At 41.8% G+C, this 66693-nt stretch overlaps 2 protein-coding genes across 3 annotated transcripts; one reads left to right on the top strand and one right to left on the bottom strand.

The window, feature by feature from the left end:
* Window positions 1–8584: 8584 nt before the first annotated feature.
* LOC147887044 (uncharacterized) lies at window positions 8585–37381 on the bottom strand. Of its 2 annotated transcripts, none has more exons than XM_087394939.1 (10): window positions 37255–37381; window positions 13528–13632; window positions 13021–13091; window positions 12794–12862; window positions 12545–12673; window positions 10073–10119; window positions 9643–9807; window positions 9307–9355; window positions 8909–8999; window positions 8585–8800 (listed from the first exon to the last, which is right to left on the bottom strand). In XM_087394939.1, exons 1-10 carry the CDS (start codon window positions 37379–37381, stop codon window positions 8679–8681), a joined length of 975 nt encoding a protein of 324 aa, XP_087251065.1. In that variant the 3' UTR covers window positions 8585–8678. The 2 variants fall into 2 exon arrangements, with proteins under 2 accessions (XP_087251065.1, XP_087251066.1); XM_087394940.1 differs by lacking the exon at window positions 37255–37381 and adding an exon at window positions 14423–14518.
* Window positions 14423–15517, top strand: LOC147887045 (uncharacterized). Its single transcript, XM_087394052.1, has 3 exons — window positions 14423–14688; window positions 14824–14991; window positions 15070–15517. The coding sequence occupies exons 1-3, from the start codon at window positions 14423–14425 to the stop codon at window positions 15515–15517; spliced, it is 882 nt and encodes a 293-aa protein (XP_087250178.1).
* Window positions 37382–66693: the final 29312 nt, after the last annotated feature.

Genomic DNA, 66693 nt, shown 5'->3' with positions numbered 1-66693 from the left:
CACACATATACACACACTTACTAACCCCCCATTCTTGTTTTTAACCCCCCCCTTGTCCCTCCTCTTCCTATCTTTTATTATTATTGTTTTTTTAATTTTATATAATTTCATATTACTTTATTTGTATTTTTCACTATATATTAGGTATGGCTTTTTTTCTTGCTTATCTCCCCGTTTTAATATATATATATATATACTTCTAAATTACCCTTCTAATTTTGCTAAGCCTATGGTCTCTCCTACCATAGAATAGCCTATGGTCTATATTTCATATTTTTAAAGCCCATGGTATATCCCCCCTTCCCGTATGTGCTAAATGACATGCATTCTCACATCTAGTGAATCACGCATTTTCATGACTTTAACCCACCCCCTAAAAAAATATTCACTCCCTAATCTAGCTATGTACAATGACCACCCTAGCTAGGCTACCTATATAAAGGAGGATCTACCTCCACTCTCTCCGCTACTCTATCTATCTAAGACTCTGAGTACTTGCATAAGCACATAGCCTCGCTCATCGTACTGCTGATACCCTGCACACTGTGCATAGCCTGCTCGATTGTCCCATAGACGTCTAGTCTTCTTAACCCCCGAACTGCAACCTCCATGCTCTACTATGGTACTAGGCTCTTTCCTCCAGGAAGATCGTGTCTGTCCCATCGCCCCTTGCTACACCACATGGAAGGACCTCGATTTGCCGCGCCTATATTGTGGGCTAAGTTGGCTCCCCCGCTACTCAAGACTCGATATACTTCTAACTTCTGAATGCTCCCCCGCTCGACGGTCTGCCCCTCCCATAGTACATACAGCCTCTGTTGAGTCTCCTCTACACCTCCCAATTGTAGCGGCTCTCTAGTACAGTACTAGGTGCTCTATGCTAGCCCCCACACTGCTAGGCCACACGCTACTCACTAATCACTGCTAAATAACTGATAGCCTCCATACGTTGCTGGCAATGCTCTCTACGGCTCACCTTGATCTCTTTGCATGACTTGCAAGCTCTAGTTCCAATCCGCACGGCCCTCCTCCTCTCATAGGGTGTTGAGGTAAGTCTTGGCTGCTGGTTGGGTGGGCTTGATCCTTTGTATGATCTGCTCAGATGGGTACCCCCCCCTTTGTATGGCTCCTTGGCGATTGGATGCTCTAGATACTAATGCATGGGACACTATCTCCAAGCCTATGCTAAAGGCTTAAGCCCTTTGAGTGTGTGAGGCTTCTACCACCTACAAGCCCCTTCATTGCACAAAAACCTCACTTCTTATAAACTTCTCTTTATTTCAATGGTTATGTATAGGTTTTCCTTGTCAAATTTTTGTAAATAAGTGAAATATTTTTTCTGTTGCTAATTTGCTTTGTTTCTCTCTTATTTCTTTTCTATTTAATTAGGTCCACATTCCCCCCCCTTTTTTATTATTATTTCTTCTTAGGATATTTCTCGCTATTGGGAGCAAGATTTAGTTTTTTATGTCATTTAATCCGGCCTAAATGTTTATCCGAGGTATACTTAAGAGGTTGTTATTAGTCATCCTTTAAAATCAATGGATTTCCTTTCCTTATAGCTTTCAGTTTTATTTTTTTGAGTATCTCTAATGCATTGTAGGTTTAAATTATTTGGTGGGTTTCTTGCTTTATATGCCATAATATGTTTATGATACTTTTACTTAAAATATTTTCTTTGAATTATTACCGGATTTTTGTTTAGATATTTTCTATTAAAAGCTAGTGATCTTTTTTTTATTTGGACTTGTTAAGTCTGTTGTTATTAGCTTGATCTCCTATAGACTTCTTTAATTTATAAAGTCCTTTTTTAATATGTTTAAGAAAATGTTTAAAGTTATTTCTTAAATATCAATAATGTCTTAGTAATGTTTTTATTTTCTAAGTAACAATTTCTAGTGACACTTGGATATGTAATTATTTCTTTTTTGCATCATCATAAGTAACCAAAAATTACATGTTAATGCAAGATTACATTTGCATTAGCTAAGAATCCGTATGGTTGTCTATATTCTAGGTAAAGCAATAACAAGCCGGGGAAAACAGGCATTACCTGTCTACCCAAACGTAACTATGATGTTCTAACACCTAGTTTGTTTGGATGGTGGCAGGACCCCGACCTCGGAGCCTAGACTACTGGATGGATTCGACATTTTTTTACCAGTTGTCCTCATGAGAATCCATATATCAATGTTAATAAGAGATTTTTCCACCTTTATCTAAGCATCGTGTGCTGTGTTGTTTATAGGTTTTTATTTTTTAAAAACACACACACACACACACACCAAAAAAAAAAAATTTAGCTTAGTAAATTTATCTCACACAGACACACACACTTATTTCTTTACTTACTCTCTCTCTCTCTCTCTCTCTCTCTCTCTCTCTCTCTCTCTCTCTCTCAAACACATACGCACACACAATTTTCACACACAAACACACTTTTTTTCGCTCCCTTTTTTTTATTTTTACACTTATGATCTTTACTTTCTCCCCCCCATTCCCCCTTCCTTTTTTCCTTTACATTTCTTTTTTAATTATTAAATTTATACCCCTTATGCACTACTTCATAAATTATTAAATATTTATCAAGCATTATACACGACTTCAATTTATGCTTAGATACATTATCATCAAGAATCCCTTATTCGCGTGGGCATTTTCCATAGCCAATATTCTCACATATGTTCATACCCCCGTCCCCTCAGCCTCTGCCTTCCTCTTCTTTCCCCGATTGGTCGTTATGCACCGCTATACCCCCATAACATCCTCCACTGCCTTGATCCATTACTTACATTTTAAAGCATGAAATGGAACTATTTAAGGGCTCGTACCCTGCCATTGAAACATAGACCTATACCTTCACAAAATCATGTTGCTTTGTCTCATGGTTGCCTCTCTCACCTCTAGTGGTCATGGGCTTGCGCTCTCACCTCCTCGAGGCTCCTTCTCCTTTCTCCTTGCCTCTCCTAGTTGCCAAGGATGATCCTTGCTTGTTGTTTTGTAGTTGTGCCTTCTTGTTTGCTCTCTCTTGGCCTCTCTCATACAAGCTCTCTTGTGGGTGACTAAATTTCTCTCTGACGTGATTGTCTCCCCCCTTGTTTACGTTTATTGTACTTCATGACTCCTTCTTACTCTCTTCTTCCACTCTGTATCATGGGCTAAATCACGTTGGGTCCATGTTTGGTAGCATTTCCTTTCCTTTACCTGATGGTCCCTATGTTCCACTTTGCATCTACTTCACACCTTGGCTACACATCCCAATCGCATGGACCCTTGGCTCTCCCACCTTCCCTACTATTTTGGTGTCCCAGTCTCTTCCTTCCCTCCTTCTTGTCGCACACTACGATTGTTTTGGAGCTTGTAATTTGTAGCACTCACTTCTTCCTTTGTGTCTTTGGTCACTTCCGAGGAGCTATCTGTGCAACCTTTTACTTATGTTTCTTCTCGTGTCCACTCTAATGCTTGTGGCTCTTTTGTGCCACTGGGTTGTTGCTTGGCTCCTCCTTCTTCCTCAATAATGTCAGTTTCACGAGCTACTCATCTGGAACATCACTCTCTCTCTCTCTCTCTCTCTTCTCGTGGTTCTCTCTTCTCGCGATTCTCTCATCTCTACCCATGCTTGCTCACTATCACCTCTTAGATTATTAATGTTACATATAATAATACTTTCTTTCACTTCTAAGCTCACTCGTTGCTTGCTTTGTTAATTTATACCTATTACTGAATTTTTATGTGTTTTATATATCATTACATTAGTCATTATCTCTCTCTCTCTCTCTCTGTATATATATATATATTTGCATATATATATATATATATACACACACACACACACACACATATACATATACATACACATATACATATACATATACATATACATATGCATATCCATATCCATATCCATATCCATATCCATATGCATATGCAGATGCACACACACACACACACACACACACACATACAAATACATAAATAAATAAATATGAATTTACATTAGTTTATTTGATTTTTCCTTTATATCCCTTTATTTAATCGCATTAAATTTCGTACTGAATTTCCTCCCATAATTTTTCCTTCAGTTAATTACTTAATTTCCTTTAATTGTTTTTTATTAGTTAATTTATTCCTTCATGTAAGGGTGTGGAATGCCCCCCCTATTAGATTTTCTCCCTTAAGTTTCCTTCAAATATCTCCTTAATTTTCTTTAATTGTTTGTTGGTTAATTAATTTGTTTGATCCTTCATATAAGGGTGTGGATTGCCCCCCTTGCATGATATTTCCTTATAAAAGAAATTATCTTTAGCTCTCAATTAATGGTGTGGACTAGTCCCCCTTTTGTAATTGTTTATATAAGAAGGTGAACTAATCATGGCACTATTGTGATTGTGAATTAATTACAGTTTTTTACTCTAGAATCTAGAGGAATGTTCTTGTTCTTAGGTAAAGCGGTAACAAGCCAAGAACACAGGCATTACCTGTCTACCCACATTAAGCTATATTTTTCTAACATATGGTTTATTTGGATGGTGGAAGGTAAGTGGACCCTGACCTCGATATCTTGGACTACCCAACAGATTCGACAATTTTGTGCTTAATTTTGCAAACTCAATAAAGCTAATCTATTATCTACCATTCATAGCTTCTCATCCTTCTCTAGCTAAGGACCTACCAATTTTTTGATTGCAATATATTCAAATTTTACTTCAATTTAGTTTTCTCACATATTTCAATCCATTTCTCATATGCAAGTTTTTGTAATTACCCAAATGATCGAATTATTTAAATGGTTGATTTACTGATGGGATTTTTAAATCTAAACACACACACACACAAATATTATTTATTTATTTGTAATGGTCATATTTTTGGGACAAGGACTCTATCATGTTTGAAATCTTTAACTCCCTTCTTGTTTGAGTTCAATTATTCATTTCTCAATTGTAATAGACCCTTCTTGAATAGTTGCTAGGCTCTAATCTATTCTTCATCTGATAGAATGGATTCACTATGGATATGAAAAATTAAGTGGAGTTCAAGGTCCTAAAGGCCTTTTTACCAAGGTCCAAAACTACACATACTTTGATAGCTACAAAAAGACTAGTGTCTTTCTGTAGGGAGCTACTGTAGTTGTGGATAGTTTTGTCTTTAGAGGATGAGTTTTTAGAGGATGAGTTTTTAGCTACTGTTGTCGTGTTTTTAGAGGATGAGTTTAGGGTAGTGAGGTGAGGAGTCACTTCTGCTTTGGATGTCAAATTGTCTATTAAAGTCTGAGTTTCTCAATAAAAGTGGATTCCAAGTCTCATTTGTGTCGATAAGTCCTTTGAAATCCCAAGAAATTGAGAGCTTAAAACATTTTCATGTATATTACTTACTCCCAACCCCCTCCCCCCCCCTTAGCCACCCTCTTTTAAGTATAATGCAAAAAGTTCAATTGATCATTGACAATTTTTTTGTTCTTGAGCTTCTTTAAGGCTAAATGGAATCCTACTTATGAATGAACAATAACTCTCAACATGTTTGAAATACTCTTAGTGTAAGTAGTTCAGCAAAGGCCCTACATAAAAATTGCCCATATCACATGCATTCAAGTGGTAATTTAGAGTTCAACCTACTTACATATCATTCTTCAAACATTTTTACACTATAAACTTTTGAATTTCTTTTTATGTGAATAAATAATCACCTTACGTATGTAAACTCTCTTATGAAAGGTGGTATTTAAAGACCCCCTCTTATCAAATGCATGTTTTAATATTTTTCCTTTAATGTTGAAGTGCATAGCTTTAAAGGCATAGTGAAGCAAATGCATAGCTTACATATACTCTACATACTATACACATTGTAAAGAGGAAAGAGATGCCAACTTGTTGGCTATATAAAATATGTACTATCTCATACAAAACAAAAGTACATAACATAATGCATACTAAACCCTGATGTTGATTGCCTAAGTCCATAAGGACTTTTCACACTATGACTTAGCTCACTTCTAGAGTTCATATACAGCCTACCATCTATTCATGTACACCATGCGTATACTTATAAGCATGTCTAATGACCCATGCTGTAACATTGTAAAAATGACCTCTTGCCCCCTTGAGGTGAGGAAGTTTTTGCAATAAGATCCCACCCTATTGCAAAATCATATATCAAAATCTATGACACCTAATTGCAAGGAAGAATATGTGGAAATGCATGTCATGAAAAATCTAAAAAGTTGGGAATTGGGATGATTTCTATAAAAAATACTCTCTAGAATCAATTCAATGCCATGCATGAATTTAATTTATTTTCCAAGAATAGGCATTACACCTTTAAGGACAATTGCATTTATAGGCATGATATCTACATTTACTAGTAAGAAAAGTGCATTATCATTGGTGGTAAATATTTCGCAAGTCATCAAGTCAATGCTAAACCTGATCTAGGAGTATTCTTTGTTAGTAACATTATTTTCTTTGGTAGATAAACAAAATTGACATGCATATGAACATACTATAAAAAAGTCATCATCATTATGTACATGTTAATGCCATCTCAACAACTAGAGAAACCCAATGGGGTTCAAAATCTATTTTAATTTGACTATTTTATGTTAGACATTTTGATTGATATCTACCTTTTTAATGAACAACTATTAAGTGTTTGGGTCCTAGCCCAACATGCGTGGTAGGCTAAGTTGCTCATCTAGCCAATAATAGTAATTCTGTGATACTATGCTCTAGTTATTATAATTATTGCAGGGCAGGGTGATAGACTTGTCATGTTTTTCCATAAGGTTTCTTAATTAAATCCAAATGACTTTCCTAGTTATTATAAGTATAAATTTTGAAGCATTTTTCTTGGAGATAATTAATAGGGCAAGGAATATCATTTTGATTACTCATCCTCCGTTCAGATTTGGATTTTGTCTATATTTTTCGAGACAAATTTGTCAGGAAAATTGTCGGTAAGCATAATCTTAGGTATAGTAGAACTATACTAGATGTTCAATGTTACATTTGATAAAAAGATGCAACTACATGGATTTTACAATTTTGCAAGTGTGATGCAATCGTTGGATTGAAAGGACTTGAAAAATGTGAATCTCTCTATGGATCAATGTGCTAACTAGCAAAGCATTATTATAAGCCAACCCAACATTTTGAAACAAAACAAAAACAACCAAAATAAAACAAACTAAACCGAATGATTGATTACTTCAAAGTTTAATCACTATAAATGTAGTTCATAAGACCATAGAACCTAAAATTTGAGCCATATCTTAAAATTCGTCTCCCTTAAAAGTGAAACTTGAGCCATATCTTTAAAAGAACAAAGGCTTCACTAACCAAAATTTTAAACGTATGATGATTACCTATAGTAACTTATAGGTGCTTGTAAATCCACATAAAGCTTGATGTATTCAGTTGTGCGTGTTTTGTTGAGAGCATAAAATATTTGCTAAGAAGGGGACGTGTATGGGCACTCAAGGGTAAATTAGAAGAACTAGTTACTTTGGCATAGAATTTGTGTTGGTAGAACTACAATGAAAAGTCTTATGCTCCTACCATTGGAGAAAGTGAAGCATAACACAAGAATAGTATTTTATTTCGTTGAGGATCAAGAAGGGATTAGGTATAGGTTAAATGGACTTATTTGTGGACATGGGGAATCTCACAAATGAGGGTGGCAGGTCTCAACATATGCTAAAAAAGATGGTTTTAGACAATAGTTTCAATAGAAGGATTTGCAAAACAAGGTTTTAGGATTTGAGTTTGTTATCCATAAGCCCTTAAATACCTACGAAGTAAATATGTTATACAAAATTGAACTGATTCCAAAGAACTGACATTGTGTTTTGAAATTGCTAGTGAATCCCAAGGATCTAGCAGTTTGTTGTCTTGGGAAATAGCCAACCCTTAGAGTACATTGCATTATCATCCATGATTATGGAACAAGCAAGCCTCCATCCTCCAATCCCTTTTCTCATAATCCGTTTATTGTGAAGGTTACTGAGCAAAAGGTTGATGTAGGTAATAAGTATGTTGGGGTTAAGTGATTGAGTAATCCAAGACATTAGAAAGCAAGGGTATCACAGCAAGGACGAGAGTTGTAGTGCTACTAGTAACATTATGTGCATAGCAGGTTCAGGATTAATAATAGAGAGTTGACAATGTCCCAACAATCAGATGAACATTCTTAAAGACAGGTTCTGCATGGGTTATAATTGTATAAAAAATATAGGTGTCATAGAAGAGTACATACTGCACTCAAATCTATAGACCCAATTATTATTTTGCAGAATGACAATAAGGCAGTAGAAGAGATGGCTGGAACAATTGCAACAAGAAAACTGGCTCCCTTCAGTTAATTACGTTCAAAGTTTGTGAGATTCAAGTTTTAAGCTAGTTTAGGAGGTCTGGTTCTATGCATCCTAAGTGGGCTTGTTTTTTCTTCTTTATCGTATAGTAAATATTGGTATGTCTTGCAAAGGATTCTCTTTTGGAAATAAATATTACTTCCAAAAATAAAATATTAGTGCACCTGATGGTGAATACTAAGAAAAATCCATGCATCACTTATATTATATTGCTAAGTTTAAAATTGGCACTTTAAATGGAAGATCTTCTCAAATAACTAGATAGATAGACATACATGGGCACAAAACGATAGAGTGTATGTGACAACTTTTCTTATGGGGGCAAGATTGGCTTGCTTAGTATGGGTGCAGGTGGGACATTACTCTCGATCCCTACAAGAGAAATGTCACCTGAGAAGAAGTGTAGGAATGCCTCCCAAGTCACGACCCCAAGCCCTGTAGTCATAATAGATTTCAATTATACAATAAGGTTACTGCACTTTTTTGAAGTATATGCATAGTAGACAAAGATGCCAACTTCGTCCTTTTGTAGAAAAGCTTTACCTTGGCTATCTATTCTGTTGAAAACTGAATCAAAAGATTCTCGACGGCCATCTTTCCCTTTGGCACGTGATAATTGCATAAAAGCAGCAATCTACATCATAGGAGGATAAATGTAAGGTTAGATGCAGATGTGTCCTTGTAGCACCCTGAGTAGAAGACTAATGAGGCTTCTTGAAGACCGTGATAATAGTGTCCTGTGTGATTTCACGTATCGTCAATGTTGGATAACCTTTTTTGAAGAGTTTAACTCTATGGGATCATAAAGAATTTATCATTCTTAAATTGCTTTATCAAACACTTCTGCTCGTCTCTCAAACTATCCACAAACAAACCATCAAATCAGGCATATCTACTCTGCACAAAGGATTTAGGTAGAAATAACAAAGGAAATTTCTCACATCTTTGTCGCGCTTCATAGCACACATCAGGTCCTTTTTGCTGATGGTCCTGTTAAGGTTACTCAAACGTTCAGATGATATTCAAGGCTAAAATTTTCACCACTTCAACGTGCAAGGTTTTTCTTTCAAAACATTGATGCATGAAGAATTGAATTTAATAATTCCCAAGTATCCTGGAACAAAAGGGTTGGTGAGAAGTATGCAAAAAATTTAGAAAGGTGAATTTGAAGAGAGGAAATAAGATCTACATCATTCTTACCAAACCAAGCTAGAATTATATGACAACACACAAGACAATATCAAACAAATCTGCTCTGCATTGTTATGCACAAGTACCCTGTGTTGTCACAATCAATCTTCCTAAACATCTCTAGGAGCCTTTGATATTCCTTGACTGAGATTCCAGCAGCAGCTGCCAAAGTTCGGAGATATGCAGCATCCCGTGCAGTTTTCCGAGCTTTTCCTACTACTGCAAATGCAGCACTCAAATGTTCTAAAGCCCTACACAAAAACATTAGAATATCTTTGAAGCCCTTCAAAGCTGGGACGTCTCTCATATATGCATTCAAGTTATCATTCCTCAAAGAAGGACAAAATCAGAACTGAAGGCATAACAAATTTCAGGACATCTCATTCATTAGTCCCTCAAACAAATATTTAGATACTGCCCAATTTCAAGCGCCCCTCAGAAAATTCAAACTGTCCCATTATCTTAGAAATGCGACATAAGGATGGCTAACCAGGTGACTAAGACTATTAAATTTACTTTGAATGATATGTGATAGCACCATGCAGGTACTGTTCGATCAATTGCTGCATCACAATTCCAAAGAAGAAACAAATTATCAGTATGGCATAGTTATATCTATTTCAGACTATTGTTTGAATTCCGTAAGCTTCCCATTATTTTAAAAACATCAATCTGGAAGAGAACTGGGAAACAAAGGAAATTTGCATGCTCTGATATACTTATACGTGAAAATTCATGTCTTCCCAAGACTCGCTGATATAATACAGATCATGGATTTACTGAGTTGCTCTATCTCTATCCAATTGAGTCTATATAATCGAAAATTAGTATTGATGATTTAAAAAAAAAAATTAAAGACACAGCTCTGTTGGGTCCACAGTGAGGGTTAGGAGTTCTATAATATTCAGATATGGCTTTCCTCTCTCCTTTTTAAGGCATATCAAGTTTTGAAGCCTTGAAGTTGCACCATTCATAAATGTGGCAGCATTTCGTGACTGGGTCAAATAAAACTTTGTTGTCAAGCTTACAAATTTTACCATCTCAAAAATGGATTTTTTGAATGCAATAAAATGAAACTTTTTAAAAAAGGTGCTTATATCTAGACGAATACAGGACCATGCCCAAACTCATCCTCTAAAAACACGACAGTGTGTGCAGTTTCAATCTCATGGTAGTCACTCATAAGGTTGAGAACCATAAACTCCATCATGCATAGCATGGACTAGCTACTATGACATCCCCACTTTAGCAACCTGATTTTCTAGACTATGTACCAATTAAGTGATAATAAGAAAAGAAAGCATATCTTCTTAAGAAAGTCATGCACCATGGGGATACCGACAAAATCAAGAGGAGACCCTTGCAATTCTCTTCATATCTAAACATAGTGGCTGTAATTTTTGCAGAATTTTTATTTCCATCAAAGAGAAGACTTCCATTAAGTATGAAAGAAGCTCCTAGATCAAAGTTCATGGTAAAAATACATAATGCAAGGCATGCGGAAACAAACACCCTAAAAGGGCAAAACCAAGTTCATGCAAGAGAGCGGCAGAAAATCCAAGGTTGAGGTTGAAGTGCCACCTCAACCCTATGGAGGACTCAGATAAAAATGGGGAGCCACTCCACTCCCTAAGGAAAACATTCCTCCTTATAGAAGCTGACTGGGAAGACTCCTGCATGCTCACTTAATGGCCATCAAGGTGTGGGCAATATCTATCCAAATATTGGCCAATGTGTATCAAGGGTGGACCTGAGAAACATCCAAGGCCTCCGTGCATCTAGATCTCCAAATATGCCAAGCTGGAATTTTCTATTTTGGATACCACTAGGATTACCTTCCTCAAGTGGGATTCATCCAATGCATTAGTATTATAGCCAAGTGAAGACTAGCTTTGCTGGCTGCCCTCCCTCTCTGTATCCCCCTTGCTCCCTTCCCATCCCCCTTTTGTTCTTTCCTCATTTTCTCTCCCACTTTTCCCTCCCTCGTACCTTATCCTTCTTGATCTTTTCCTTTGTGGCTCTCCCTAAGGAGCAGGATAACTCTCTGTATCATTATCCTGGAGTCCAATTTTGGTCAGGATTCAAGAGCTCATGGCAAATCATCAAAATTAGATGCACATTTGAGCATATTATTGCACAAAAAGTTAGTCATTCGAAATCCAAAAGTTGGATCTCATTAAAAAATTAAACACGCTGGAAGGCCCTCACATTTTGCTGCATAATTTGTATTGGTAAACAGTCTTGATAAGGTTTTCTTTACCACATGGTCAAGAAGCACTGACATCTTGCAAAATTTTCAAGGGATTTGATGAAATAAAGTTGCTCAAAAGATCATTATACTTCATCAATTCAAAGGTTATCAATTTATTATTAAAATAAAAAACAGAAGCATAGAGGATGTCAAAGGTTTTGAAGCTCTCATTGGAAAGAAAATAAGCAAGTACTACAGATTATCAATGGGAAAATGGAGTAAGAATACATGTAAAATAAATTCATTCATTAGCAAACCTCTGGCATCAAAAGCAACTATTTATAGATACTATAGCAGAAACATAACACCAAAAGAAGAATTCACAAGCGTTAACCACTAGTTAGTCATCTCAAACTGTTTGGTTTTATGTGCAAAACTTCATTAAGTGTTAACCAATAGTTAGTCATCTCAAACTGTCTGGATCCCTACTCTTATGTTCTAAAATTAACTCAGAAAAAACCTAGATGTGAAATCAATCAAATGTATATTTACATGATGCAGACAACAGTCTAGTGCATACCATATAGGGGACTCAATAAAAGAAAGTTAAAAAAAAAACATAGGGATGCAATAATAGATGAAAGAACATCATAGTATGAGTAGCAACACACAGTGTCAATTGCTATCCAGACCAGGACCCAATAAACAAACAAATCTTGGTAGGTGCATGATGAATAGAATGCATTATGGGTTAAAAAATGACAAGGAGCTGACTAGGAATAGGCAGGACTGTTCACCTGGTAGGGTTCAAAAGGATCTCCTAAGTCACCTTGCCAACGTGGCTGCCATCCCTCTGTCCAAGTTTTAACCACAGGCTTTGCATCACTTCTTCGTGGACCAAGAGGAGCTATACCAAGCTGTTCTGGCTGCAACATTTTTTAGCATTTGTTATGACTCTCCATCTCTTTATGAACAAGTCAGATTTAGTCTCTTACATTATATACAGTCTTGTTTATAAGTACTCAATCTGAGGGTCTGAGGCATACCCTAGGTATTACTCCCTTAGACCCAAACAAGAGAAATGATGCATCAAGAGCTGCTTTGTTTCGCTCAGCCTGCCTATGCACAGTACAATAAATGCATGCTGAGCCTGTGGTTATACAATTCATAATTCCTTGCTGATGTGGCTTTTCAAATTGCACACTAATTAGTACCCAGATTCTAATTGTCAAGCCAAATGCTAATAATTTTATTTCACAATGATAGGTATTACCATGAAGCCCCGAGATTCTTCTACTGCCAATATTGATTCGGCAGCTAGATGCAAGCTGGCGATCTGATCCTCTAGCTTATAGAAAGCAAGTTTCATGTCATAAGCATTGCAATCTTAATGAATATTGGAGTGGAGCGAAAAGGGAAGGATGAAATATTTTACAAGTTGAACAACGAAAACATCTATAACATACAAGTCATTCATCATCAATTTGGTTCTCACACCAGTTGATTTCAAGTTTGTTAGCATGAAATGACCACATCTAGCTTTTACAAGGTATCAGAATATTAAGGTAGAGTTTGCACACCAAGGAGGAAATTTAATAACTACAAAAACATCTATAACGTATCGTCAATTTGGTTCACATACACACACACACACACACATACATTTTTGTCAGTGCACTTCCTGTTTTTCTAAAAGTTTATTGGAATGTAAGCACCAGTCTAGTTTTGGTAAGGTCAGAATCTTAAGGTAGAGTCTGCACACCAAGGAAATTGAACTTACGGTTGCATTTGTAAGTATCCAAGTCAGTTCCACAGTTCATACTCTGCTCAAGCCGAGCACAGGCTTGAATGGCACTAGCCAGCTCTCCATCCACCTTCTTCAATCCTACAAATTCATGTCTTTTGAGAGTTTCATAAACTCCTTCAATAAAGGAAAAGAGTGCCATCCCATTTGTCTTATTATACATAACTACTGTGTATACAAGTGGCAAAGCTACATTAATGAATTATTGATATGACTTCTATACAATAGCAGAGCCCACATTCAATTTGTACAATTGCAAGTGTCTGAGGTATGGAATTATTTTCAGATTGACAAACCCAATCATTCTGTTACGCACTTAATGATCTCTCTCTCTCTCTCTCCTTCAACCGCACTATCAACACATAACCAAAACTCTACAGGACTTCGGTAAGCGCCACCTGCACCACCGAACTCATCATCACCGAGCACCTAGAGTCCATTTGTGCCAAGCATGCAGCCGGAGATCCACCCCCCTGTCACGTACGTATGCGTTCACTTGATGGATCTTCCCTCTTCCGCTTACGCACCCACCTATCTTCATCTATGAGCCTCCCCCGCATCTGGTCGTCCAACCTTCTCTCCCAGTCCGCTTCGCAAAATCGCTCCAATCCTACCAAAAACTGTTTCCCCTCCAGCACGCCGACTACGACGACGACCACGACCACGACGACCACCAGCAGACTCAACCGAAGAGGTGACGGTTTGGGAGCGGAGATCGTCGGGACTTCTGTTCTGGTGTACACAGTCTTCTCTGCCGTAAGAGTAATCCCTCAGCGACGTCTCTTTCTCTCTGGTTGAGGTCGGTGTTTGCCTTTGCTTTGCACCTGCTGGAGTTTATGCTCTCTCTTTTTCTCTGGCTGTGGAAACATACATGGCTGCTCTTAATGAAGGAGATGCCACACCAGAGATCGCAAATGAGGCTGAATTTCACACACCGGGAAAGACACAAAAAATCCCCAAGTTTCGTATCCGGAAAGGCAGAGAATGGACGCTCTCTCCAAGCTCAAAGAGATTGGGAAAAACCCCAAAGATGATTGATGAAGTAGTATATAACGAGATGTACAAATTGGTAAGAGCAGAGATGCGCATCATGCGGGAGGAAATTATGCAAGAAGTCGAGACACAAGCAAAAGTAATGTATGAGCAAATAAAGAAGTAGATGGAAACTGAGGTATGCAAAGCCAAGAAGGAAATGGAAAAGCAGCTCAAGGTTGAAATGCAAGAACTGAAAGCGAACATGCAAGCACAGTTACTGTGTGAAATGCAATCTAGATTGTGGGCTGAAGTGGAAGTACACCAAGTATTGCTACAAAAGGATATGCATAAGATTATGAAAGATTATGTAAATGCTGAGACAAGGGCCATGGAATCGGTAAAAGATAAGGAAATGGCAGAATTGAAATCGCAACTTGAGGCGTGTAAAAATGATGTATCTGCGGCCATGGACAAAGAGTCTCATAAAAGCAGGGAGGCAATTGCAGCCGTGGAGGCAAGTGTTGTTAAAGTGAAAGAAAATGTTGAAAAAGAGGTGCATACTTGGGCCGAGGTGGCTAAAGATGCAAAAAAACAAGCACAAGAAGTGGGCAATGAGATGAAAGAAAACGCACCATGGATTGAAGTGGTCAAGAAAAACAGAGTAACAGCTAATAAAATAGAGGTCATGAATGCCACATTAGAGGAAGAGGCAAGGAGAAAGGCGGAAAGTTCTGCATGGCGGGTAGGAAAAGATGACGCCCGGCCCAAGGCCTTGATTTTACGATTTGAGGACATGGGGGGAAAAAAGGCATTTTTGTCCAAAAGGACAGCCCTCAAAGGTCAGAAGATCTACTTAGACGAGGACCTCACTCCTGCACAAGTGGCACATAGGAAGGAATGCATGCCAAAGGTGCTTGAAGCCCGGGAACAGGGCAACTGGGCCGTGTACAGAGATGGGAGAGTTATCATCACAAAGAGAAGATCCACATGACGGTATGGGGCCTCGAAGACTTTAAGGTTCAGTATATGGAACTGTAATGGTTCTCTGAGGCTAGATGCAGGCTATTTTGAGGATTCCTTTAGGCATGCGGATATCGCTATTTACACAGAGACACACCAGTGCAAGGGGAGGAAACTTCCAGATGTCAGAGGTTTTAGATGGGAATCAGTATGCCGACCACAGCCATGGATGGCAAGAGGGACTTGAGGCTCTGGGGGAGTAGCAGTATTGTACAGAGAGGATTTGCGAGACATAGTACATGTCGTTCATAGAGATGCAGAAGCCAGATACATGTGGATCCGAGTGGAAAGAGGGGACCCCAGGGATTTATATGTAGCTGCATGCTACTTTCCACCTGCCTACTCGAGGTATGCACCTAAGGGCGAGTCGCCGTACTTGCCATTGTATGAGGACATTATGAGATATGCGAGCATGGGGGAGATATTGCTAGTGGGGGACTTTAATGCCCGTACACACTTGAGGCAGACATCAATATATGACTCGAGTGATGCCATCTACAGAGAGATCAACGCAGAGGAGGTTGGTTTGCATAGGTCGGCATAGGATTTGGGAGATGTGACAAAATATGGTACACATTTCTTAGCATTAGGGAGTGCCCATGGATTGATTATCTTCAATGGTCTGTCTTATTGGCCATGTTCAGATGCTCTTACATGCTGGAACCCGAATGGAGGTGCTAGTACAGTTGATTATTTGATGGGGTTGCCGTCTCTAATTCCACAGATCCGTGATTTCAGTGTATCTAGCAGACCCATTGGAGTGGCTGCGGACCATGCTATATTGAGGTTTATTGTGTCAGGAGGATGCTGGAGGGGGGCAGTCAGGCCTTTGTTTCAGAGACAACCTAGATACCAATTCATGGAGGAGACTGCTACAGTGTATGGAGATGCAGTGTGGACAAAATTATGGTGCTAGACCCTCATGGTCCCCTGTAGGAGATCACCCGTGGTTTGACAGAGGTATAACATGTGTCAGCACAGTATGCATTCCCACACACAACAATATCATCCACCCCTCCTTGCAGCACTGCCCCACAAAATAGTTGGTATGACGATGAGTGTCGTATGATGCGTAGACAATTACAGCAGGAGGTTGCTACAAACACTCGGACACACAAGCAAGCCAAGGCCATCTTCTCACGCCTAATACGGAAGAAGAAACGGGCCTACTTAGCTAGATTGGAGGCAGAGATCTACCAATTATTCTTGGGACAGAACAGCAAGAAGGCATGGAGGATGTTTCAGGAGAGACAGCCTGGTACACCCATTGTAGCACCAGAAGCTTGGGCCGACATTGCGCAGGCATTATATGATATACCAGGACAGCCACCGATTCCGTACCCACAGGATACGAGGCCTACATATTGCTCCTTCTTCAAATTGCATATGGTCAATGATGCCATTGACAGATTGGGACATCGAAAGGCTTTGGATCATGATGGATTAGCGGGAGAGCACTTCATGTACGCACGGGACATTGTGGCACCGCTTCTTGTGCATGTGTTTAATAGAGCAATTTGTGAAGGATTCCCCCCTAGCTGGACAGAGCAGACCATTGTACCACTCTTTAAGAGTGGAGATCCGATGATGCCCAACAATTACAGGACTATCATGATTGGCCACTGCCTGACCAAGATATATGGATCCATCTTGGAAAAGGAGTTGAGCAGATGGGCAACAATACATGGACACAGAGCGGTAGGACAGGCAGGTTTTAGGCGAGGTTATACCACTTTGGATCACATCCTGACTCTCCGGGCACTCATAGAGGAAGGCAAACATCATCATAAAAGGATATATTGTTGCTTTGTAGACTTCCGCAAAGCCTTTGACACAATCCCACGGACCAGGCTGATGGAAAGACTATAGGATATTGGAGTACCACATGAGATGCAGTGGGGGATATATGCCTTGTATGAGACGGTGATGGGCCGAGTTAAAGCACCTAGAGGGCTGTCAGATGCAGTTATGAGTACCATTGGTGTGAAGCAGGGGTGCCCTCTCTCTCCCACACTATTTGGCATATACATTGATGAGTTCTCAGAGTATATCAACAGGATAGGGTGTCTGCTGTCCACAGCTTGACAGGCCAAAGGGGAAACTTGTTGGTGGGTCTGCCATCTCAGCATCTGAGAGCTCCGAGAAGGACACCTTCTTCCTGGGGCGGCCGGTCCATGGTTTGGAGAGGGGTCCGAGGTGGTACGACTTCTTTTCCCAAGGTCAAGGATCTCTACATCAGAATCCTCAGTGCCTGATTCGCTTAGAAGATTCACCCTTGGAATATTGAGACATTCTGTGCGATAATGATCCTTCTGGTGCCTTAAATAGGGCCTAGGCGTGAAGTGAGTCAAAGATAGCTTCCCGGATTGCATCTCTTGCTCGCTCTGCTGCTTCGCTGCCCCCGCCCCCCCCCTCCTTCCCGCCATAGCTACACCTCCTCCTCACCTTGCTTCCCCTCTCCATCGCCCCTCGTTCCTCCACGCCTCCCCTCCGCCTCTTCTTCTCTACCATGGTTTATTCCCTCCGCCTGGCTCGATGCCCAGCCCGTCAATTGAACATCGTAGCAGCCTGCATTGGCCGTCTCGGCCCCCCGTCCTCGGTTTTCGCATCACTTTCCCAGTCTGCGCAGACCCGCACATCCTGTCAGTTGCAAGTAGGCCAGCCCGTACTAGGTAGAGCCATGGAGGAGCCACGTGCTCCCCACCTACGCATGGCAGCCCAAGTCCCATTGCAGCCCCTTTCCCTGTCTTGCCTGGCCATGCTTACCTTGTATTTGTCCTCTCCTGGCAAACCTGATCTAGGGCCTAAAAACCCTGGCAAACTCTGTCCAGATTACTGCAGACTGCCATACAGTTCCACCTTCCACCCGTACTGATGATGCAGTGTTTTGGGCTGCTGACATGGCCTGCCATGCTGTCCAGCCTAGGCATATCAGCCCCGTTCAGTTGCTGATATCAGCACACCGTTCCATACAGTTTCAGGCCTCCAAAGGACTGCTGACCTGCCGGGTATGTCATGAGGTATCCAGTCCACATGGCAGCCCAAGTGCTGCCCATGTGGCAGCCCCACGTCTTTGTGTTTTGCTGTATGTATGCTGCCCACATGATAGCCAAGGTGCTGTGCATGTGGCAGCCACACCACTACTTGGTGCACCCCTCCGAATCCTCATATGAGGGCTTACAAATGGGGAGGTGACATGGGCAGCCACATCAATCCTTGGTTCGGACCCCCCATGCTCTCCTTATATGGGGGCTTATAGATGGGGAAGTGACCATACCATTTCCAACATGATCAAGAATGGTGACCACGTGAGTCGTCAAGCAATGTGAAGAAATTGGGGTACCACGGAATAAAAGAATCAAGTGCAGGCCTAGGTAAACCAGGCTCTACTCCTTTGCGGTTTTCTATGAGACTGTGAAACCCTGGTACAATCAAGCTGTAAGGGTGGAGCTACTAAATGAGCATCCACACCAATGTATAATGTAAAAGTAATGCAGAATGATAGTTCTAAGTACTAAATACAACATAGTCATGTCGGTGATCGAACTACAAAATCAGCCACGTCATCATCATCCTCCTCATCATGTTTGCATGAATCTAATGCTCAATCCATCATTATGTGGGAGGGAGGCTAATAGTGCGCCTCACCATAGTTCTGTTCAACAAGTCTTTGGACAACCTAGACGATTGTGGAAATCCATACCCTGCCATCTGAGCTCCTTTGGCCAAACAATTTGGTCAACTTTTGAACCTTCTTTTGTCACATGCACCCCTGCACTTGGGTGCAAGGTGACACACTGGCTACATCGACAAGTGTATTATAATTCCCAGATAGGAGATTTTGTCGTATGCTGTGACCCCTTTGTGAGCCCTTGTCCAGGGACAGTCAAGCACAAGCTACGTAGGTCAGTCTCTCAGCTTTAGGTCAAGTCAGTAGTCAGTTCTTGTTCACTAGTACCCACTGGAAAATAGTAGGTTAAGTGTTTCCATCTTATAGTTTAGGTCTTAGCCTAGGTTAGGAGTCCCTTTAGGGTCCCCAAAGGCTGGACAGGTAAGCAGGGAAGGCAGCCTGCAAAAGCTGCCCAAAAACTCCCTTGGCAAATGAGCCAGGGAGGGCTTTTTGTAGGCTGGTTGTAGGCCAGCCAGTGTGTAAAACAGACTGGGTTGGCTCAGTCCAGCCCTATAAAAGGGCCCCTTGGCTGCCCTGTTTCCTCATTCAGTTTGCTCCTGCCTTCAGTCCTCCTACAACTCCACTTCAGCCTCCTGTGCAGCCCCTGAGATCCTCAGATTTGGCCCTGCTCTAGCCTCAGTCCCTTGGCCATCAGTTCAGCCTGATCTGAAGGTGACCACGCAGCACAACAGTCGGAGGTTTGGACCAGCAAACGGAGAGAGGTTTGGACACTGTTTCCTCAGCTTTCTCAGCTCTCTTTTACAGTTTACACAGCTCACTCTCAGCTCTATATTTCCGTCATCTCTCAGTTCTCTCATAGGATCTATCACTTCTAGCTTTTCACTCTCTCACTCACGCAGTATCCCTGCATTCCACTAGACAGCACAAGCCTCTTCCTTGCCTTGCAGAAGCGTCCTACATCGTCAGTGTGGACAGCATCAAGGTCTCGGTATTGGTCGGCGTTGCCTCTCAGGTCTTTGGGTCTGCTATACGTGTGCACAGTGAGCTCTTCAGAAGCGTGTTCCATGCTCTCTTGAAGAGTGTTCTTTGTATTTCTTAGTTCTCCAAGTATAAAGCAAATTCTCCCCTGATTGGGGGAGGGGGCCCTCAGTGGGTACAGGGACCCAATCGGTTGTCGATTCTACTCTCTCTCTACCCTCATCTCCTTCCTCTCTCTATGGTAAACAACGCTTATTCCTCGCTAAAGGTTTAAAGAAGGTCTTGCTGTGAATTACAGGATCAGATAACCGTTGCATGTTACATTGGTATCAGAGCTTCGGTCTGTATCTAGCTTGACTACCGCGAGTGTATGGTTGTGCCGAGATCCGGAAAGGACACACAATCAAGCACCATGGAAGGGTTAGGAAAAGATTTCAACCGTGAAGACTTTGAAGAGGAGAAAGACTACCAACAAGATATGCTTTTGCCAAATGCTCAAGAAGTGATGGCGAACTTTCTAGAGCAGAATCGGGTCCTACTGCAGCAACTCGAAGAACATTTATCCCAGCTGGAAGAAAGCAGAAGACAACTGGACCAGACAAAACAACGTCTGGAGGAAAAGGAAGCAGCAAAGCCGCTGAAAGAAAGAAGAACCACTGATTTTGAAAAACTGCTCTTGTTGATGCGTGAGGAACGCAAAAATGAGGAGGCACTGCGACGCGCAGAGCTCGCCCAGGCAAAGAGGCAACAAAAGCTAGACCAAGAGGCGATGCTTCTAAAACACAAACAGATGTTAGCCGCTATGCAAGCAAGTTTGAGTGCAGCGGCCGTCTCCGCCACAGCTTCGCCATCGACAAAGGTAACACCACTCACTCGGTCCACTCCAAATTTTGTTAAGTATGATGGTAAGTGTGATCATTCAACAATTTTGCATTTTATTCATCAGTTTGTAGCTCATTTTCTGTTAGCGCGGATTCAAGATGAGCAAGATAAAGTCCACCTTGCAGCCCCTCATCTTACAGGTGAGGCGGTGACTTGGTGGCAGCATTGGGCTAGTAAGCATACTGACCCAAAAACGTTTAAGACGAATTTTGTTTGGGCAACGTTTGTGGCCGATCTCAAAGCCCGTTTTCTCCCACCCCAATATATGCTTAACCTGGAGGATGAGTTCGCTCGTCTCTCCCATAATGGTTTGCCTGTATTGACATACAGTAATAAGGTCATCACACTGGCGCAAGAGTTGGGCGTGACAGAGAGCGCCAAGATGAAGCAATTCATTCGAGGTTTGGACACGAACATACGTTTTACCATTCGGAACTTCGACCCGTCGGATTACGAGCGGGCATTGACTCGCATAGAATCAGGAGATGATGCTGAACGGGGGAAAGCCCAAGCAGGTCCAGAAAGATTCCAAAGCCCCGCAGCAGTCAAACAACACAGCGGGTAAGGATCAGAAGAAGGACAACCAGTTCCAAAAGAAAGACGGCTAGGCATCTGGTCAAACCAGGGAATCCAAGCCAAAGATGACTCTGGATGAGAAGGCTAAAGCGGGTATTACAGGAGGCTATCTACAACCCGACGAGCAGAAGCGGTACCACCAAGAACATCGCTACTTTCATTGCCACCACATCGTTGGGCATGGCAGGAAGGATTGTCCGAAGTGGCTTGCCGAAAAGGCTGCGAAAGCACCTACTTCATCCGTCGCTAATGTATTGGCTCTTCCAGCTCTGCCTCCATCCTCAGCTACAAATGCCGTCTTCCTTTCTTTGAACGCCGTTCCCATGGTGGTCTTTCAAGGTAAGAAGGAGGACGACTTCTCAGATCAAAAGAAGGCGCTCATTCGAGCGTATGGCTTAGCTAACGGGCATCAATTTATTGTCCTGTTCGATATGGGAAGTTCAGAAGATGCCATCTCCCCTCAACTTGCCAAGATAGTGGGGTGCACCTTAGTGCCTCACGAGCTTGCAGTGGACAGGGTTCACGCCCGGCTTGCACACACACATCACGCATAAGGCCATCCAGTTCACTTTTTCAATTCAAAAGGCCATGTTTACATGAGATTTTATATTGACTCCTTTGATGGTGTGCGACATGATCCTCCGGATTCAGTGGTTCCGTGAGCATGTTCCGATGCCTGATTGGCGGCAGGACACCTTCACGATTGTGGAAGGTTTACCTGAGCCCGCCGTGATACGCGGTGATCGGAGCATACCAGGGATTCCATTAATCTCTCATATTCAAGCAGGTCGCGCCGTCCGTAAGGGTGCCATGTGTGCACTTGTCTATGCCCAGTGCCAGATCACTGCAGTTCAAGCCGCTCCTCCGATGGGGCAAGCAATGGTGGATCTACTCCAAGAGTTCAAAGACATCATGCTTCGGGACGATCTGCCACCCCAGCTACCTCCCAACCGACCGGAAGACCATCGCATCGATCTACTTCCGGACTCGACACCTCCAAGTAAGTTCCCTTATCCACTTTCAAAGTCTATGGAGGGGGAGTTAGAACGTATGCTCATTTCCTGCAAACAAACGGCCAGCGCTGAAGATGTAGCTCGTTTGTTTATCAAGTATTGGTATCCCATTGGAGGGTTGCCAAAGACCATCACATCCGACAGGAACTCTAAGTTTACGTCTAACTTTTGGCAAGCCTTGTTTGATAATTTTGGTACTAAGCTGCATATGTCCAGCGCTTTCCATCCGCAATCGAACGGCGAGACGGAAAGGTATAATGGTATGGCATTTGATATTTTGAAATCATATTGTCATGATGCTCAGGGAAAGTGGGAGCAGTTTCTTCCGCTTGTGCAGGCCATTTTGAACGATATCTATTCTTCGAGTATTGGTCGCATACCTTATGAAGCAGCGTTTGGACGACGATTTACCTCACTCCTCACCTGGATGGTGTCTCCATCTCTTGAAGCCAACAAAACAACCGAATCCATGGCAGAGATTACGGAGTCGGTGAAAAGCCGCATCGCCAAAGCTCAAGCATCGTATACACGCCAAGCTAATAAATCTAGACGAGATATCCAGTATAAAGAGGGTCAATGGGTGTATTTACACATTATCAAGCAACGATTGAAGCAGGTGGGCAAGCGATGCCCTAAGCTGTCCTTCAGGAGCTTCGGACCATTCCCTATTATTCAAAAGATCAACGATGTCTCAATGAAGTTACGCCTACCAGACAATTGGACTATGCACAACGTGTTCCACGTAGCTTGGTTGAAGCCATATTTTGGGCCTCCTCTTTCAGAGATTTCCGACGAGCAACAACCTGAAGTTCTTGATGAAGCCGAAGTTTTGCAGCCAGAACAAATCCTTCTTCATAAATTCAAGCATGGGTCAGGACGCAAGATCCGGGAGTTTTACACTAAGTTCCGGGATCGAGGTACCCATGAAGTAGTGTGGTTGGGCGAAGATTTTTTCCAGAAGTTTCCCCAGATATTGGCGGACAACTTGGAAGCAATGAACCTATAATACACTTGTCGATGTAGCCAGTGTGTCACCTTGCACCCAAGTGCAGGGGTGCATGTGACATTCCCTTCTTCTTAACTAGATAGGAGATTTTGTCGTATGCTGTGACCCCTTTGTGAGCCCTTGTCCAGGGACAGTCAAGCACAAGCTACGTAGGTCAGTCTCTCAGCCTTAGGTCAAGTCAGTAGTCAGTTCTTGTTCACTAGTACCCACTAGAGAATAGTAGGTTAAGTGTTTCCATCTTATAGTTTAGGTCTTAGCCTAGGTTAGGAGTCCCTTTAGGGTCCCCAAAGGCTGGACAGGTAAGCAGGGAAGGCAGCCTGCAAAGGCTGCCCAAAAGCTCCCCTGGCAAATGAGTCAGGGAGGGCTTTTTATAGGCTGGTTGTAGGCCAGCCAGTCTGTAAAACAGACTGAGTTAGTCTGTTTACAGACTGGGTTGGCTCAGTCCAGCCCTATAAAAGGGCCCCTTGGCTGCCCTGTTTTCTCATTCAGTTTGCTCCTGCCTTCAGTCCTCCTACAACTCCACTTCAGCCTCCTGTGCAGCCCCTGAGATCCTCAGATCTGGCCCTGCTCTAGCCTCAGTCCCTTGGCCATCAGTTCAGCCTGATCTAAAGGTGACCACGCAGCACAACAGTCGGAGGTTTGGACCAGCAAACGGAGAGAGGTTTGGACACTGTTTCCTCAGCTTTCTCAGCTCTCTTTTACAGTTTACACAGCTCACTCTCAGCTCTATATTTCTGTGATCTCTCAGTTCTCTCATAGGATCTATCACTTCTAGCTTTTCACTCTCTCACTCACGCAGTACCCCTGCATTCTGCTAGACAGCACAAGCCTCTTCATTGCCTTGCAGAAGCGTCCTACATCGTCAGTGTGGACAGCATCAAGGTCTTGGTATTGGTTGGCGTTGCCTCTCAGGTCTTTGGGTCTACTATACATGTGCACAGTGAGCTCTTCAGAAGCGTGTTCCGTGCTCTCTTGAAGAGTGTTCTTTGTATTTCTCAGTTCTCCAAGTATAAAGCAAATTCTCCCCTGATTGGGGGAGGGGGTCCTCAGTGGGTACAGGGACCCAATCGGTTGTCGACTCTACTCTCTCTCTACCCTCATCTCCTTCCTCTCTACCCTCATCTCCTTCCTCTCTCTATGGTAAACAACGCTCATTCCTCGCTAAAGGTTTAAAGAAGGTCTTGCTGTGAATTACACGATCAGATAACCGTTGCATGTTACATCTTTCCCTTGTAAAATAGATCTTCATATTTGCTGGCAAACAAAAGGAAGGGGAGGAGAGTGGGCTGATAGATAAAGGAGACAAGAAGGAATGGAAGGAAAGAGTTGATGGACAAGGAGAAGAATAGAGAAGGCAAAAAAAGGTAGTGGTGAAAGAAAGTGGTAGTCGTGGGGACAGCAGGGTAAGAGACTCCTTAGCCAACCAATGCAAGGCCAAGGCCAAGAGTGAGCTGAAGGAGGAGGAAGGGGGTTATTAGAAACCGGGAACCCTTGCCCCAAGATTAGAAGTATGTGAGGAGATATGGGGGGGGGGGGAGGCAACTACAGTGTCCAAAAGGGAGGAAGGGGCAATAAACTCCCCTCCAGGCTTGCCCAAGGGCTAGCGCAGATAGACAGGAAGGATGACAGCACAAATGCCACTAGAGAGAGTGAAAAAGTGATGAAATGGGGGTGACACACAGAAGTGGGGGGATGGAACCTGGAAGATGTGTCTGCTGTTAGCAGGATGCCGTTTGAGTTCAGCCCATGAATGGGATGAGGCCAGCTCAAAAGAGGAAGTGGAAAGATGGTGGAGGGGTGAAAGAAGCGAATTTGAGAGGGAGAAGATGGGTGGAGATAGCTGGAAGGCCGGAGACTTCCTACCTCCTTGTGGAATCCATAGCCTAGGTGGGTTTACAAAAAACCATGATGCAGCCTCTCACACTAGTGACACTAGAACCCCCCAAGCCACCCCAAAAAATTTTCACATAACAGTGTGAGCCAAGTAGTGGAGTGGTCAATGCAAAGGGAAATCTTGTGCTCTGGTACCAAATATTGGAGGAGTGACAAAGTGAAAGCAAGACATGAGTGTATTCCACAAGAGAGCTTGACCAATTGGAAAGCTGCATTGAATAGTTGCCAACTCAAAGCATCCCTTATATGTGTTCCTCCACGGACTTAGGATGAGGACAGACTCAAAGCATCCCTTATATGGGTGCCCGCACAGACTCAGGATGAGAAGGACAGACAACCCATCATGTGGAACAAGCTCTAGAGAGTATTCAGAGAGCTGCCTTACCCTACAAGACACTTGCAAACACACCCTAAGGATTGATAGGTAGTCATTTCACTTGACTCTCTTCAAGGAGCATATCAGACTCAAGGCACATAGGTTAGCTGGCTAGGCATTTTCTCAAGCCTCTACAGATTATTTGGATCCTTTAGGACCAGGGAGGCGAGACAATTCTCTATGACGGTACTGAGGGCTGGATACTCTTTAGAGAGAGCAAGATCCAATTGAGGATCCTATTCTTCATACAGTCCAAATGGTCTCGCTTTAGCAATGGGTGATATGGCCAATGGGGGATAGATCCTCATCCTCTTCTTCATGCTTGGCGTCTTTAGCTCTTTATGGTGTTTGTCCACTCGGTCAAGGCAACGAAAAGGTGCCATGTGTTGGGTTTAGACTGCGTAGCTCCCCTCTCTCTTCCTTGCAAAAGGGCCTTGCTTGAAGGCAGAAGAGGGAGGGGACCTTAAGCCCTTATATTTCATCCAACCCATGTGCACCGTTGTATGTGGAATTAAACCACTTTATTGCCACTTGTCCTCACGTGGGGGATATGGCCAATGGGGGATAGATCCTCATCCTCTTCTTCATGCTTGGCGTCTTTAGCTCTTTATGGTGTTTGTCCACTCGGTCAAGGCAACGAAAAGGTGCCATGTGTTGGGTTTAGACTGCGTAGCTCCCCTCTCTCTTCCTTGCAAAAGGGCCTTGCTTGAAGGCAGAAGAGGGAGGGGACCTTAAGCCCTTATATTTCATCCAACCCATGTGCACCGTTGTATGTGGAATTAAACCACTTTATTGCCACTTGTCCTCACGTGGGGCAAGCTCAACACTTCTCCAACAGCCCCCTATAAACTGAATTCTTGAATGAAAGCATTCTAGACAACTCAACATCAACATCGAGTACACAACTGCTACGATCAACATGTGGTGGTCCACCAATAGGTCCTCTAGTTGTCGTTAGGCTCTACATTATGAGCCTTATGGAGTCCAACTACCATCAAACAGGTGTATCCCCCATGATCTAAATTCTTGAGTGACTACATTCTAGAGACCTCAACATCAACATTGAATACACGGCTACCATGATCAACACGTGGTGGTTGTCACTAGGCTCTGTATCATGAGCCCGACATAGTGCACGTCATTGTCTTCAGATCGCCCATGGGCCATGGAGCACCGAAGGAGCAAGAGCCATTGCCTCAATTTAGGCTTAGTGCACATGCCAAGGAGATGCGCGACTGGTGCCAATGCTTGATTTTGTTCACACGCAGAAATTGATTGACTGGTTTGTAGCATTTAATGAAGGTCTCTCTCGTTTGCCATACAGGTTTTATGTGCATACGTTTGCCATAGAGCTCATGAGATGTGAGAGTTTGATTGGCCTGCTTGTCCAAGTCAGTACCAGCCCATGAGCATTGAAGGTACTGCAGTCCAAGGTCAGCACCATATGGCAACTTTTTATTGGCTCCATGCGAAATGACGCTCCGGTGCTGGAAATGGCACCCTCAATTTTCAAGTTGCAAATTGGAGCATCGATGGCGCTTCATCCCACCTCGAAAACTGTGCGAGCGTCAAAAAACCTCCACCAGCCGCGCACCCGTGGCACCGTGTGCACTAATTCTTACACAAGCCTCAACACATACATGTCAGGGCTACATCACTGGGCAGGCCACCACCTCCCACCAGCATCATTGCCGATTCATATGCACACAGTCCACCGGTCACATAGCTCTGCACACAAAGTCCATCAATTGCATAAATCTTATACCATCAAAAAGGTTCCATGTGTCAAAGGTTTAGGCCGCTTGCCATACCGCTGCCTAGCCGCCGAGCACCCCTCCCTAAAAGTGCCTTGCCTGGAGGCAAAAGAGGGAAGGGCTTATGTTTCATCCAATCCAGTTGGGATTCACATCAACACTTCTTCAACATATACCATGGGACCCTAGAGAGTGGCATTGGATCGTTTGCGGAAGCTCCTTATAGGACACGATCCTTCTTCGACTACATAGTCCGCAATGCTAGACCAGGTCAGATTCAAAGCCTACAATGGACAACCATATGGAGAGCACATTTGAAGACTTATGACATCGCTTTGTCCATGCAAGCACACTCTGGAAACGGCTTTTAAGATCCTACTGAAGAGACGGATCTCCATCTTCTTTTGGCTCTTCAAACACGGTGTGGTGTAGATTACTCAGATGCTTGATATGCTTCACAGTCTGAGTCCGCTCAGCATTGCATTTGAGGTTATAACGGTTTGGTAGGGCGTTGCACAATTGTTCGGCAGGATGAGGAGAGGTACTTGTTACATCACTTGGGGCTCCGTGGCTTCACCCACAATCTCAGGCCCCCACATCTATGCGGGACAAGGCCTTTCTCATATCTAGAGGAGTCCCTTAGTTCTCTACTCTAGATGCAGTGCATGTTTCTTTGCGTAGACCTCAGTATCCTCCTATAGACACTCATCTTGGGGGTTCATTATCAGTCTTACTGCATGGCAGATTTGGAGATCTAAATGCACAGAGGCCTTAGACATGACCTAGACATTTTCTCTTCCACTCACTTTATTTCTGGCATGATATTATACACACCCTCATGGCTACTTGGGGTAGAGGCTTTAGGGCTCGTCATGTGCAGCAGAGGCCTTGTGAGCCTCCTTTATGACTTCATTATTTTTCACATTTGCACCGACAAGAACTTCATGGGACTTCCACTCTCCAGACTGGTTATGACAGACTCCTTTATTTTTTGCATCATTTTGTATGAGGTTTTGACAAGATCCCATCTTGACTCTATGTATTAAGTGATGTATTTGTATTTTGCATATGTTTAAGGACCATTGTATATATCTTTTTATGTCTATCTCACCGATGTATATCTATGTGTATCTTTTTATTTTGTAACCACAACTACATATCTAGAGTCTTCACATCAAATGGTCAATTAATAAATCTTACACTTTCATACAAGGTCTTGCAGGCTTACTTCATACAAGAAATGGCATCTCAAAGAAACATTAGCATTGAGTTATGGAAATATATTTTAGATGATAATTATTGATCAAATATCGTTCAATCAAAACAAGAAAATAATTTATCCTAACTATAGTAGTCGTGTAGTGAGATGTGTTCAAATTTAAAAAAAATCAAACGGTGAATTTGAGAGAGAGAGAGAGAGAGAGATTAACGTCTTTAAAAGGCCAAACGGCCTATGAGACTAAAACAGTTGATACATCTGCTAGTGTTGTCTCATCAAAGAGAACAACAAAATAAATAAGCTGAAGGCTGAGAGCTACTAAAGGTACTTACAGTTAGAGGGACTGCAAGTGACCCGAAACTAATGAAATACCAAGCAAGTATTTACTAAAAGTACCAATTGATCAGCATAGGCAGAAAGCTAATCAATAAAAGGTTGCACTCTTCTTATGTCAAAAATCCCAATCATGGGCAGCTCTAGGATCTCATAACTCGGTGCCACACGTTTCCGGTGTTTGGCAATGATGGCACGGATCCAATGAAGATATGGGTGCCGAGCACGGGGTCTTGGGGGCTTGGGCCTCCGTGACCTGGATATGGCGATGGCTCGGTCCAAAATCACACCACTAGAGTGTGGCAATCTGCCTGTGTGTGATAAGGTGGTGGTGGCGCCAGGGGTTTCTGATGGTGGGGAGGGCATAAAACTAGTTGAGGTGCTGGTAGTGAAGAAGTCTCTGAGTGTACTTTGCTTGGGTGGGGCTGGTCTCGGCTGTCTGTCTCCCAACAAAGTCTCTCTATGTCGCCTGAGCTCTGATAAAAAAAAACCCAAGCATTTTTAATCTTCGTACTCCATCACCTTACGGAGTGGGCCAAATCCCTTTCTGAATAGACAGTGGTATCTTCCTCAGATTTTATAATATACCGTGCATCTACATACGTAATGCTCCTCTGTCTCCTCCTCCTGTTGGCATAACTAACATATCCGATCCTGATGGGCTGTGTGGGTGTATCTCCCTGTCTCTATTCTCAACTGATGTGATGAGGTTCGAATTTGGCCAATAATACTACGTAGCCCGTGAGATAGGTGTTTGTCCATGTATGCTGGCCTGGCTATAAGTTCATCTTGAGATAAATGAAGAAAATCGTTCTGGTAGTGTGCCATCTTCTTTCCTAGGGGCTCATGTGGTCTAATCCAGGTTCTCTCAGTCTCCAACTTGACAATATCAGCTCTAACGATCTTGTTTCGTTCATGGCGAGACAGGTCTAACTTGGGACAATCCAAACTGTATTGAAAGGGTGGGAGTGCATCCATTGTCAACTCATGCTCTACAAACCATCTCTATAGCTGAGCATACCAGCACCATGTTCGACCCTCCTTTGCTAGCTGCCTGGATGATATCATAGCCGACCGTCCATATCTGGAGCCAGGTAGATCCCACAATCTATGTATGCAAGTTACTGCCTGGAACAGAGCCTCAGTGACTAGTGGAGCAGCTGCTAATTCAGCTCGTATTATCGGATGTGGTACAGATGGCTTGCTCCGGATCATGCGGGCAATCAGTGTCACTAATGGCCTTTCCAATCTCCTCCACTCAGTTGCACCCCCTACACTGGGGCCCCATATAGCTGCACCATAAAATAGTGTTGGCACCACCAATGTCTCAAACAACCATAATTTTGTGCGTGGCTCTTGGAACTGTATATGTGCACACTGTCTCTCTAGTGCCCCCAAAGCTGCATAGCCTCTATCCAATCTGGCATCAATCGCGGCTCTCAATGAAAATTGTGGACCAGAAAAGATCACCCCGAGGTACACATAAGATCGTACCTGCTCTACTGTCTCACCTTTGAAAGTGAACTGTTGTGTTGAGCGCGTTACCCAAGCCTGTGTAGTATTAAATACCATCACCTTGGTTTTCCCAAGGTTTACTGTTAGATCCCTGTCCTCACAAAAAGCTTGTAGCGCATCTAAATGTCTTTGTAATCCTTCTGGGGAATCTGCAATCAAAACTACATCATCTGCATAGAGCAGTATGGGTATCAACACTCCTGCTAGGCTGGCTCCAGGTCCTCCTATCCTGTTGATATACTCTGAGAGCTCATCAATGTATATGCCAAATAGTGTGGGAGAGAGAGGGCACCCCTGCTTCACACCAATAGTACTCATAACTGCATCTGACAGCCCTCTAGGTGCTTTAACTCGGCCCATCACCGTCTCATACAAGGCATATATCCCCCACTGCATCTCATGTGGTACTCCAATATCCTATAGTCTTTCCATCAGCGTGGTCCGTGGGATTGTGTCAAAGGCTTTGCGGAAGTCTACAAAGCAACAATATATCCTTTTATGATGATGTTTGCCTTCCTCTATGAGTGCCCGGAGAGTCACGATGTGATCCAAAGTGGTGTAACCTCGCCTGAAACCTGCCTGTCCTACCACTCTGTGTCCATGCATTGCTGCCCATCTGCTCAACTCCTTTTCCAAGATGGATCCATATATCTTGGCCAAGCAGTGGCCAATCATGATAGTCTTGTAATTGTTGGGCATCATCGGATCTCCACTCTTAAAGAGTGGTACAATGATATGCTCTGTCCAACTAGGGGGGAATCCTTCACAAACTGCTCTATTAAACACATGCACAAGAAGCGGTGCCACAATGTCTCGTGCATACATGAAGTGCTCTCCCGCTAATCCATCATGATCCAAAGCCTTTCCGTGTCCCAATCTGTCAATGGCATCATTGACCATATGCAATTTGAAGAAGGAGCAATATGTAGGCCTCGTATCCTGTGGGTACGGAATCGGTGGCTGTCCTGGTATATCATATAATGACTGCGCATAGTGGGCCCAAGCTTCTGGTGCTACAATCGGTGTACCAGGCTGTCTCTCCTGAAACATCCTCCATGCCTTCTTACTGTTCTGTCCCAAGAATAATTGGTAGATCTCTGCCTCCAATCTAGCTAAGTAGGCCCGTTTCTTCTTTCGTATTAGGCGTGAGAAGATGGCCTTGGCTTGCTCGTGTGTCCGAGTGTTTGTAGCAACCTCCTGCTGTAATTGTATGCGCATCATACGACACTCATCGTCATACCAACTATTTTGTGGGGCAGTGCTGCAAGGAGGGGTGGATGATATTGTTGTGTGTGGGAATGCATACTGTGCTGACACATGTTATTCCTCTGTCAAACCACGGGTGATCTCTCCAGGGGACCATGAGGGTCTAGCACCATAATTTTGTCCCACACTGCATCTCCATACAGTGTAGCAGTCTTCTCCATGAATTGGTATCTAGGTTGTCTCTGAAACGAAGTCCTGACTGCCCCCCTCCAGCATCCTCCTGACACAATAAACCTCAATATAGCATGGTCCGCAGCCACTCCAATGGGTCTGCTAGATACACTGAAATCACGGATCTGTGGAATTAGAGACGGCAACCCCATCAAATAATCAACTGTACTAGCACCTCCTTTGGGGTTCTAGCATGTAAGTGCATCTGAACCTGGCCAATAAGACAGACCATTGAAGATAATCAATCCATGGGCACTCCCTAATGCTAAGAAATGTGTACCATATTCTGTCACATCTCCCAAGTCCTGTGCCGACCTATGCAAACCAACCTCCTCTGCGTTGATCTCTCTATAGATGGCATCACTCGAGTCATATATTGATGTCTGCCTCAAGTGTGTACGGGCATTAAAGTCCCCCACTAGCAATATCTCCCTGATGCTCGCATATCTCATAATGTCCTCATACAATGGTAGGCAAGCATGGGCCAGGCAAGGCAAGGAAAGGGGCTGCAATGGGTGGTCCCGTTGCCCTTAAACAGGGTCTGGGCTGGCTGGTTGGCGACCAATCAGGTCGGCCAGCACACAGACCCAGGGCAATATGGGCTTGTGGGTCGGTTTACAGACCAACAGGAGGTCGGCCCACTAGGGCTGCTGGGTCAGCCTATTTGTGGGGCTTCCAGCCCCTATCCCCTTGGGGCCTCATTCTTCATCCACTGAGGCAGCACTTCAAGCAGTAGATAGGAGCAGCAAAGCAGCAGATCTGAACCTTCATCCAGAGGATCCAGTGGGGGCTGAAGAGCTCCTAGCTCAGCAAGGGGCTGCACCCTTGTCTGTCTTCCAGGGCAGCAAGGAGCCGGAATCAAAGCATGGCTCTAAGTCTACAAAAAGTTTATGAGGAGCATGCGAGCTCAGGGAGCTAGAAGTGCCAAGGAGGTAGTAGGACAACTTTTGGTATGGATAGAGAACCACGGTTTGGTGGAATTCTGGACTTTTGTATTGTGTTGTTTTGTGGACGGAAATTTATCTTATGCTGGTTCTATATCTCTCTTGCAGCATTGTCTATTTACTGCTCTGCACACATGTCTGTTGAGTACACACAAGTAAAGAAGTTTTGGATTCGATAGTTAAACACTTTCGGGTAAATTCCTGGTTATATCTATCAGTCTTCTACTATGTAAGGTACCCTCTGTTATGGTCATTTCTAACAGATCATGCCCAAACTTCCAGGTTTCCCTAAAGAGTGTCGTGCCAGTTTTCCTTCCATTGGTACTTTCTTTGGCAGAATGTCGAATATCCCTACCTCAGTTGCTTTTATACCCTTTGATGATGGAGTACCAACAACAAGCTTGATTGTGAAGGACCCTAACTCTCTACTGGAGGAGGTGGTGTTGTTGGAGACCTTGAGTGGAGGGTCTTTCCACCAAAAAGTGGTGGACTTCAATTTACCAAGGCAATGCATACGTCGTAGACAAATGAGACAGTGACCAAGGCAATGCATACGTTGTAGACAAATGGGACAGTGGGCCAAGGCATGTCCCCACTTCAACATTGGTCACAATGTTCAGCGAGAAGTCTTACTTTTGTAAATAGAGAAACCTACAACTTTCTACCTCAGAGGTTTTTAAGACCAAAATATGAAAAGTTTTAAGGATGCAAAAATAAATCTTCCATAAATTTGGAAATTTGAAGTTTCGTTGTACATAGTCTGCCAGTTTTCTATGAGCAGTGGTTGGCCAGCCTCCTCCTTGACCACAATTCCTTGTGGACCACCCTTTTGAGCAGGAAGAGGGCAGATTCCACCTACGCGAGTCCCCCCATGTCTCAAATCCCAAGGCTAGTCCCTGCTAAAATTTATATGTACTACATGTGAAAGTGGTGACATTTGTAAACCTAAGCATGTGGCTAGGAAGACCCAACAAGCATGAGGAGAATGTTAGGCCACCAAGGCCTGGGACGCAAGTGGCTATCTATAAAGTTACTTGGCTGATAATCAAAGACTTCTCGTTTGATTCTACTTGCGTGGTTTTCTCTCTTCTCTCTACTTTCTCCTTCCGCTTTGGGTCGATTGATGGAGATAGGTGCCCCAAGAGATGAAAAATAGGTGTATTAGTATTAGTAGTGGGAGCAGCGACACAGGATTTAAGTGAATTAAGCTAAGCTTTATGGCAATGAATGGCGCGATGGGCGAGAATTAACGGATGTGTAGGGATAGGTAGAGCAGAGAGCATAATCGAGCTTAATTAACTGAGCAGGAGAGTGAGATACAGAATATAATTTTAGTTGGTGAATAGGAGAGTGAGATACAGAATATAATTAATTAATTGATTATAGAGAAACATATCATGCACATATTATGTGCATTCACCCTGCATGCCATTGTTGCCCATAGGAGACAATTGTGCATTGCCTATGAAGCTTCCCTGTGCCCAGGGATTCCTCTTATAGAAGCAACGGCCCCAACTCCCTGAATGTGAGTGTCTTGGTTCACTTTGTGGTTGCTCTTGTAATAACCAACCCTATGAAGTTCCTAGGAAGCATATTAAGTACAAGCATGGGCAATTGATTTATGTCCACCCTGTGGCCAACTGCTGCCAATCGATCCCCAACCACCTTCACGTTCATGAGCTAATCATGCTCGGACTCTCCTTCCTCCATCCTCATGGTGAAGAATTGATTCTGAAGTGTAAGGATTCTCGTCAAATTATCCATCTCATACAATCCTTCAGGATGGTCCATGGCACATGCTTCCTTTACAATGTTTACCAACTGAAGGTGCGGGATCAATCCATCCAAATGATCATTGACAATGCCTCGAAATGTGTGTTCTTTCACTCTGCCACCTTCATCGAGTCAGCATCAGTCACTATCTTCCCATGGAATACATTGTGTGTTTGGAGTTGACCTCCACACCAATGGCCACCTTCCAAAACTTTCATACCATCTTGTGCACGCAAGACACATAGAAGTCTAGAGAAGTACGACACCAAGTAGAAAACCAAAATCATGTTATCATAATGCTCAGAAAGTGGGCTGATCGTAACATACTAGTGATCTTAAGGCTGCTACAGATCTATTACCAAAAGGGGCCCATATGCTGCTTTATCTGCTGCCCTCTCCCCAAGTGTGGGGGATTATATAGGCGCCTGGGTCATACCTCAACAATGTCCCGCCCCCCCTTTTCTGCTGCTTGAGAGCCTGACAGACAGCTGACCTCCCTGAGCCCTTAGGCCAACCATTTAAGGCTGACTGACCTGTCAGGGACGTCCGATTCCCAGACGTTCAAATCCTAGTCCATAGGCCATATGAAACCCTCCACAACCTGCCCACCATATAATGGGCCTTCCAGCTCCGTTTGGCTGGGTCATGCTCCCCATGTAGCAGGCAGGACCTGTGCCCACATGGCAGCCAACTGAGCTTCCCAGATGGTAGCCCATATTGATGACCATGTGGCAGCCAACATGCTGTCCATGGATGTGACAGACCACATGTTCTCAGATCCGCCCACATGGCAGTTGTTTCCTCTGCCCATGTGGTGGGCATTGTATACCCTAATCTATGGAAGGTGTCACTCCCCCTGTTCCTCCACCCTTACTTTCTGACAGGCTGGTACCTTTCCCCCAGATAGCTGGGACAATAGTGTCCTATCGGTGCCAGCCGGCTGTCAGGAGTAAAGGCCCATGCGAGGCACCCTCCATCAACGTAAATATGGTTTACCTTATGAAGATGGAAGACTCATCAGACCGCTCTTTGCCTTGATGGACATCATGGCTTTGCCTCTTGTAGTAGAAGGATAAAAAACAGAAGGGCAACGATGCTCAAGCAATGGAATTAGCTATGAACCTCAAAAAATCTTGGATAGCACATCCAAGGATCACGAGTATACGTTGAGAAGAAGGCATCGTGTGCCAGTCATGGAATCATCACCTCAATAATCCAGTAAATAAGTGAGGCAAGGAGCACGTGCCCTTGTACTTCTAGGCTGCAGCAAAATAGTGTCGCCTAATTGCATATCCATGAGCTCCTAAAAGTTGGAATATTAGTGCTTTTGCAGTATGGAAATATAGAGCATAGCAAACAAAGATATAAATTCGCAAATACTGTTTCACAACGTCTTTATTTAGGTGGCGTGATAAAAAAGAATCTTCATGGCACGTTGCAGCGAGTTGAGGCTGCTCAGTCCTTGCCATCAATGCAACGCCAGCTGCTGTAATTAGCATCCACTTGTCAAGAGATCTTGATGCTTGAGACTTTAACATCAGTTTCGAGGCCCTTGGAAACCTCTTCTTGTCAAGATTGACGCTGCAAAAGCGTTGTAGAGAATAGTTCTTCACTAGCTTAAATGGCAACACTACGTCCAGCAGTAGGCATATAGCATACCCAAAGGCATAAAAAAGATTCGTGGTAACCAGGCAGCAAGATGAACAATTAGCAAGGCCAATACAAAGACACCGTCTTGACCACCTTCAAAGGGAATGGATCGCCTTAAAGAATTTGCAGGCACTAAGAGTAGACAAGGCTGTCTAAAAGCTGCTTGAGAACTACACATTGCTGGAGTAGCAGAAGAGGAGACGACGATCACAACAGGACAAAGGGTCAATTCAACCGGAAGATGACAATCATATGCATTAGGCAGGAAGGCTTAGTGAAATCCCAAAAGCACAGTGTGAAGATTAAGCTCATTGTGCAAGTGATCTGCTGTCTCCCCACGATCGAGAAGATCCGCGAAAGTACTTGGGTATAAATCATAACGAAATATTGAAAAGCTGAGAAGCTGGCCAATCCCTTTTAGCGTCCAGAGGGTATTTCCGGTTGATGTATTGAGTAGATCGAGTGCTTCTTGAGACAACAAGGATGAAGTCAAGGGATTAGCCTTCTCAAAAGCTGAGAAGGCCAACCCCTTCCAGACTATCATTCGATCTCAATTCATCGTTCAGATCCAACAAACCACGATTCCACGTTTCCCAATGGTCATGCTCCAACCGCGTATGTGTGGTTAAGGGCTGGAATATTGCTGCTTGAGACAACGATAAAGAAGAAAGATGAAGAGAAGATCCGGAAAGAGAGACAAGGGAATGTTGGGAGGATGCAGGACGTACGTTTGTTGTCGTGAGCCCATTGACGGACAGCAACTCGCAAATTGCGAACGTGACAGCTTCTCTGATACTGAGGGTCGTTACAAATGGCAGCACAGTCTGCAACAAGGGCCTTACCGAGCTCCTCCATAGCTTTGGATCATGCAGTGCAATGCGAGAGTGGTGGTGTCGTTGTTGTTGGAAGGAGCTCCATCGTTTCAGCTGAAACCAGAAATCAACGGTAGTTATCGTAAAGGTGGCAAACCCACTAATCGCTCCCTTGAGGATCATTTCTATGCTTGCCTTCCACACACATTTTGCTCACACACTTCCCATCTTTGCCTCATGCTCTTTAGAACCATCCCCCACCCGGCTCACACCTCTCCACTTTGAGCATTGCAATGCTATGACTAATCTGGCATTATAGCATCCCCACCACGAAAGCAAAGGAGAGCTTTTCCGCATGGCTTACACCACTCAAAGTTGACACAACAAGATAAAGCAACTATGGATGTGCAAAATAGCGGGCACGTCTATAGGCGTAGATAGAATTAGTAAAAATACGGGTGCGTGGTTATTAACGCGTCTAATAGTGTGTTTGCATTGTGTTTTAGACACGTATTTAGACGTGTTTATAAATATGGTCCTTAGGTCTTGATCATCTCTCTATAGTCGTGGGAGAGAGCCATCCACATCAACAAGAAACTCAGAAATATATACAAGTGACTCTTGTACCAACCAATCCTTGGCCATGCTACCTTCGGGCCTTGCATTTTGCCTCACGAAACCCTTCAGGGTCTTCATGAAGCGCTCGAGGAAGAACAACCATCGTGATGTACAGTGCCGCATATAGCAATCTCATCCACCAAATGCGCTATGAGATGTAGTTGGCTTGTGAGAAGAGACCGTGGAAAGGTCTCCTCCACTAAACAAACCACCTCCATTGACATAACTCGAGCATCCTCACGCGTGGTAGGATCTATTTCCTTTGAGCTCACATACCTAGAAAGAAAAAAGTGCACCATATTAGCAATATGAAAACCTTGCATCACGCATTGATATGCTTCACATTTTGTATAGTGTGAAGTACCTTACAAGCTCGACCATCTTGTAAATACAATCCTTCATGTCCTTCGATGCACTACGAGAAATGCTAGTAGGTAGTATGAACTGAACACATGAGTGATGGTTGATTAGTTGCTTCTACACTCACAAATTTAAAGGAAAAAGAGATTATGCCAAGTCATACTTGGAGCATCTTGTGCCAATCATGAGATTTCAAGCCGTAAAATTGCTCTACACCATGCATCCAGTGGGAGTACGAATTATAGTGATAGCCTGCTTCACCACCACCATCTCTAGCTTTGATAACTTCCATGACGCATGGGGTAAAAAGACACGTCCATTTGGCCTCTCTTGTGGCCAAGCTTCACACATCCTCCCTGTGGTGCGTAGATCCTCCCTTATGCTTAAGGAATCTTGTGTCCCATTCAAATGTTCCCAAATGGTAGACGCCACATTCTTGAAGATATGTATGGGATCAAGCAATTGATTGATCTTGAGGTGGAACCAATATGGTAGCCGATAAAAGATGGAGTATCTAGACAAAAGATGGTGTTAGCGTGCAATCTTTATTTCCATTCAATATAGCACATAATAGTTACAAACCCTTATCGGCTCATGCCACGTGGAGGAGTTGTCTTGAAAAGGTCCTAAATTCTCATCCAATTCCTACACTGAGTGACTATGGAGGGACTTCATTCCAAGGGGCGACATATCTAGGATGATCAGGTGGAAGAAATCGATGGTGATTCTCATAGATGGCCTTGTTCAACGCATCTAGCCATGAAGCAACTAGCAAAGGACAACAAACATGACATGCATGGTAGCCCGATGTAGTGAGACCTAAACAATAGACGCAATTGTGTAAGCAAGGTGGGTTTAGGGTGCCACATTGATTGCCTACTCGGAATTAAAAGTTCAATGCTTACCTGAACAGTCGCCATAGCCTAGGAAGTTATGCATTGTCCACATCAAAACTGCCTTGTAGTTGAAGTCTCGAGGGATGCCTGCTCATTTCATGCACCTCGATACCTCTCCAAAGTATCTCCAACTCATTAATCAAAGGCTCCAGATAAACATCTGGGTTTTTGACTTTATGTTTCTCTGGAATTAGAAGGAATGACATAACATGTCCTTTCTTAATTGCCATAGAGGGTGGAATTATAATTCACCCATATCACTGGCTATACACTGTAAGAGGTGCTTTTGAGACCAAATGGGTTCACACTATCCATACCCAATCCAAGTCTCAAGTTCCTAGGTTCTTCCTTGAAGCTTGGCCATGTGTCTTCAATATGCTTCCACATGGGAGTATCTGCGGGATATCTCCACTTGCCATCTGTTAATCCATGGGAGGAATGCCATGACATGAGCTTTGCAATGGATTTGCACTTGAACATATGTTGGATCTGAGGGATTATGGGAAAATGTCGCAAAACCTTACGAGGCACATCCAAAGATTTGAGATTTGCTCTATATCTTGCCTCGCCACAAGTAGGACACTCTCTTGCCTCCTTATGTAGTCCACGAAACAAAACACAATCATTGACGCACGCATGGATGCACTTGTAATCCAACCGTCCAAGAGAGGTCACATGCCTTGCCATATTTCTTGAGGTCGGTAATTTATTCTCCCTTGGAAGCATTTTAGACGATAGCCTGCACGTGAAGACCATAAATGAGAAAGTATTCCAGTAATTGATCCATTAGCATAATTCATCATGTTTGAAAATCGAAATTAAAGCTTAATTGAGAATGCATTCAAACTTGCATTGCTCCATCTATAGATGGTCTGCAAGTTTAATAACTCAAGGGAGGCATGTAGAACAGAGAATGTGCACCCCTCAAACACTGGTGTTGATGCTGTACTAAAAAGATCGTCCAGATCCATGCTATCATCCCTACCTGAGGACGGATGGACAAATAAATCTCGCACCATATCATCGAACACCTCCTCCTCCATGGCCTCATGAGGTAATGGTGTGGCACTACATCCTAGACAAGTATCATATATCAAACACTTGAACACCCATAGGTATCTCAATCAACCTCAACTCTTTAATACTTACCATGGATATGGTCGCATCCCATTCTCCGTACTTTGAGATGTGACTAAGTATAATTCTATGTGCACAACACATGTTTCCTCGACATCGATCACACATACATTTGATTTTTTGCTCCAACCACATTTCTCAATGGTGGATACGGAGGGATTCATCCTCACTGGAGGTACTTGTTGAAGATGAAGACATCCTACAAATAAACAACCCAAAAAATGTGTTTGTGCTTGCGAATTTAATGAGAAAACTGTGTAGCACTTCTAAAAGCGCGTCTGTATTGTGGAACGCGTCTATAGGCGTGTCTAAAACACAGTGTAGATGCACTAAGTCTGCCATGCTTGCTTTCCTTTCAACACACTCAACTCCAAGCATACACACTCATCTCCAGGCACACACACTCATCTCCAGGCATAGACACTCATCCCCAAGCATACAAGAGAAGAGGGTGAAGAAGGAAGCCACAAGAGAAGAAGGAGAGGAAGCTTTGAAGAAAGACAAGAAGCTTTTCATACCTCTATCCAAGGTAAGTCTCTTGTTAGTTGCTCTTCTCTCTCAATTTATGATGCTTCTTGTACACTCAGAAAGTTGTTCTCTTCAGATTTGTCCTTTGTTGCATGCAGGAAATAATGTTTTTGGGTACTTTTGTTCTTTTTGGGATCAGGCATTTGTCATTGTCATCTTTTTGCCTAGATTCGTCTATTAGAGCGCATCTAAAAGCACGTCTAACAGCACGTCTAACAGCACATCAATTTTTTTTAAAAACTATGTAGTCGCGCCTATAGACGGTGTTAGCCGCGTCTATAGACGTGCAAATGCAAAGTAAGACTAGCTACTTTGAAATGCCACTGACTGCACAATGCAATCACTACAAAAATGGCATAAACCAATCATTGCACTTTGCTACAATTTGAAGTGCAATCCCAAACTAAAAATGCACAACCCAAATATGAAATAACGCATCCACGAGTGCTCAAATGCATCCAACGGAGCTCAAAAGCATCCACAACTGTAAAGTATCTGCAAATGCCACTTTGCTACAATTTGAAGTGCAATCTCAAACTAAAAATGCACAACCCAAATCTGAAATAACGCATCCATGAGTGCTCAAATGCATCCAATGGAGCTCAAAAGCATCCACAACTGTAAAGTATCTGCAAATGCACCCAACAATGCAGAGTATCTGCAAATGCACCTGAGAGTGCAAGAGTATGGGTTGCAAAAACAGTCCCAATGTAAGCGAAATACACATCTCAAAACACTTACTGAAAGTGCACCTTGGCTTGAAACACTTGCAAAACAGTCCACTGATTGTGTGGGCAAGTTGGAGATGACAAAGGAGCTGAAGTGAGCTGCTTGGAGCTAAATGAAGCTATCAGGAGTACTTCTGAATACAACACACGTGTAGAGAAGAGCCTGTAGAAGTATGGAGACTCCTGGAGCTGTTGGAACACACTCGGGAGAGGCTGGAGCTGAAAAGAGTCCAAATCTGAGTAAAAACATCGAAAAATATCTGAAAATTGCTCGAATCGCCTTCTAACAAGTTGTATGGACTCGAAATCAAGTTTTGAAAAGTTGTACGGACTCCTGGCACTGTCGTGCAACTGTACGAATAGATCCATATGGACTGTATGAACGTCCGTACAACTGTACAGACAAAAAAACAAAAAAAATTTTCCCACCTGAAATGGTGCGGGACAGGTTTGTTTGTATGCAGGTAGCTTAGAAATTTCAAAAAACGTCAAAATCGGACCTCAAAAGGTCAAAAAATAGCGACTGTTGGAGCTACCTCAAACGAAAGCTGGAGAGCTGAATGTGAGAACCAAGAATGCACACTGGAGCACCAAGCTTGCGGGACTCTGAAAGCAAGTGCGGGAATGGGCTCTAGAGATGGAAGTGCTCTGATACCAAATGTAGGAGCAAAGTGGAGACAAGTTGTGAACACAAGTGAGCAAGAGTGCACACACGAAAGCTCCAATAGAAATGTTCAAATGAAACAATACTAGTACTTCATATATCTAGTACCCAAGTAATACTAGTCAACCATAGGGTTGACTTTATGCCTACAACACCATATCTTTGTAATCTCTTACAATTACCTGAAAAGAGGGTTAAAAATAATTTCTTTAAGAAATATCCCTCACAATCACTCTTAATGTAATAATATTACACATAAAATTACTTATTAAACACAGTTATATCAATATGACAAGATCTTTGTAGCGTTTTTATAGCATAAATAACAAGACATTTATGGATATTTTTCTAAAGAAGATAAAATTACCATAAATAAGTATTAACTTGAGCTTATATATCTACACTCATAAAATACATGTAAGATTTAAGACTACATGTGCAAGATTTTGCAAAATATAACCCCATAGATGTGCTCAAATGGCATTTTTTTAAATCACTTTGAGCAGTTGAGTGACTATATTTGGACATTGGATGTGAAATTTATGTGACTTTTAAAAAGTATTGTCTAAGGTAGTTTCGCTTGGAAGACCTACTTCAAAGGGGTTTCATTGGTGAAACTACCTTGGATAGCTTGCTTCAATGAAGTTTCTTTGGAGAAACCCTTTCATGAAGATAGGTTGAGATAGGGTTTTCAATGTCATCCCTTATTAAGTAAAAGTCATAAGAAGGAACATAAGGGAATTTTCATAGAGAAATCTACTTTACATGTGGGTTTCTTCAAAAGACATCCCATTATGTTATTCAACATCCCTAAAGATTCATGTAAAGATTTGTTTATAAATAGGCATTGGAATAATACTTTACATATTTCTAAGTGAAACTATGATTTCTTTTGATCCATTTTTACCATACTTTAACATAGTTGGAAGCTTTTTTTAAACCTTCGCTCGGAAGACTTTGCTCTAAAAATGGCCATCCCACTAGTCTCAACTCTAAGTTGAAATTGCAATGCCTAAAATTAATAACCTTATTAGCTATTGTTGCAAGGGGTAGGATGATGTATTTGGTGGTGTATGGGAAAGAACAAAGAGTGGTGTCATGAAGGGATTAGCTGATCTATTAGTGTAGTCATCAATACCAGCAAACAAAGTAGAGAGATAAGTATCATAGGCTAGTTATCTTATAGTCAAAGTGAATCTCTTGATAGGTGACGTGTGTGTGAGGCAATGTGCTCATGTAGGTTGTGTGGTGGCGGACAAGCTAAAGAATAAGTGGTATGGTTAGCTTCGAGGGTTAGTGCTAGGATGGAGAAGTCTATGATTTGAGAAGCAAGAAAGGGGATCCCATCACATAGTCAACAAACTAGAACCTCCATGCAAAAAACAAGGAGCCTGTATGAAGAAGGCCATCGATCTAGACCATTGTAGACAATCAAGTCATGTGTGTTCCTTATATCCATGAAAGAGTACCCATATGAGGTGCTTGGGGCTCCCTTATCTGCAAAGGCTCAAGATATCTCTACCTCATTTAGATCAATGCTAGGTAATTTAGTCGAGTCATGCTTAAAGTCAATGATTGATAACGATTGGTTTGTAGTCCCAGCATTAAATTCCCTAAGAATGAGAAATTATGTACGGCTTGAAAAGTCCATGATATCTAGATGCATGTCTATATATGGTGATGTCTCACCCTCCTCTCATAGCTCCCTGGTGAAATATGGGGTCTCTAGGGAGAAGTTGCAAATTGCAAAGAAAAGATCCTACTGAGGCGTGCCCCTCATTTTAATCCATATAAATCTAGCATGTCGTTTGTGTCATTGCACTTAGACCATCCCAATTATAGAACAATGACTCTACCCTAGGCCCATATTTTGTTTGTCTCTCTAGTCTCATCCCAATAGGACAAATCTCACTTATATATGTAAACTAGTGATTTGTTCATGCTTTGGACTCTAATGAGTATGTGTATAGAAGATTGTCTCATCCTATGTATGAGTCCAAGAAGCTTCCTAGCTCTGACCACAAGGTTCATCATTGTAGTATCCAATGATGAAGATCAATACAATGCTAGGCTCTTTCTTGACATGGTTGGAGACATGTGTTGGATTCCAAGACCTTGAGGTGGCTCTCGATAAGAGTAAGTATGGCTACATGAAATATTATGGTTAGGGTATGTATGTATGTGCACCATTATCATCTCTAATTCTTGATATCAAATTATTTTGGAATATTTTTGAGTATTACATGAAGTAATTTTCTTGTATATCTCCATACTTCTATGTTGATCTTTGCTTATTTCCTTGCCATGGGGCCAGACCACCTATATTCATGGTCGAGGGGTAACCATTACAATGAATGTGGACCCATTCCATGCTAGAGACTTGATGCATGTTCATCTAATTAGAGCATTAAGGGTGGTCTTGAGCACTCTACATGATTCGTTTCTATGCTTTTGACTTGATATATGTGCCAAGCATATTGGTTCAAGATCTAGGTTGCGGTATAGGGCCTCTTGTGAGGTCATGCTATGCTATAGCTCAATCTTGTTTCTCATTTGATATGGATCCACTCATAGTGGATACATACTTTTACCCCTAGTGTGGGCACCACTTAGCAAGAGGCCTCGTTGTTTGGGATGATAAAGAGCTTGGGGAGAGTATTCATTGAATCCACTATATAATCCTTTTGTTAACTAGTGAGGCATTTGAGTTATTTTATAGTAAAATGGATCATTTAGCTAGCGATAAATGATATTGGGTGGTAAAATAAATATTGACTTTGATGTAGAATTCAACATAGATAAACCCATATGCTTGATCTTTTTCATTGTGGTGTAAGAGAATGTAGAATTTCAATTTTAGTTTCCTTGGAAGTTGTATCCCTTACATTGTGATTTGAGCTTATTACTTTTAAAATTTTGTCACTTCAAGTGGTTCACCTTGTTATGCTAAATCCTCCATATTAGAGACTTTTGGAAAATCCTGATAATTTGGGAATTTTTGAGGGGTTGTAATTATGTAACATTCAATGTTTTTCATTGATTTTTCCCATAGATTTGGTAGTCCATCCAAATCTTGCAAATGTGCATGGTTTGCATGAACATCAATAAAATGTCAAATGTTGAGGTTTCGACCAATGCATGGTATTTCTTGAGGGGTTGCAATTACAATGCATTGAGTGCACTCCATTGACTTTCTCCCTGGATTTGGCTGTGTATATGAAACTTAGAATTTGGAGTGTGCATGTTCTACATTAGTCGAGAAAAAAACATCATATGTTTGAGTTTAATGAAGCATTTTTTGCCTCTTCTCGGGAAAAGGTTGTGTTCAAAAACACCATTTTAGTTTAGTTGGAGAAAAAGTAAGAATGCAACACTAGTCCTTGATATTTTGTTGAGTGTGCAGAACTTGCAATCACGAAGCAATGGTCTGCAAAAAAAAGATAAAGAAAAAAGATCAATGTCATACCTTCCAAATATTTGCTAGTATTCAATTAAATTAACATTGTGCAAGGAAAAAAAAGTCATGCTTTTCAAGTACCTTCACTCCATTGTGGAGTCAGCATTAGAGTTGGAATCTGTTCTATGAGACAAACTAGATAAAGCTCGCTTGAGTGCAATGGTTGGTATCGTCACCTTGATGGGGAGGTTGCTGCTCTTTGAGGAAACCTTCTTTGAGAGGATACCTTTTGGAGCCCATGACCATACAATAGCATCAACAGATTCCCAACGTGGAGGATCACCTTTATTACACATCCAAATCTTGTTCCAACAATCTCCATACACCTCCTCAATTTGTGCATTGCGTCTTTTGCATATAGGTGCCCAATATTGTATGAAAACCTTCTTGAAATTTTTAGATTTATTATCCTTAACCATTGGATCAAATGATTGTTTTGGCTTTTTCCTTTGAGATCCATAGTAGTGATCATTCAACTCTTCAATTCCTTGAAACTCATCGTTTTCATTATCAACTACTTGCACACAATCAATATGTTGTGTCTTTGGCCAAAATCTCTCGTACATGCCCTCTACACTATTGTTTGGGTTATCAAGCTCATCAATCATGTTCTTCCAGTACATCACTACCGGCTTGTAAAACTTTGTGAAAGATGCTTCTGGACCTTGTAGGTGCACCCATTTTCCCCAAAAGTGTACATACTCCTTGATACCAAATATCACATCTGAGTGATCCTTCACATACTCGAACATGGGTACACAAGGTGGCTCTCCACTTGGTAGTGTTGGATGACCATCCGGATGTCTCTTCCACAACTCAATGCCACCTTCACTTGGTTTCCAATCTAATGATTGTGGATGCACTTTATATTGCATGATAGGAACTTCATTTCGTATAAAGAACCAAAATTGGAGAGGCTTTGAGTGTCCCACTAAAGCATCTTGCCCATCGCATAGGCATCCATCAACATAGCTCTTGAAATCAGGGACTTCCGTTACCAAAAATGGCATTGGAGAAGACTCCTCACATTGTCTAAAAGTATCCATGAGATGTGAAAATGTCAATGTCTGGTTAGTTCTTAACCTCTCTGAAAACCTACTGAACATTGCATCAATATCCTCATGTGTATGCCCAACCATCAAGAATCCCAATTGAATTGACTTGAAAATCCCTCAAGCAACAAGTAACGGTAGGTATGCAAACAAGTACCTATTCTTATTTTCAGAACCACAATTATCCAACTGCAACAGTAAGTGTTCGGGTAGGTTTTTATAAGGATTTTCTTGATGGGAACTTCCAAGTCCAAGGTCTTTGAATGTTCCACCCATTGCCTCAAGATGAAGTTGTTGCTTGTCATTAGAAACATAGTGAGAATCCAATGCTTCTCTTGAGGTTAGTGCATTTAGCAGAGCATTGTCAGACCTTGGCATCCCATCATGTACCAAATCTCCAAGTGCATGGTTATCAAATCTTTCAAGATTTCTCAAACACAAAGCCAATGAACCAATTGTGAAGTTAGGATCCGACGGCCACAAGGATTAAAAAAAGTGACCATAACATTCTCAAATGGAAAACTCATCATATTCACATAGAGGTTCAACATCAATGGTATCTGATGTTATATCATTCATTGGTACAATAGCTCCATTGACATTGTCCATACAACTCATTGATCGTGCTTTCCAACGAACAACACTACCCAAAGCCTCATAGACTAAGAATGCATCCATTGTAGGAAATGGAAGAAGTGCACTTTCATCCATACAAATATCGATCGTCACCGATATATTGTTTTCTCCAAGGGCACACTTTGGCACATGTCATCATGTGATGTAGAGAATATTGTCCCAATCGCAACAATCTTTCCATTGACAAGCAAGTTGACTTTAACCCCCACTTTCAATGTGGCACCTGCATACATAGCATTTGTTATAGTTCAATATTGGTATCTGATGGTGTGACTTAGGATGAAAATTGCTTTACAAGATTTCATTGCATGACCAAGTCTTCCTAAACCTTGGTGCTTTGAATTTTAGCCAGCAAAATCTGGGTTCATGGCCAAATCTTCACAAACCATGGTGCTTTGAAAGGGAGATAGCAAGATTTGTCCACACAACCAAATCTCCCGAGACACTGGTGCTTTCAAGAAGCCATCAAGATTTATCCACACAACCAAATCTACTTAGACCTTGGTGGTTTGAAAGAAGCCAAATCTCCACATACCCTGGTGCTTTCAAAGAAGCCCACAAGATTTTACCACATGGTCAAATCTCCCCAAACCCTAGTGCTTTGAAAGGAGCCAACAAGATTTAGCCACATGGCCAAATCTCCTAAGACATAGTGCTTTGAAAGAAGCAATAAGATTTGGCTGCACGGCCAAATCTACTCAGACCTTGGTGCTTTCAAAGAAGCTAGCAAGATTTGGATGCACGGCCAAATCCTTCAAGACCTTGGTGACTTCTTTCAAAGCACTGAAAAGATTTGGTTGTGGCGTTCTTTCAAACTTGGGGAGATTTGGTCGTGTGGCCAAATCTTGTAGGCTTCTTTCAAAGCACTAGGGTATGGGGAGTTTTGGCCATGCAACCAAATCTTGCATGCTTCTTTCAAATCACCAGGTTTTGGGAGATTTGGCCACACAGCACCAGGGTTTGGGAAAATTTTGCCGTGCTACCAAATGTTGCTAGCTTCTTTCAAATTAGTAGGAAGATTTGGCCACATGGCCAAATCTTCAAACATTCAAACATTAAATTTAAAAATTGAAAATCCAGATTTTAAAATTAATAATTTAAAGTTCAAAATTCAAAATTCAAGTTTGAAATTTCAAAATTCAAATTTTAAGTTTCAAAATTTGAAATTCAAATCTAGAATCCTACTTTCAAAAAAATCGTACATGCTTTTCATGATTCATGCTATTACACTTTAAAATCATACTATTACTTTAAAAGCAAACCTGAAAATCTAAAACCATTAAAAAACCAAAACTTTAAAAGGCAAAGCTAAACAAACCTTTTAAACCAAGCATAAAAAGTAAAACTATGAGAAGGAATTGAATTCATCTTCATGGGGGATCAAGTGCTAGGCTCACCTCGTTCTCTCCCTTCCTAGATCTCAAATGTGTAACTAGGGTGGTTTGAGAGCCTTAGGACAACGTCTTAGATGGGGTAGTTCTTAGAAAACACTCCTCCACCCTTGGTTAGCTAATTGCAAGCAAAAAAGTTCAAAACTATGTCAAAATGATAGGTCCCGAGAGGCTCCCCATGTCATAACAATGTGCACTTAACTATGTAGATTTTAAACTTCCATTACCAATTAAACACTCCATAGGTTCCACACTCAATAGTTGGATTAGAAAGAGGTCTTTTTTTTTGGGGGCTCTACATGCTTTTTGGGGGGTGCATGCTTTTTTGAGGGATTCCTCCTTCCGCTCCACCCCTTTCTTTTCCCTCGTATCCTTGTCGCGCCTCCTCCTAGAGCCTCCTTTGCCGTCGTCGCACGCCTCCCCCTCAGAGCCTCCTCATCACACCTCCCCCTCACAGCCTCCTACGCCTCTCCTCGCTCTTGTTTGCAGGTAGCATCCCTCCCCTCCCTCTAAGAACCTCCTATGCCCTCGTCGCAGTCGGTGCAGCCTCCCTCTCCTTGCTCTCGGAACCTCCTTCGTCGCACCGTCCCTCTCCTCACTCTCCTAATCTACTGCTTTGCCCTCATCGCATCATCCCTCCCCTCCCTCTCGGAACCTCCGCCCTCATCGCAGTCATTGCAGCATCCCTCTCCTCATGCGAGGAACCTCCTTCGTTTGCTCCTTCGTCCCTGTTCAGCCTCTTCCGTCCTATCTTGCTCTTGCCTCTCGTAGCCTCTTTCGCCCTTTCCTCCTGTGAACAAAAACTCCATCCTTTCCTACTCATGCAAACCAAAAAATGGTGGCCTGCTTCTTTTGCTCCTGCGACGCTTCGTGGCCTACTTCTCCTACCCGTTCGCCAGCTAGAAAGACAACTCCTATGATTGCTATAGCTCCTCTCTCCCTCTGTTTGTATCCTTCTCTCAATTCACCTCAGTCAACTACTGCATGCAACAAGAGAACTGGTTTTGGGAGATTTGGCTGTGCGACCAAATCTTGTATTTTTGTAAGAAGCTAGGAGGATTTGGCTGCATAGCCAAATCTCCCCAAACCTTGGTGCTTTGAAAAGATTTGGCTGCATGGCCAAATCTCCCCAAACCCTGGTGCTTTGAAAAGATTTGGCCGCACGGCCACAAATCTCCATAGACCTTCGTGATTAGAAAGAAGCTAGCAAGATTTGGCCGCACGGCCAAATCTCCTTAGACCCAGGTGATTTAAAAGAAGCTAGAAAGATTTGACTGATTTAAAAGAAGCTAGCAAGATTTGGTTGCATGGCCAAATCTCTCCAAACCCTAGTGCTTTGAAAGAAGCCCACAAGATCTGGCCACAAGGCCAAATCTCCCCAAACCCTGGTGCTTTGAAAAGATTTGGCCGCACGGCTAAATCTCCATAGACCCAGGTGATTTAAAAGAAGCTACAAAGATTTGACCGATTTGAAAGAAGCTAGTAAGATTTGGCTGCACGGCCAAATCTCTCAAGACCCTAGTGCTTTGAAAGAAGCCCACAAGATCTGGCCACAAGGCCAAATCTCCCCAAGCCCTGGTGCTTTGAAAAGATTTGGCCGCACGACCAAATCTCCATAGACCCTCGTGATTAGAAAGAAGCTAGCAAGATTTGGCCGCACGGACAAATCTCCTTAGACCCAGGTGATTTAAAAGAAGCTAGAAAGATTTGACCGATTTGAAAGAAGCTAGCAAGATTTGGCTACATGGCCAAATTTGTCCAGACCCTAGTGCTTTGAAAGAAGCCACAAAATCTGGCCACAAGGCCAAATCTCCCCAAACCCTGGTGCTTTGAAAAGATTTGGCTGCACGGCCAAATCTCCATAGACCCTCGTGATTAGAAAGAAGTTAGCAAGATTTGGCCACATGGCCAAATCTCCTTAGACCCAGGCGATTTAAAAGAAGCTAGAAAGATTTGACTGATTTGAAAGAAGCTAGGAAGATTTGGCTGCATGGCCAAATCTCTCCACTCCCTAGTGCTTTGAAAGAAGCCCAGAAGATCTGGCCACAAGGCCAAATCTCCCAAAACTTTGGTGCTTTGAAAGAAGCCCATAAGATTTGGCCACACATCCAAACCTCCCCTTCCGGTGCTTTAAAAGAAGCCCATAAGATTTGGCTGCACAGCCAAATCCCTAGACCATGGTGCTTTCTCAAATCTACCACTATGTCTGTTGTTAATTCTTGATTCTATTTCAGATATGTTTATCAATAATGTGTTTTGTCTAACATTAAAGATTATAAAGATGATAGTTTGTATATTGCTTGGATTTTTTACAGGAAAGACACAAATGTGAAGAAGGTTGAGAAAATTGTAAGTGGATTTGGAGAAAAAAGCATACCTTGGTACTTTGACATATATAGTATTAAGGGAGCATAGTTGACACGAGTTCACTTATTTGTTTTGTTACCTAATAAAAGTGCATACACTTGTTCTGGATCGGTACATCAAATCACAGAAGATGTGGTTGGAAAAGAGGGAGATATTGGATTGTTAATCATTATAAATCAAAATAAGAAATTTCTCTTGGATCCCAGCGATTATGAAGCATCTCGTATGAAGTCTGATCTAGATGACAACATGCACTCAAGAGGCTGGATAAGTGTTGAATCAATTGATGGAAATGAAATTGACACAGTGACAACAATCATTGAATCATATCACAAAGTTTCAGCAACATTAAAGAAGCACAAGAGTGGGGAAGATAGTGGGGAAGGAACAAAGAAAGGAAAGTCGACTATGGTTCAAGCACCAGGTGGTAGCGGAAAAGGGGCAAAGAAAGGAAAGCTAACTATAATTGATGTACTAGAGGAAGGAACACCTCCAGAGGGTATGCTAGCAGTTGTGGAAAGAAGCAATGGTAGTGAATTGGAGCCAAGTGGAAAGGTCATAGGAAAAAAAGGGCAAAAGAAACCATTAGGCTTGGTGGAATATGAAAAATACTACCCATTTAGGTTGCATGCAAAATTTCCAATTCTAGTTGCAAGATGTCAAAAAGCTCCTCCAAGCTATGTATATAGAGGGTTGAACAAAGAGCATGTGGAGAAGCTTGCTGCAGACTTTGGTTATAACTCTAGGCCTCCTGCTGCTGTAGCGGATTAAATGCCTTCCAATCCTGAAACAAAGCAGCCCCTAGAACGGGTAGATAAAAAGGATTTAACCAAGTGCCACTACTGGATACTATCTGGACAATATTCAATATATGCTGCTAAAATATTCACATCTAATGATGATAATAGCATGGCCCAAAGAAAGAACTACTACCGCACCCGCCAGGCGAGGATTGTAGTGAATTGTCCCACATGCTTTTGTGTGGAGATATCAAAGATGGAAAACCGAGAGTCTCAAAATATCTTGAGACAATCTCTATACATTGATATACTTAAGTAGGTGAGGGGACAATGGATTCTCTTTAACAGACCGAAGAAAGCACAACAAGGGCTTGCAAAAGGACATCTAGATCGTGAGAATTGGGATGTAAGTACATATTTTAATTATGAATCATTTTTTACAAGAATGTTTTCTTAATTATTGCATTCTAATGGATTCATATATTTTGCAGGCTTTCATTGACACTGGCAAGGTAACGTTGGGCAATCGCTTTGCCACGAAGGATGTACCTATGATAATTACAAGCGATGCCATTTATGATGGTTGGATCTCCATCCTTGAGGATTACATTGCAGGCAAATATTCACAAGATGGGAAATGTCGTAGGCAATACACAGTCTCAATGTTTAGATGCTTGCATGGATTGAGTGATGATCAAATTGGTCAAATTCAAAATGACATTAAGGAAGGCAGAGTAGTCATAGCTAAAACAAAGACTAATGCCATGATTCTTGATATTGAAGGACGAGCTATGCAGATTAAGAGAGATGCTGCACTACAAGAAGAACTTTATATGTTTATATCGACAGAACGGCCTTCTTTAATGTTAAAAAATTGGGATGAGTGTAGATTACATTTTAAAATTACTCTAGAATTGTATCATCGATTTGTGGTTGCTCTGATTCATGGTTAAAAGTGAAGCTTCAATAGGGCAAGGAAACTCCACCATTGCCTGATGCTACAAAGGGGTATCTGAGGTGGATTATGGGACAAAGTGAAGGTTCAAGTCATGGACCAAATTCCACCTGGCCTTGGAGGTTCTACACAGTCGGTTCAAACATGGAGGGAATGGATTTTATACATAATGTGTACCAAGAGCCAATGGCAATAGGGGTTGCTTTTTTGGATGTAATGTATGGACCAAGCAGAAGTAGAAATTCGAACGAGGATCGCTTTGAGTGTTTGTTGAAAAGCTTGATGACAATTGCTTCTCCCCCAGTGCAATTCCTGACAATGGATCATGTATCATGTTTGAAGAATGCATTAGATAAGACATGTGGACAATATAAAATACACTTCGGTTGCCTTAATTTTGAAACTGCAGATATATTTGTCACTGGATCTATGGATGGCTTAATTGCCTATGTACTGGTAAGCAAGGAAATGCGTTTCAACGATATTGAGCGCTATACCAATGCACAATGTAAGCCATCAATATATGTTGTAGATGAAAAATATGAAAAATCAAGTGGTGCAGAAGAATCAGTTGACAAGGATGATGATGATGAATTTGACATTGAATTGTCCTTGAAAAGAAAATGTTCAAGTATCATGAAAGACATGATCATGGGTTTCTATCAGAAGATGAGTATGGACTTGTTCTCTGAGGGGCTTGCTGCAATAGAGTCTCTTTCTTATAAGAGGCGTGTTGTTTCAGTTGTTGAGACTTATGAGGAGTTGGCAAATGTGGATCCAAATTTATTTATGAGTTCATAAATGTTAAAAAGTGTGTTGTGTCTTGATCGTGATGAATGAATTAGTGTAAATTGTTGTTTCTATCCTTATTCACTTCATATGAATGCTCAAATATGTTTTGGCTGCTTGGCCAAATCTTTTCTTAGTGGGAACACTCGGGCAATGCTAGATAATGTTGGACTCCACTCTATCTATTACGCAAAGGTTTTTGGCATTGTAAGGATATGTAGTTTTGGGGATTAAAATAACTTGAAAGGGTATAGATTCAACAACTTTAGGGGGTATACTATGCATATGAACATGAATGCTTTCTTTTTTTTAGTAATCCAATTTTGTTTTGAAAAAGAAAAACATGAATGCTTTCACACAAACAAATTTCATTCAGAGCACACAACCTAAAGTTTGACAATTTGGTTTTCCAACTCAATCTTCAGTTTGTTTCTACTTATGAATTTCATTTCCTTGTTTATCAACAAATCTTGTCCATCTCAATTTCACATCGCTAGACGCATTGTCTGTACATGTGACACTTGATCCAATGATTCGTTATGTGCCTAATTTGAACATTATCATGCAAGTTCCAAGCTCAACATGGTTGATTGAAAATGTTGAGGATGCAATGTCTGGAGTTAATGTTCCATTGACAAATGTGGATGCAAGCTTAGAAGGTAAAGGAGAAGATGCAATGTCATTGTATGAAGCCAAGGTGCAGGAAGAAATCTTAGAAGGTAAAGGAGAAGACATAATGTCACCCTCAGAAATAATGTCAAAAGAGGTGATAACAAAAATAAGACTAGCAGTGATAATAGATTTGAAAGGGTTATTGCTCAAGCATTGTTTTTCGAAGTCAAACAAACATATGAGCTTGCACAATGGGAAGCATTGGCTTGTTCTCCATCCTGGGTGTTTAGAGTTTCTACAATGGTTGCTCGATCACTGCCATGTTGGCATTTGGTCCACTGGAGGAGAAAAGGGCATGGTGCAACACATGCTGGACACTTTGGAGTATCATGTTAATAGAAAGTTACATTCCTTCATGGTTTGGGGTGTGATGGCATGCCATAAGCATACAAAGAGTAGAATCATTCGACCAGATAGGATGAATGTGGAAGCGGAGTTTAAACCATTAATGAGAGTGTGGTGTTGTTTTAAAGAGGAATGCAAACCAGCAAGAACAGTGTTCATTGACGTTTCGCCTTACACAGGTTGTGTTAATCCAGCAGAAAATTGCATTTTCCCTACAAAATTTGATATAGATTGTGGTGATTCTATTTTGCTTCATGAGTTATTGCCATACCTACAGATGCTAGATGATGCAGTAGATGTGCACAGTGCCATCTCTTCTAATAGATTTGGTCAAGCTCCCATTGTCGAAGGGCATGATATGTTCTATTATTTTCAACCAGTGATCCTTGAATTCAAAGAAAAAAACAAAGAAGTGCTTGAAAGGATGAATGTCGAATCTCATATGTCTATTCGTAGTTCAAAAAAAGACACAGAGAAAGGTATTGCTTCACCTATAACCAAAACTAGAGTGAGAGGGACTTGTCCTACTACAAGAAGTATGGTGCATGCTCAACATGTTACATTGAATGAAGAGGAAGAATGCATGCTAGGAAAAATTGCTAAAATGGGGCCATTGAAAGATAGTGAGGCATAACGCTTTGCTATGGTTCTTGGATGCAAGGAAAGGGGAATCATTGTCGATGCTGCAAGGGCATTCTTAGCCAACTTGATTCGATTTTATTGCATAGACAACCCTTAGTGAATCTGAGTGATCTTGTTAATTAGAGTTGTAGACACAAATGCTCAACTAAAACATTTGTACCTACATTCTGATTTATATTTGGACACTATTTGGTTAGATTCAATTTGCAAAACATTATGTTTTAATTTGTTTTGTGAAAGAATTAATAGACATTGAATTAGTACCTTGTGCAAAAAATGCTCTATGCTTTGTGATGTGAGTTTGTATTCCTCCACTAAAAGAATGATTCTTTGATTTTAAACATATGATAGGTGTTGCAGATTGTCCTGAAAAGTTGAAGAGCTATCTTATTATAAATTTTGATCTTGCATCCAATGGTTTATGGAAACATGAATTGCCCATACCCATTGAGCACGTGTTCGAAATGAATGGCATCCATTATGAAGTAAAGAAATCAACAATACTTGGGGCAGGATATGGTCTTTTTGTACATACGAGCATCAAGAAGAAACAAGATTTGATGGTATATAATGGTCCAAAGTATGATTATGATACTTGGAGATCTCTCCTTAAGTTTTTCCCAAGGATGAAGACTTATGGAATGTTTGAAGATCCATTCATTGAGCCATTAACAGATGTGAGATGTATTGTATGGAAACATTGCTAGATATATAGATAGCTCAATGTATTATAAAGAAAGAACAAATGTTATATTTGTATACATCCCTAAGCTACCACCTTGGGCTCAAAAGTCACAAGGAGATTTGAGTTCCCATGGCTACATTACTATGCAAACCATAAAGGATATCTCCTTTGGAGATGAGCTACTTTGTGAGTATGAATACTAGTATGGAATTGTGAATGATTGTGTTAAACGATGTGGTGCAAAATTTAGTTGCAAAATTGGCTATGTATCAATGGTTTTGATTATATTTAGCACAAGAAAGCAATTGAAAAAAATGTTTTTATCAAGACCATGTCTCTGAGTTTCATGAGCTCTATTGTGATGGACAGTTTCATGAGCTCTATTGTGATGGAATGGTGTTTTTGAACACCACATTTATGTGATGGATGTAAAGCTCTACCATAATCCTATTGCATACGTCAATACTGCAATTTATCAACATAGAAACATATGCATTTGGCATTAATTTGATACATCTAATATACCAAATAAAAATTGACAGTTGTTGCAAGTTTAATTTTGTTTTTGAACACCACATTTATATGATGGATGTCAAAGCTCTATAACAATCCTATTGCATATATCAATACTGCAATTGAATTTACTCCAATGAATCTTCCTAATGCAACATCTATAAATTGGATTTTGTTTGTGGTTTTGATGTGTATGAAACAACAAACATCTTTCTTTCACTAGCAAATCAACAAATGTTTTGGCGATGGGGCCATGTTCACATCTATTAAGGCCTTTTGCCATAGCAACATACGGAAGCTTGTTGCTTGGGTTCTAGGAATTGGGAAAGTATTGTGCATGGTCTAGTATCCCCCAACATAATTGAAACTTGGGTCCTCAATGGAGCTAATGTTTCAATAAAAAACATTAAATTTTACTTTTGAAGTGACTATATTTTATTTCATGGGAATTGGGATTTTCCCAAATTCTCTAATATAGTGTTTGCTTTAGGGTGAAGTGACTATACCACGCACGAGGTGCTTGCTTCAGCCCATATAGAGCCTTCCTGAGCTTGCATACCTTGTGCTCTTGTCCCTTCACCTCAAAACCTTGGGGCTGATGTACATAGACCTCCTCTTTAAGATCTCCATTGAGGAAAGTAGTCTTGACATCCATTTGGTACATTGACCAACCATAAAATGCAGCAAGAGAGATGACAGAATGAATGATGGTCATCTTGGCCACTAGAGAAAATGTCTCCTCATAATCTATCCCCTGCTCTTGTGCATACCCCTTGGCAACCAAATGGGGTTTGTATTTCTCAACTGTGCCATTTGAATGGTATTTCACCTTATAAATCCATTTTGTGCCAACCACATTTTTCCCAATGGGCACATCAACCAAGTCCCATGTGGCATTCTTCTCAATGGATTTAATCTCAGCTTCCATAGCTTTCTGCCATGCTGGATTATGCTGAGCATCAAACTATGAGAAGTAGAAGGGGAAGCATCAAGAGACTCCATCTCATCATCCTCAAATTGGATGATGTCCAAAGGGGTGTTATCGTATGGTGGCAAGTTGCACTAGCGGGCTGCATGCACTCATTCTCAACAAAGTCTGCTGATTATTACCTTCTTGGTAGTAGGACTATAAAGCCTAAATCCCCTGCTTTTAGTTTTATACCCCATGAAAATGCATTTGATACTCTTGTCATCAAGCTTTGTCCAATGTGCATCTGGAACCAAAGCATATGCCACTGAGCCAAAAACTCTGAAATGACTAACCTTTGGCTTAAAGCCATACAAAGAATCAAATGGAGTCACATTAACCAAAGCATATGGCATCTATTCTGAATATAAGTGCCTGTCACAAGTGCTTCTCCCCAAAAAGCCTTTGAGACTCTCTTGAATTTTAGCATGCATCTCGTCATCTCCATGAGAGTACGATTCTTCCTCTCAGGGAGTGGATTCTATTGTGGTGTGTACCGGCATGTCAAGTGATGTTTAATCCCATGTTGCTTCAAAAATCCCTGGAATGCATGTGACATGTACTCTTCCCCTCTATATGAGTTGAGTGTTCCAATTCTAGAATTGGTTTGGTTCTCATCCATAGATTTGAACTCCTGAAACCAATACAACACCTCAGATTTTTCCTTCATGAGAAAAAGCAATGTGAACCTGGAGAAGTCCTCTATAAAGGTCACAAAGTACCTTGCTCCTCTATGCATGGGAATAGTCATGGGGCCACATACATCGCTGTGCACTATCTGCAACACTCTAGTTGCCTTGACCCAATTCTTACCTTGTTTACTGAATGGCAAGCATTGCCAAGTTTGAGTCTCTTCACACTAGAATAGCTAGCACTATGATAACACCCATCAATCCACTTGATAAACTAGTTTGTTAAGTCTCCCCATATCAAGAAAGCGTGTCCTGAGAGATGGTTTCTGGCAAGGTCAAGGTCCTTCAAAGGAAAGGGGTGGAGAGAATATTGGAGAGGTGGGATGGCCAACACTGCTCTTGAAACCCTTTTGAGACAAGGTGGCAGATCCACTATGGCCCTGCTTCCTACACCCAGTCATGAGAAGTATCCTAATGTGCAAAGTGAAATTTCCATATTCAACACTAAAATACCACCTCAAACTTACTCATAACAATAAGCTATATGAGGGTGTCTTGTAACCTCACTCTTGTATTTCAAAAAATGAATGTACGTGGAAGTCCACCCCACAACAAGTTAAAGGTATCATAAAGAAATTAGACCATAAAATATTAGCCATGGTGCCACCTTGCCTGGTAGATATCTATCATCCCATTTATAACTACAACTACTCGCTATGGTGTATAAAAGACCAAATATAGATTGCACATACCAGTTTTAGTAGCACCCAAGCTTCAAGGCATCTCCTTCTAGTACCACGGATGTTGGTGATGGATAAATTCCGCTACTTGCTGATGGTTGTGGAATTAGTTCACCTTGCTTCCTTGTTCCTTGGCTAGATTGAGAGTGCAATAGATGGGGCATTGCCCACTATACCCCAAGCCTCTAGTCTTGTCTCTATCTTATTCCTAAAAAACGATGGCCTGAATCAGACCACAGGTCGTCATGGCCACCATCCAAGTCTTCAAGCACTCCTTCAAAGAGTGGAAAAAAGGGCACTTCTTTTTCATTTGCGTCCCTCCCTTGAGCACAGTGGCCAACCATGAGACCTACATCTTCCATTCATTATTCTTTGCAGGACTACCCTTTTGCAAGGACTCGAAGTTCCATTCAGAAGTACAATAAGGGGATTTCTTACATAGGGAGTATGCATATCTGTTTACAGGGACAACGAGGTTTTCCTTCTTAGGGAAGCTCCAAAGGCATTGCAAACAAAACATCTTACATCCATTTTGACTCTATCAGGTTTGGAGAAAAATTTCCTTTTTGCACTCATCCAATGAATCTGCTACTGAGAGAAGCTGTCAAGGTGGTAGAGGTGGGAGGATGAGTACTTGTGTAGTGTGATGCCAAAAATTGATATTTTTTATTTGGCATTGGTATTGTTTTTCTCTATGTTTGATAAGAGTTTGAGTATCAAGTGATAGCCTAGCAGCTCTCACTCATTTCTAGTTTCTAAGATATTGTATGGGATTGAGAGGATGAGTAGAATGGATCAATGTAAATACCCTGTGTATGAATGATAAATACCTTGGTATGGGGTGAGAGTTATTTGTGTGTGGGATATTATGGGGTTTTTAGAAAATAGGAGGAGTGAGTCATATAAAGAGGTGGGCTCATGTCCATGTGTTCCAATAATATAAGAGAGATCACATGCCAAGCATGTGGAAGGCATGTGGAGGAGTGTGGAGTGAAGAGGAATCCTTCTAGAATTCCTATGTGGAATAAGGAGGATGTGGACATATTGGAAAGAGAGGGTCCCTATGGGCTCCATGTGGGGAGACTCTTGACTTTATCAATATTTTAAGAGTCTTGAGCATCTTTTGATGGGACACATGGCAAGAGTAGCCAAAAAGGACATGGATGGTGATGTACGAGCTTATGTGATTGATGGGGAAAGGAATCTATAGGCAGCAATTGTAAATGGGTGAAGGGTGACAAAATCTCTATAAAAGGAGCCCTCCTCTCCCTTGTTCATCATCTCTTCCACCATCAAGCCTAATGTTACTGTAGCTCTAGTCTCCTCAAGCCTCTTCCATGAGCCTTCTCTCCCTCTTGTAGATATTCTCTTATGTAGACTCTTGAGTCCATATCTCTCTAGTTCATTCTCTTTCTATGAGTAATCTTGGAGCTCTCGCTCCCTCTTATATGTATGAAACCTCTTCTTCTCCCTTATGTTTGTAGTATTTTGAGTTATATTTGAGTGGAGTCTCACTCTATTGGTAATGAAGGTCACTTCAGGTTCTCTCTCTTGAGTGTCTCTTCCCTTTTTCCATTGCTTTCTCTTCCAAAGTGTTCAAAAGTGTTGTCTATTCTGCTCCTCATTGCACATACGTGGTTTATCTATTTCCCAAGCCACAAAGGGAGCTATTCCTTCCCTCCTCGATGACCTATATGGGACTTGGATTGTTGATGAAGTATAAGCATGGAGGTAGTATTCTCCCAAGTCGGCACCAGTAGAAGGAGTAGGTGTTTTTCATGACAGTTTGATCCCCTGTCAGTATTTTGCTCATAATTTTTCGCTCAAAGGTCCGATTTGGACGAAACTTATATTAGTACGAAGCTCTCTTCAAGGAGAATACTTATGTATTTAGTTATTGTATTAGATTTAAAATCATAAATCACTATAAGGGGAGCAACCAATAGAGGCTCTCTGTAGGCCTGCCCACCCTCCACCTCAACACACCATTGCCTGTTTTTGACTATAACAGTGGAGTGGTGATTCTCAATGCTTTCACCTTCTTTTGCTATGCAAATGATGAAGAGTACAATATTGTGAGAAGGGTGATTCTTGAATGCATGTATACACAATGTTTTCATGGTGCTGGTTGGTCACTTATTTTTGAAGATTTTATTGAGGATCACATTGTGGAGGGTTTTCAACAAGTGGTTATGCATAATAAGTTGGTCTTGGTATACTAAGGCTCTATGGGATCTTGTTTGGGATATTATTTGGATCTTGGTGTTTCCTTTTTGTGTTTCATCATGGTGAAGATTCCAGTGTTTCGAGGGACCCAAGGGGAAGACCCAGAGTCTTATCTTCGGGATTTTGTTCGAGGATGCCGGCTTTTTGGATGTACCATGAAGGATCGGGCGGAGATTTTGCCTGATTTTCTTGAAGGTGTAGCCTTGAGTTTGCATGAGGCCTTGCTGGACTCTACCAAGGAGGACTGGGACTAAGTGGTGGGTGCAATGAAGTAGAGATTTGGGGCAGTGGAATCGCCAAATGCTTTGATGTTGCAGTTGGACCGGTTCTATCAAGGAGAGGGTAAGATGATCTCTGCGTTGGCAATCTGATATGAAACTTTATGGACAAAGTGTGAAAGGGTAGCTTTGTGAGCTATGGCATCTGCATCATCGGCCCCTCGAAGTCTCGTAGGGATGGAGCACTTAAAGATGAGCAAATTTGTTATGGCTTTGGAGCCTCGTCTTCACTCAAAATTAATGAGTAAAGATCCAACAACATACGTGGAGGCACTTCGCATTGCAACCAAGAAAGAAGCTTCTCTAAAGATCGAGTCCTCTTTTGTGTCTTCAATAGCTTCAACTTCTAAGGTGGAGGTAATGAGCACTCCTCAAGTACTAAAGTCCTCTGAGTTAGATCATAATATCTCCCAATTGATGGGGCAGAGTTTGCTAATTTGAAATTGCATTTGGTTAATGCACAACAACCTAGAGCACCAAAGAGTGAGGATAGGCCTCGAGATAAGAGTGGGGTCACTTGCTGTGAATGTAATGAAAAAGGTCACTATCGCCTTGAGTGTCCTAGATTGAGAAAGAAAGAAGAAAAACAAGTATTCTTGTTAGAATCTTCTTCAGGGGATGAGGAAAGAGAGGTAATGATGGCTAAACGGGGGCGTGGTAAAGCAAAAGAAGAAGAAGAAAGCAAGGATGAAGTAGATGAGGAACATCAAGAAGAGGAATACTATAGTAAGAAAAGCAAGGCATCTAGAAGGAGAATTAGCCAGTCAGACTTTCCTTTAGGACAAGGCATTGGAATCTATGACTTGTTGTCCAACCTTAAAGAAAAGGAAGCTCATATCACCTTTGGTCAATTACTTGCTTTGTCTCTAAAACTACGGAAAGAATGGGGAAAGCTAGCAAGCACAAGAGTGTCAAAGAAGAAAAAGAAGAAAGTGCCATTCCTATTGTTCAAAAGGTAGATATAGAGGTTCGTGAGATGATGTACCTGTGGTTGATGCCATTGATGGTCAAGTGATTTCTAATGTTTACATTGATGGAGGTGCATCGATTAATGTCATGAGCGAGAAGACCATGATAGATGTTGATTTAAAATACTCTAGTACTACCTCTCCCTATTGCATCAAATTGGCTGACAACACTAGGGTAAGGACCTTGGGAGTTGTGAAGAATCTAGAAGTGGATGTATGGAATTTTTGTGTCGACTACTTTTCAGGGGATCCCTACCAAGCTAGACACACGTGCCTCTCCTTTGATTTTGGGAAGGCCTTGGCTACGTAAGGTGAAGGCTATTCAAAAGTGGGATATTGGAGAATTGCTTTTGTAGGGAAATGATAAGAAGGTGCACTACAACATCAGAAGCCGCAAAAAAGAAGTTGTTAGAGTTCAAGCTCGGACTTAACCGATGAAGAAGAAGAGACAGGGTGTAGCTTTGAGGAGTCCAACTTAGAGGGTGAGGTGGAAGGAGTGGCCTTTGGTCTTTGTCTTGGTGCTGATTAGGACGAGTCAAGAAGGAAGAAGGTGGTGGTGCAAGAAGATCCTATAGAGACACTTCATGTGGAGGATGTGGAGCATACTAAACGATGCCAACACAATGAAGAGCTTCTTGATGATTCTCTATTAGGTAGTGATAAGCTCTAGTACTTGGATATGTTAGATGATTTTCCATATCTCTTTGTAACAAGCTATTCATAGGTTTGATCAGTCTCTCTTCTAGAGCATAAGATTGAGTTGAAGCCAGAAAGCAAGCCAGTTGTGCAATGCGTAAGGCGATTGGGGGTGATCCAAGCTGAGGTACTAAAGAAAGAGGTAACATGACTACTTGATGCGGGATTCATCTTTCTTGTTGATGATTCAAAATGGATATCTCCTATAGTTGTCAGACCAAATAAAGGAAATAAGTGGCAGGTTTGTGTGGACTTTCGTCCTTTGAATGCATGTACTAAGAGGGATCATTTTCCTTTTGCCATTCCAAGATGAAATACTAGACCAAGTAGCAGGGCATGAGATGTATTCTATATGTAATGGGTATTCTGGGTACTTTCAAATTTGTATTCAGGAGGAAGATCAAAAGAAGACATCATTTGTCACACCTTGGGGAGTTTTTGCTTATAGAGTGATGCCTTTTGGGTTGACCAATGCACCAGCTACATTTCAAAGGTTCATGAGTCAAGTGCTTGAGCCTTACTTGGGAAAGTTCATAAGGGTATTTTTGGATGACGGTGCATGTTAAAGATGGCCTTAGCTAGGATTAATGAAGCAAAAGGGTGTCTAAATCCTAGCAAGTGTCATTTGGCTCAAACAAAAGTAGCCTTGTTGGTGCATATTGTGTTTGGAGAAGGCTTGCAAATGGATCCTGACAAAGTTCAAGCAATCATGGCATTGCCAAGTCTTGAGAGTGTCATTGGTGTTCACAGAATTCTAGGAAAGAGAGTATTATCAATGCTTTTGTGATGATTTCATAGAGATAGTGCATCCCATGAATTTGCTGACAAGAAAAGGAGTTTCTTTCCAATGGGGTGTGGAGTAACAAGAGTCTTTTCAACAACTTAAGGAGGCCATGAGTAAGGCTCCAATATTGAAGCCCCCTGATTGGTGGTCTCAAGACTTTTATGTAAATGCAAGTATATCTTTGCATTTAGTTGGTGTTGTATTGCTACAAAAAGGAGAGGCATGTAGAATGCAACCCATCTATTATGCCAGCCGACAACTTATAGAGATGGAAACAAGGTATGAAGAAATGGAGCAGCAAGCTCTCTCTTTGGTGTTTTCAGTTAGAAAGTTTCGCTCCTATTATTACCTTGACCATTTTTCTTCCTTACCTCTCAGTCTATATTAGCATATCTAGTTCAGAAGCCTAATCCTGGGGGAAGATTTGCAAAATGGCTGTCAGAGCTTCAAGAGTTCTCTTTCTCTTTTATCACTGAAAATACCATGAGGTCCACCATGGCAGATTTGCTCACAAGACGGTAGGATCTAAGAGAAGAAAAGAAATATAAGGAGGACATTAATGATGAAAGGGAGACACCACCAACAGCTTTTGTCTTGTATTTTGATGGATCTTTTAGTCCTTCATGCCAAGAATAAGCTGGGGGGATGGTCTTGATGAATTTTGAAGGTTAAGAAGTATGGGCTAGAGGACAAGAGCTTCCAGGTATCACAACTAACAATGCAGCTGAGTATAATGCTTTGATTCTTAGATTGGAGGGTTGTCTTCAAAGTCAAGAATTAGAAGTAAGAGGAGATTCTCAGCTTATTATAAAGCAAATGCAAGGGCATTACAAGATAAGAAGTCCTCATTTGAAGGAGCTTAATCAAAAGGCTATGGATTATGTAGTCAATTTGATTTTTGCAAGTTTGTTCATATAAACAAAAAAGAAAATCAAAGGGCAGATGAGTTAGCTACTCAAGCCATTGTAGTACAAGACCAGGGGGTGGTTTCTTTGGTAGAAATTGGATCACCAAAACTACAAGATGTTCAGCAATATGTGGAAGAAGGCATGTTTCCTCGAGGGTTAACTCCACAACAAAAGCAGAGATTGGTAAGGAAGCTTGTCCCTATACTATTGTTGATCACATTCTTTATAAATTGGGAAAAGATAATGTGCTCCATCAGGCGGTCCATCCCATGGAGACTAGGAGAATCCTAGAAATGTGTCATGAATGCTCTGGTCATTTTGCTTCAGCAAGCACAACTAGGAGAATTCTTAATGCAGGTTACTTTTGGCCACGTCTCCATAAGGATGTATATGAATGGTGTCAAAGTTGCAAAGTATGCTAAAAGTTTGGAAGGTGACAATTGATTCTTGGGCCCTTGAAGCCTATTCCAACATATGGACCATTTGAGAGGTGGGGGTTGGACTTTGTGGGACGACTCCCTCGTTCATCTTAGGGCAAACATTATTTATTGGTGGCCACAGATTATGCAACTCGGTGGGCAGAGGCCAAGGCCATAGTTAATAATAGCAAGGCAAGCACAGTTGCAAAATTTCTCTTTGATCGAATTTGCTCACGCTTTGGTTGTCCTTTGGAAATTCTTACTAATGGAGGAACCTCTTTTAGAAATGAACTAATTAAAGATGTGGTGCATAAGCTAAAGATAAATCATAGCATGTCCATGCCATACTATTCCCAATGCAATGGCTTGGCTGAGAAAACAAATGGATTGTTGTGCAATTGACTGGGAAAGCTTGTAGACACCAAGAAAAGGCATTGGGATAGGCACTTGGCAGAGGTTTTATGGGCTTACAGAACCACACACAAGCTAGCTATTGGGTTTACATCATTCCAACTAGTGTATGAAATAGAAGCCATTTTGCCCATTGAATTGAAGATACATAGTCTTCGCATTGCTGTTGTAAGAATAGAAGGACAAGAGGATGCTTATGCTCAGTGCTTGGTACAGCTAGAATCCTTGGATGAATGCAGATTATCGGCCTTACAAAACTTGGAAGCTTCTCAAAAAAGGCGCAAGGCCCATTTTAACACCAAATTATGCAAGAAGAAAGATATTGCAAAAGGAGATTTCTTCATGAGATTTGATAGCCGTTTGGACAAGCAGCTACATAAAAAGTTTATCGGCCAATGGGAGGGACCATATCGAGTCAAGAAGAAGTTCACCTATGGAACCTGATGCTTGAGGATGTTGACGGCACCATGATAACCAGATGCACTAATGAGTATTGCCTTAAATTCTTCTATGCTCAACCACCTTGAGGGCCAACGGACCCTCTCTGTCACTCGAGAGGATCTAATGGAGGGGGAAAGATGTGATGCCAAAAATTGATATTTTTTATTTGGCATTGATATGGTTTTTCTCTATGTTTGATAAGAGTTTGAGTATCAAGTGATAGTCTAGCGGCTCTCACTCATTTCTATTTTCTAAGATATTGGATGGGATTGAGAGGATGAGTGGAATGGATCATTGTCAATACCATGTGTATGAATGATAAATACCTTGGTATGGGGTGAGAGTTATTTGTGTATGGGATATTATGGGGTTTTTAGAAAATAGGAAGAGTGAGTCATATAAAGAGGTGGGCTCATGTCCATGTGTTCCAATAATATAAGAGAGATCACATGCCAAGCATGTGGAAGGCATGTGGAGGAGTGTGGAGTGAAGAGGAATCCTTCTAGAATTCCTATGTGGAATAAGGAGGATGTGGACATATGGAAAAGAGAGGGTCCCTATGGACTCCATGTGGGGAGACTCTTGACTTTATCAATATTTTAAGAGTCTTGAGCATCTTTTGATGGGACACATGGCAAGAGTAGCCAAAAAGGACATGGATGGTGACATACGGGCTTATCTGATTGATGGGGAAAGGAATCTACATGCAA

The sequence above is a fragment of the Dipteris shenzhenensis genome, chromosome 23 (genome assembly GCF_047967505.1).
Source record: "Dipteris shenzhenensis isolate YYH24624 ecotype China chromosome 23, Dip_SZ_1.0, whole genome shotgun sequence".
NCBI classification, from domain to species: Eukaryota; Viridiplantae; Streptophyta; class Polypodiopsida; order Gleicheniales; family Dipteridaceae; genus Dipteris; species Dipteris shenzhenensis.
Note: the sequence above shows the minus strand (reverse complement) of the source record. Positions and strands in the feature narration are given on the sequence as shown.

What these genes read in the sequence shown, in the direction of transcription:
- LOC147887045 (XM_087394052.1), top strand. Translation starts at nt 14,423, where the DNA reads ATGGCTGCTCTTAATGAAGGAGATGCCACACCAGAGATCGCAAATGAG. An exon ending in GAGACACAAGCAAAAGTAAT is followed by an intron (nt 14,689 to 14,823) that starts GTATGAGCAAAT and finishes AATGCAATCTAG; the next exon opens with ATTGTGGGCTGAAGTGGAAG. An exon ending in AAAAATGATGTATCTGCGGC is followed by an intron (nt 14,992 to 15,069) that starts CATGGACAAAGA and finishes GAAAGAAAATGT; the next exon opens with TGAAAAAGAGGTGCATACTT.
- LOC147887044 (XM_087394939.1), bottom strand. Translation starts at nt 37,381, where the DNA reads ATGGAGGAGCTCGGTAAGGCCCTTGTTGCAGACTGTGCTGCCATTTGT. An exon ending in GCTATCACATATCATTCAAA is followed by an intron (nt 9,808 to 10,072) that starts GTAAATTTAATA and finishes GTTTTTGTGTAG; the next exon opens with GGCTTTAGAACATTTGAGTG. An exon ending in CAACAGAATAGATAGCCAAG is followed by an intron (nt 8,801 to 8,908) that starts GTAAAGCTTTTC and finishes TTATGACTACAG; the next exon opens with GGCTTGGGGTCGTGACTTGG.